A 72,089-nucleotide genomic window follows, 5' to 3' on the forward strand; every position below is an offset into this window, starting at 1 on the left:
AAAACTGAGAAGTAATGGCACATATATAAATAGAAGAAAATCTTTTAAATGATTAAAGCTTCCTTTCTGAGAAAACTGGGTAATGCATTGTTCCAGCCTGTTGACTATTTCTAAAATAACCTTAGCTCAGTTCTTGCTGCATTTAGATATTTTTATTTAAAAAAATAAATCAAATTAAAAAAGCTGGTAATCTGGGTATGCGAGTAGGGCATTTTATTATGAAATGTAAGACATTTTACATGTGGTTTCTTTCTCAGGCCCTGGTTCAGGAAAAAATTCCTATTCAGCTTAGTTGAACACAAAATACAATACAAGTTGATTTTAAGCACATGCTTATATCCCACTGAAGTCAATGGAACTTAAGCACATGCTTTAAATTAAGCTTGTGCTTACATGCTGCCCTGATGGATTTAAGAGCCTGATCAGTGCTTACCTTAATCGGGGCCGGGATCTTACATATATTTACATGTGTACGTCACTGACTGTGAAGTCTTGTTGACTTCAGTATGACCTCTCACTGTGAATTAAGTTAAACATGTAGGTAAAACCTGGGAAGCTTTAATCCACCCTCTTATGACCTCCCCACCCCCCGGAGACTAGTTGGATCTTTGTATAAAACGGGAGAACCAGCTCACCAGATGATTTTGTCGACATGGAAAATTTCCTTTTGGAATTAGTCCTCCCTTTATCTTTTCAGCCTTCAGTACTTAATCATATATGCCTGGCTAGTCCTTGGAAATTAGGATGGAATCATCACTAGCTTGGCTGATACTGAATTGGGGGACTTTCAGGGCTGACAGCATGAGTCTCCACAGCATAAGCTAAAAAAGCAGGTGTCTGTAACAGTATTAAATCCTATATGGTTCAGGCACAGTGGGCACATGTAGCTTACACCTGTGGCCTCCAGTCTGTGGATCCCTGGGCACCTGCAGACTAGAGGGGTCCGTGGAATGTTATTAGTGACCAGTTACAAATAGAGAGATCCTCCCATGTGTTTGTGTGTGTGTGTGTGTGTGTGTGTGTGTGTGTGTGCACGCACACGCACATGCTGGGTGGGGGGAAGAGCTTTAGGATTTTAAACCTAAATCTAAACTCAGTTCATAAGCTACTTCTGAAGCTAGCAACACAGACCAGTGTATTGAGTTTCTAAATCTTTCCTCAGCACGATTAGCATTTTATTTGAGTCAGAGATGTTAATCAATGAAAGCAATACCCTGTAAACAAAGTACAGTGAAAGAGCTATGCTGCATTTTGATAAAATAAATACAACACTATGGAGGTGTGTGTGTAGGGAGGGAATCCATAAGGGCCAAGGCAGATGCTGCAATCTGAGTAACATCCAAAGGCAAAAAAAGCAAAGGCAAAATAAATGTTCCAGACTTACTTCAACTGAAAAACTGAAACTGAAAAAGTGAAGAAAGTATTGCATATTGGCTGATTTGGAAGCTATATCTGAAATATCGTATTTCATTGTGTTTTTAATAATTTTTCCTAGCTATCTATATTAAAGGCCGTGAAGAAAGAAAGAAAAAAATAGACCCATTTGGATTAGGTGGGGTTAAAAAAAACCTTTTAAAATAGTACCATTAAAGCACAGAAAATTGTATGTGTTTTTTACAGTTCCTTGCCATGCCATTTATTCTTTAAAGGACACTTTATCATTGATTGATTACTTTTCAGAGTGCTTTTTAATTCTGTTTTTTATCTCTTTGAGGCACAGTGCCATCCTTGAAGCTCGAAAATAATAATACACAGCTCTTATTCGCTGCTTTTCAGCCACAGATCTCAAAGTGTTTGACAAAGGCACTAAATATCATTTTGCAGATGGGGAAACTGAGGCAAAGAGAGTTGAAGTGATTTTTCCAGGGTGAATCACTCCCAGTTAGGAACAGGATTCTGGCCCAGCCCAGTGCTTTAACCCCTGTGCCCGTACTATGTTAGCACATTTTCAAAATCATATTTATGTCATTGCCAATTTTGTTCTTTCCTTCTTTATGACCATTAATATTTGCCGCTGTGTTTCTAACTGAACTGAAATTAAAAATGAGCCTTTTTGTTTATTTCCTTGTTTGTCTTGCCCCTCTTTTCAGCAGTGTTGTGCAAATGCTGGAAATAGCTTTTATTTATGTACTGATATATTAATTAGCTGATTTTAGAACTATTGTAATTAGCAGAGTTCTTAACATTTATATTGTGCCCAGCCCATCTAAACAGGGATTTGGTATTTGAATTTCTTGCTGTGACAAAGCTGTGGGTTTATATTGGGGCAGGTATCTGGAAATGTTCCTCCTCAGTGAAAACAAAACAAAACACAAGCAAATCCAAGGTGGAAAAGTCACAGTAGAGCTACGTCTACACGTGAAGCCTACATCGAAGTAGCTTATTTCGATGTAGCAACATCGAAATAGGCTATTTCGATGAATAATGTCTACATGTCCTCCAGGGACATGCGCAACACCACATCGAAATAGGCGCTGTGAGGGAACGTCTACACGCCAAAGTAGCACACATTGAAATAGGGGTGCCAGGCACAGCTGCAGACAGGGTCACAGGGCAGACTCAACAGCAAGCCGCTCCCTTAAAGGGCCCCTCCCAGACACAGTTGCACTAAACAACACAAGATCCACAGAGTCCACAACTGGTTGCAGACCCTGTGCATGCAGCATGGATCCCCAGCTGCCGCAGCAGCAGCCAGAAGCCCTGGGCTAAGGGCTGCTGCACACGGTGATCATAGAGCCCTGCAGGGGCTGGAGACGGAGCGTCTCTCAACCCCTCAGCTGATGGCCACCATGGCGGACCCCACTATTTCGATGTTGCGGGACGCGGATCATCTACACGTGCCCTACTTCGACGTTCAACTTCGAAGTAGGGCGCTATTCCCATCCCCTCATGGGGTTAGCGGCTTCGACGTCTTGCCGCCTAACGTCGATGTTAACATCGAAATAGCGCCCAACACGTGTAGCCGTGACAGGCGCTATTTCGAAGTTAGTGCTGCTACTTCGAAGTAGCGTGCACATGTAGACACAGCTTAGAAAACTCAAGGGCTACGGTTACACTAGCAAGTTTTGCTGCCAAAACTCTGGTTTTATTGACAAAACTCATGGAACATGCACACACAGGATACGATTTGTCAACAGTATCTGGATGAAACACAACACTTTTGCCGGCAGCGGTCTTCCTCAAAGCTTTGAGGCCTAATGCTCTGTTGACAAATTCTGTTGACTAAAAAACTGTGCAGATGCTCTGGTCGGGAGGCTTCTCTCAACAGACAAGAGCATCCACAACAACGGGCAGCCCTGTCTGCTCTGCTTCCAGGTGCCTGTTTTGTCAGAGAGCAGCCGGGCAGTCCAGCTGCTCTGTCAACAGAGCGGAGTGCTCCCCTGCTTGGCTGCACTGTGTCGGCAGAAGTTTTGTTGGGAAACGTCTTCAGACAGTGACTTCTGTTGACAGATCGCTGTAGTGTAATTGTAGCCAAGGTGTTTTCCTTTCAGCGGGGAAGGATTCACACAGCCTTGTGTGGAGGAATCCGTGGACCCCACCTACTGATCACTCAGATGCGGAACGGAATCTTGGTGACGTTCAGGGCAACCTTGTGGAGCAGTTGCACCCCTGCTTTGTCTTCTCCCGCAGGTGTGGGGATCATGATATTTTAGGTGCCAAGTCTGCAGCTGCCCTGTCTCCAGAGGAAGGGGAGGGGAGACAGGTTGTGACTGCAAATAAAACGATTAATTTATTTTCAGGGAGGAAACCCATGGGGAAATTCTGTAACACTAATGGAGTGGGCTACACAGAGCCGGTTCCATCCGTGAAAACTCTAGCTGTCTCAAATGCAGATGGGATCTGAGGGCTTTGGGATACACTGACATGCTGTTCTGCTCCCCCAGCTTCTATGCTTTTGATCAATGTAGCATGATTATTTCTATTATGTATTTTAAAAATGTTATAGTTATTATTTGTTAGGGATCACAAAACACAAACCAAACATCATCCCAGAGCTGACAATTCTGCAACTTGATCTGGAGAGAGCAGGATCTACCTGTATGGATCTGGGTGAAGGACAGATAGCACGAATATGTTTGTTCCCCTATATCACTCAGAATAGAGGGGAGCAATTGGCCTTTGAATGCTTCTCATAAAATTCGAACAAGTTAAGATCAGGTAAAATTTTGAAACTTGGCTAATTGAGGGTGTTGACTTTAATCTTTGCAAAACTCTCTAAATCAGGCTATGTTATCTAATGCATAATGCCATTTAAAACCCATGGGAACCATTCCTTTAATAGTTGAACTTCAAATTACAGAACAGCATTTTTAAAATTTCTAAATATACACAAAATACACATTATATATATATATATATATATATATATATATATTTGTTTTTCCCTAACAAGGGAAATATTTTGCAGTACGAAACTAACATTAGTTATGTTGCTCCACAAGGAAACACTGAAAATTGTTTTCTAAAATCTTTTGTGGCATAAATCTCTGCATTTCCTTTTGTGTTTGATCTTATATGTTTCTTAGGGTTTCTACAATGACAAGACGTATAAAAATATTTCTCTAATTGTTACATTTCAAGCACGTTTATCGCTGGCTGCTTAGCTTCATTACGTATCATAGTCTGAATCTACAAATCAAGTATAATTAGACTTAGAGAACTGATTGGATTTCTAATTAAGCTACATTGGAACCAACAATGCATAATCAGTAAATATTCTGACTAGGTACATTTTAAAGAGCAACTCTTGGGCTTTGTGCTGATGACTAGGCACCAGTGTCATTAAATTTGTTGGTGGCAAGCAAATTTTAAAGCTAAAATAGAGGCAATTAGTAAAGATCTTGAAATATTTAATCACTTTTGTCCAATTAGTGTGCAATTAGGCAATGGTGTGGCGTGGGACAAACATTCTGCTTCAGTGTTTGGTAGAGAAGGATCCCTTTGAAATTTTGCTGTTTAGTTTATTGATATATAAAGAGGAAGTTATGGTAGTAATTTCCAATTTAAAAAAATACTGTGCAGATGGTCTGACTGTATATTTAACAATGTTAAGCAAAACTAAACAGGAGAAGCAAGTTACCTGAAATTACACAGCTGTGATCAGTGACTAAGATCCAGATCACATTAGATTACAGCTGTGGTTGTCTTGATCACTGAAAATGCCAGTTAGTTACACTGGAATAAATCAAACCGAGAGAAGCCTGCCTGCCTGCCCCATCTTGGACTGACATGATAACTATTTTCTTGACGATAGGGACCATTGCTGCATGTTCTTTCTAGTTGCTTTGAATTCCTTCTGTGGAGTCTTCTGCTAGGTGCATGGATGTGTTCAGTGTGCAAAAGCAAGTGAAGGCTATACATATACCAGTTAAGAGTTCCTTGGCTTACTTGCAGTGATGCTTGGCTCAACTTTAAACTTTCTCTGCCGGCCTACATACTCTTGTAGCTGGAGTAGCATCTCTTAGATCAACTTTCTTCCCTCACATGACCAAGCCAATAACTTGTGTTGCTCTGATGGGTGTTTTGCACATCTTTGGGTGACATAAGTTAACTCAACATAACCAGTAGTACAGGCCTACCCTCAAATCTTTTTGGATGGCACAAGTCACTGGGGAGTTAGGAAGAAGGTGGATGCTGTCTTTAAAGGCTGGAATTCTGAGAACCTCTAGGTGACATGCAAAGGCTGATTCACTCTAATCCCCTTTAAGCTGAACAACAGAGTGGTGTTTACAAACTTTATCATAAAGTTAACCTGGCAGGATGTGCATTGCTCTAGAATTAGCCATGATTGGTATTAATAACATTTGAAACATTTATTTTTATTATTACAAACTAGGAGGTGCCCATTATTGTAGTATCAGGGTGCAATTTATTTATAGGCTTGGGGCTGGTTTTCAAAGGGTGAGCTGTCTCAACTTCTACTGAAGTCCATGGGAGATGAAATTACTCAGCACCTCTGAAAATCAGGCTGTTAAGCCATACAGGGCTTCACAAAGTAATATAGGCACAGTAGCATGGCACGTTGCCACACCTAACTTTTAGCGGCTTTAAAACTTAGGGGCATTCACAACGCCTGACTTCAGCCTCCAGGCTCCTGATGCAATGAATGGGGAGAGAGAGAGGTGCCTCTGAAGTAAGCCAGCTAAGTGGTTCCCAGCCTAAGACAGTCAAAGGGAGATAGCAAGCCAATCGTTGCATGCTAAGCCTTACTCCTTCTTTGTGGAGATAGGCACCTAAGTCCAGGCTGGAAGGATGTGTGTGTGCCTGTGTTTGGATTTTCAGCTATGAAAGGGGGCGCTGGAACAATTAGTATACTGAGGGTTCTGAGAGCCATTGAACCAAACTATAAATCCGCTGAATGATGGAAACCACTTCAAGCCAGCAGGGGCGGTAGGAGCCACAGCACCTGTAATTCCAGCACCTATGGCTGCAAACTCTCTCTTGGCATTAGATGTGAGGAAATTAAAGCGGGGTGGGGAAGGGGAAGTATGTTTCTTTTGTCTTTTAACCCATTGGCTATGGTTCTCAGTAGGGGGACTGGATCCTGGTCTAACTCCTCCCAGAGGCGTGCTCTAGCCACTGGCAACAGAGTCTTTCTTATGCTTTTTCCTCGGCCCTGTCTCTGGTCTGACGAGTCTTTTGTTATTTATCCACAATACAATATTTTCAACAAGAAAGTGTCAGGGATCCTCCCATCTGAATACTGACTAGCCAGGGGTTAGGTCAGGAGACCGAGAGGTGTCAGCCCTGTGTTTGCATCCCTTCTCATCTTCCAGGAGTGGGCAGCCTTAAACTTAGGGTCTCCCACAACCCAGATAAGCCATCTAAACACTGGTCTAAATGGTACAATGGTGGTTGTCCTCCTCCTTCCCTCCCAGCCATGTGGTGTAAGCTGACCTCTAGGGGCCTGACCTCGTAGGTGAGGTCTGAGTGCACTGATTGTATTGGACCCTACAAGTGAAATAGTATAGGTGGAAGAACACCTCTGTTCCCCTGGGTTGTGCATTGCTCTTGGCCTTAGGCAACTACATATCAGGCCTGATATGACAGTGCACATGCACAGAGGCAGAATCACAAGCATGCAGGGAACTTTAAGAGTCTGCTACGTTCAGGGGCAGCTGAGTGGGGGTTTCATAACTCTGCGTGGGGCCTGATTCTTGGATTTCATTGGCACCTAAGTACTTCTCTGAACATAGCGCCAGGGACGTGTGCTGTGCGCTCCGTGAACTCCTGTGTCCCCAGGTTATTGATCAGGAGAGAGACTGGGAAACTGAGTCAGTGTGCTAGGTGACAGAACATCCCATAGCATGCTGGAGAAAGAGACGTCTAACAGTTAATGTCTTGTAAAAACTACAAAGGCTTGTGGCAGTGCTACCCAGGCATTCATGGAAGCTATTTATAGTGATCTTTAATCACTGGCGAAATATTGACCTTTTGCTAGATGTTACAAAAGGGTGGCAATGAAGGGGAACTATGGCCTTGATTGCCCAAGTTTCTACAGCCTATGTAGAACTCTAAGCATGTGATTTCAATGAGACAACACATGTGCTTTTGAACCTTCCTGAATTGGGGCGAAAATCCTCAGACATCCGACTGTCCCTTGTACCGCTCTTCCCTCCTCAACAGGAGTAACCCCTCTATAAATGGAAATTCTGCTTGGTTGACCATATAAAATGGAGTACACGACCTACCTTGATGCATAATGATCACTTGAATGGGAGCATAAACCTCATATCAAAGCAAGTTTCAGATGCATAGGCATGCCCCCAAAGAACTCTGTAATGGCTGGAATCCTGATTGCCTGTTCTTTTACATGCTGAAAATATAAAAAATAGATTTTAAATATCTCATCTGTGGACACAATGTCAGAGGGACCGAAGTTTCACTGATGGGAGAGAGTGTACATTATTTAAGTGACTCTCTGCAGCAAAAATATAACTGTAAAGGGATATACAAGATAACAATGCTGAGAAATAAAGAGTATTTATTCTGTTAGCTCCCAGATTCTTTTTGTGCTCTGTTAATGATCTGGTTTTCTGATGGAGGCCTGGGCACCTCTCCATTGGCCAGCTGCTCCTGACCGAAGCAAGGCATGTATCCCTGGGAATTTCCACTATCCCAGCAGAGACTCTGAAAAGAGGGTATTGGTCAGGGAAACTGAATGGTTGTAACCTGCTTTTTATTAGAATTCTACTTCTCTCGCCCCTGTTTGTGCTGCAGTGTTTGCCACACACATCTTGGGGCTAGCAGGGTGGGCCACACACATCTGACATCAGGGAGGAGTGGAACAGCTGTGTCTTGAAAGAATGATGCTAATGTAGCTCTGTGATTTGGCCACCAGGCTAATGCGGTGTGATCAGGTCTCTTCCCAGGACACTGAGGGCAATGTCTACAGTGCTGCAGTCTTGGCTGTTACATAGCTCTATAGGAAGAGGGAGGGAAAGATTGAGAAATCAAGCCTCGTCTCTCATAAAGCAATACACAACTGCCTGCCAAACCTCCCAGATGGCTCAAGACCCAGGTACTTTGATGGGATGGTGGGAAAGAAGATTGTTTTTCTACTTTCCTTCCTTATTGTGCTAGACCATGTAAATTGACAGAAAGGGTCTCAGAAATTAGTTATACTGTGAGTGCTTGGTAACCAATGAATTGGTAATTACATTATTAAAACAGAATCAGAGAGCTGACTGATCTAGTAGTTTTTTTAGGAAGAGAATGAAGATAAGGGCTTTATATGCATTACAGGTCTGTTTAACAACCACCCACAAGGAAAATGAAAATATGATCGCATTTTTATTTCTATATCAACTGAAATTGAAACAAGAATGTAATGTTTGTTTTTATTAAATCATGTATTTTTGTGTATGTCAGATTATATACGAAGTATTTACACCTCTGTGTACAGTTAAGGGCAGCTCAGTACATGATCTGTCTATCTTATTCTACGAGGTATTTGGAGGGAAGCTGGTGTTGAGCAGCTTTGCCATTCCAACACCTTGTAAAACAAAACAAATAAATAAATAACTACTTACAAACAAACATCCTCTCCTTCCATATGTGTGTCTCCATGAATACAAAGTAACTAATAAGACTCATACTTCTCATCAGCCTGATCGCTTTGTGTATTCCTTACCTGTACTTCAGCTTTTCAGGTTGCAGGATGGTGAAGCAGGGTCTCTGGGTTTGTACAGGAGCCTGTCAAACGGGGACTCCATCCTGACTGGGTATTCTGCATGGGTCTGTAATACAAACAATAATGAACAAAGGTAACCCTCTGAGGCAGCAGAGTGAGGTCACGACTGGGAAAACACTGATAAGCTGCTTTGCCTTGTGAGACACCTGCCCCAGAGCTGCTCTTCTCCCCCGGCATTCCTCCATGAGGCACAGTCCCTGTCACACTCCTGACACATGGCTCACAGACATTTCCATACCCGAGAGATGCTCCCATATGTTGGCTCTCTTCTTATGCATGCCACCACTCTGAATGCTAGCCTTCTGTGTACCTCCTACTATGTCCTCCCCATGACACATGAAGTGCGGGCCATTTTCACTCACTGACTCCAGCAGAGAGATTGCTGCGTGCCTCTGAAAGTCCATTCTTCTAACGTGAAGTAGCACATGCTGTTGGGTGTACAGCTATGTGATTTCCCTAACACTGTTATGGAAGAAAAGAAGTGTGCTGAGGAAATCTCCAGTGGAAAGTCCCCTCCAACTCTCCTTATACTCTTTCATTGAAGCAAGGTGGAAAAGTATATGCTGAATCCTACCCTGAAAAGTAGAAACAGCAGGGAGGAACTTTCCACCCAGAACAGCTAAAGGAAGAGCTGTGGTTTCATTTAAGTTTGTAGAGCACATACCATAATGGACCCCCATTATGGGGTTCTCTGGGAATCACTATAATACAAAATGCAGAATAAGGACCATAATTCTTTTCCTGACAGAGAACAGACTCTGGATAGGACCCGCCTCAGCCTGATCTTCATCCTTCCACTGAATGGATCCAGCAGGGAAATTTTATCAGACAAAAATCATTGCTAATGATAATTATTCTTTCACCAGAGAAGGGTGAGCATCAGTTTGAACTGAATTCAAATAGCCTGAAAAACTATTGCAATATGAATAAAGAGAAAAAAATGAACCCAATTCTCTGCGATGTTGAAGCATCAGAGACGACACATTGGTATAAAAATGGTGTTACAGAATGGAGGAATAGGTCCATTTTTTAAATTAAACTATTGAACAATATTTTGGAGGATTTAATATCTCTGTAACAACTGTGATAGTTCTTGGTAGCTATACAAAGCAATACTTTTGCCTTTTGCTGTCACTATCAAATCCGAAAAAAGACTCTAAATCTCTCTGGAGTCAACTGCTTCGGCTAAGTCTCCCATGTATGAGTGCAGTGCATCCCTAAATTCAAAAGAGGGCAGCATTTTACTTATGCTGTTTGAAGTAAAGACCAATCCAAGTGTGTGGGAGGTCATAAATGAAAAGTCTCCACTATTGAGTATTGTGAAAAAATAAATGTAACATAGAAAAAAGTGTTCCTAGAACTGTAGATTTACTTACAAATGCTATTAATCGATCATTGATATTAACAAATATAATACTTCATTTTCAAAGGAATGTTTGTATAATTTCCCCTTGTTGCACAACTATAACTCTCGTTAAACTGCACATATATTACACTGACTACATATCCAAGTTGTTTTAGAACAGCCAAATGAGGAAGAGACTGGGGTACTAAAAGTTGATACGATATTTGAAAGAAATGTTAAACAGGTTTAAAGAAAAATGATCAAATCAAGGCTTCAGTTTAACAAGGTTTTCCAATATGTACCTAAATAAAATATACAGTTAGTCCCATTGACTTAGTGTCAGAGGCCAAAGAGTTTATTTTTGATGTTGATTTCATTTTTCCTTCTCTCTTTTCATTCTTACCCCTGCCCTGTGCTCCTACCAAGTATACCAATTTCAATGTGAATACATCAGATGTGCCAAAAGGGAACAAATACAAATACTAATTTAAAATAAAAACCTTGGAATGTTTTGAAGCAACACAACTTCTCTGTGATCAGCCATCACTTGCCTTCTGTTTGTTCAGGGTTTGGATGAATATTTACTGTGCCTTTAAAAATTGCACAGTGTTTACAAAGTAGTAAATTAGGTATGTTTAAAGCATGCACTGGATCATAGAAAAATTAGGATTTACACAAGGCAGATGCATTTCACCTAGTTGCCCCCTGTTTAATTTTTAACAAAATGTTGTCACCGGGAAAAAATATTTTGTTAAGCGCTGTATTTGCTTCATGCAACCAGACAGCTTGCTTGAAACATTAAAGAACCTAGGACAATGCAAACACCCATTTTGCTGCTCTGTTTACATCTAGCAAATGCCAGATGTTGCTCTACTAAAGATGCACAGCTGATGTATCTGAGAAAGGATTTCTAAAATATACACCCTAAACAGTACACCCAGTAACAGCTTTAACACTAAACCAGTACACCCAGTAACAGCTTTAACACTAAACAATTACTATGGAATAGAATCAAATCAATGCATGGGGGACCCAAATTTTCTGGCTATGTCTAGACTAGAGGGTTTTATTTATTCCCAAGGGTGTTTTGTCAACAGTAAGTCGACAAAACAAAGCAGTTTTGTCGACAGCTGTACCCTGCTTGTCACGTGGAAGAATGCCTCTGTTGACAGAGATCTGGCAACAAAAAGCCAGTCTGGATGTACTGGGGGGGGCCTTCTACTGACAGAAAGAGCTTCTGGGACACTGGGCAGCCCTGTCTGCCGTGTTTCTGGTTCGCTGTTTGCTGACTCTGCCTGCTGTGCTCGGCGGTCCGGCTGCGATCTGTTAACAGAAGTTTTGCCAGAAGATATCTTCTGACAGAAACTTCGGTCAACAAGTTGTTATCATCTAGACAGAACCTCTGACAGATCTATTCATGAGTATAACAGTTAGGGATATGAACAATGGTTCTGGAAATCAGGTGGGAGTAGGATCCTTGCGTCACCTCCAATGTGATTTCACATTTGTCAAAGGACAGAACCTGGACAGATGGATTTGTAGCCTAAAGAAGCAAAACTTTGTAATCTTGAGTAAATAGGTGCTAGAGAATCTCTGAAGAAAGCCTTGCAAACACAAGGATTTGCTGCTGCTTGAATCCCACTGATAGATAGTTCTGCTCTTCCTTTGGGTGAAATCCTCCACAGTGCAGCTGCCTCTGTGACTCTAGGGAGGTGCAATTGGAATTCAGGGAATGAATCTAGCATAGCATCTGCAGGCAAACCTGCAGGGATCTGGGGTCAGTCCCTACAAATAAATCTCACCTGATCTGCTTTGAGTACCCCACACAATGGAAGCCTGGAAGATTAATTCATTCCTAATTATAATAAAACTAGTGTTTGCAAAGGCCAATAGGTCTGCAATGCTTTTTATGAAAATCCTCAGGATACTCATCGAAGTTAATGAGTATTTTGATCTCAAATTCAGTTGGGAACGGGACGGAGTCCTACCTTTCCTCACTTAGAATTTGCTTCTCTTTCAGCTGCTTTGAAATAAGAACTCAAACATTTTTAGGAATGGGATGAAGAGTTGTTTAATTGTCTGTAAAATCTTCAAGTAATTTATATCCTCTGCTTTTGTAAGCTCTTCTAGGTGTTCTCGTCAGTGAATTATAACAGATATCCCTACTGCAAAAACCTGCTAGAGAAATATTTTCCCTTTGTCTCCTGTGATGGAGGCACACGTATATTTCATGAAAGAATGTGTCATACTAATCGTTGCTAAAATGGTACCAGTTGGTTCTTAAAAAGTGACCTCCAAAAGATTGTCTACTTCTTCCATTCCCTGAGGTGGCATGTAGTTTTCTTGCTAAACGGATATATTCCGTTAGAGAATTTTTTAAACATCATAGATGCTTAATTTAAACATTACAAGATGCTACATACTGGGAATGAATTCCAGTGAACAATACTAATATTGACTCTTTCTGTGGACAACAAAGAGGTGTTTACAAGTTATACTATATCTTGCTGCCAAATATAACATATGTAATATTAATTTATATGCATATTGCATAAACAATAATACAATGACAACAAGTACAGCAGGAAAGCACCTGGGGATTACAGTGGATGAGAGGCTGGATAAGAGTCACCAGTGTGCCCTTGTAGTCAAGAAGGCTAATGGCATATTGGGGTGCATTAGGAGAAGTATTTCCAGCAGATCTACAGAAGTCATCATTCCCTTCTATTCAGCTCTGGTGAGGCCTCATCTAGAGCATTATGTCCAGTTCTGTGTCCCCTCTCCCCCCTGAGTATACAAAAAATGTGGATGCATTGGAGTGTGTCCAGCAGCGGGCAACAAAAATGATTAGAGGGCTGGAGCATGTGACCTATGAGGAGAGGCTGAGGGATTTGGGCTTATTTAGTTTGCAGAAGAGAAGAGTCAGGGGCGCTTTGACAGCAGCCTTCAACTTCCTGAAGGGGGGCTCTAAAGAGGATGGAGAGAAGCTGTTCTCAGTAGCAATAGATGGCAGAACAAGGAGCAATGGTCTCAAGTTGCAGTGGGAGAAGTCTGGTTGGATATTAGGAAAAACTATTTCACCAGGAGGGTGGAGAAGCACTGGAATGCATTACTTAGAGTGGTGGTGGAATCTCATCCCTAGAGGTTTTTAAGTCCCAGCTTGACACAGTCACAGCTGGGATGATTTAGTTAGGGTTGATCCTGCTTTAGGCAGGGGGCTGGACTCGATGACCTCCTGAGGTCCCTAACAGCCCTAGGATTTTATGATTCTATGATTCTAACAATGATAAAAAATCTGCAGTCCTTACTCAGGCAAAACTCAAGTGTACACCAATGGGAGCTTGCAAAGAGCAAAGACTTCAGCGTTTGATCTTGTAAATGTAGACTGGTCCTCAGATGAGACAGACGTAGTGAGTTACGGAAAGCACCACCAAAATATCTCTGGAGGGCTACGTCTACACTAGCCCCAAACTTCGAAATGGCCACGCAAATGGCCATTTCGAAGTTTACTAATGAAGCACTGAAATGCATATTCAGCGCTTCATTAGCATGTGGGCGGCTGCAGCACTTCGAAATTGATGCGGTTCGTCCCAACAGGGCTCCTTTTTGAAAGGACCCCACCTACTTCGAAGTCCCCTTATTCCCATGAGCTGAAATATGCATTTCAGCACTTCATTAGTAAACTTCGAAATGGCCATTTGCGTGGCCATTTCGAAGTTTGGAGCGAGTGTAGACACGGCCAAGAAGTACAAGCTTTAACACAGGCTATCATCACTAGTGACAACGAAGAATAAAGATACTGATGTACATGTTTCTCCCATTATTTCAGACACAGAGATAATGCACAAAATTATGTACAAAATTGTGTTTGCCCTATTAGCACCTTGATTTTAATATCAAAATGTTTGTCGGATTCTGTCAGCTTAGGTACAAAGGCCATCCTGGGAACTGAGCACATATGACTGGAAGGCACTAGAAATCACCAGGTTCAGGCCCCACCTATCAGAGGGCACCTTTATTTGCTCTGTCTAAACAGATGTAAAGGAGTGACTTCAAAGAAGTCCATGGAGAGATATTGGGGTAAGTTGAAGGTAAATTGTGCCCAGATTGCTTAGTTTCTTGTAACTACTCATTTTCGTTCCGTGGGTTTGCTTAGGTCATTTTTAACGTACACATTTTCTTGGATTTTTTCTGTATGAGGTCTAGAGGGAGAGCACGAAAACAACAAAACTGGTTTAACACATTTGCTAAGTGTGACCCGTTTATTCTCATACCTTTAGTTGTCTATGACTGTGGCAATAATAAATATTGTTGAGCTCTGGTTATTACGTGAACAGCTCTGTACTAGCTGCTCTCAGCCACTTCCCCATTCTCTCTATAGCAACTCCCTAAACACCTGTTCAAATAATATCACCATTGCCTTGTGTTGACACCAAGTCCACCCTTTCCTTTCATAGAATAGGAGCTCCTTGTGAACTGTAAATTGTCTCCAGTTTGTTGCCACAGATACTTCTAGCAAGAGTTGAAAAAGAGCAGTTTGACATCCCTGTTAAGCCGGATTTGTCCCCTCCACCCCACCCACAAAAGTTACCCAGTTCCTCAACTTTGAGTTCTGCAGGTGTTCCATCACACCTGTCTGAAAGAAAACAAAATACAGTTTGTTTCAATATGGCTATTGTAGACACAAGCATTTGTTGTAATATTTCAGTGAATCCAAGCAGAGGATGATACCGCTGTTCATATTTAGCATTCAAGCTTAACGTAGTAAAAAAAATTCCAAACAATCTAATTTAGCAAGCATCTGATACTACTACCACTGAATTAGTGGCCAAACTCGTATTGATTTTTAAAGAGCAGAATCAAGCCCAAAATGGCTCTTCTGAAGGAAAGCAGAATATTACAGATGTTTAAAAATGTTTGTTCTCTGTGTTAGGGGGCAATTTCCAAATTGACACCACTGGAATGCACACACCTTTTCCACATATCTAAATTAGGCACACAAACAGCAAGTAAAAACACTCCAGTTGAGGTTTGCAGGTGTAACAGCATGCACACATAACTCCTACTTTACCCATGTAAACACAAGTAAATGTTGGTGTGTAGTTGTGAATACCTATTTGAAAAGTAAGACTTTTTTAGAGACTCTAATCCAAATTCCCATTGATGTCATGGGCAGCCTAACTTTACAGAAAAGTAGCTAATAGGCCTCCACTCGTATCATTCTATGTGTTTTACACTTCTTGCTATCAGAGAAGTCCCCACAACTTCATGTAAAATCTGAACCAGAATGAACTATTGTAATTTTAGGTACAAATAAATCGAAGTCCAAATCCTGACATCCTTACGTGAACAAAAGTTTGTGACTCAACTCGGAGTTATGCCTGCGGCAGGAACGGGGCTCAGGATCTGAGCTCCATTTATCAGGGTAAATCCAAAATATCTTCAATGGAGTGACACTGTTTTAAATGGTGAGAAAGAGATCAAAATCTGGGCCTGAGCAAGGAAGGAAGGGTTTTGTCCATACCTTTAGAACCCATCATCTAATCACTCCATGTTTGGACTTCTCATTCAATGGCTGGATTCAAATCCCTTTGAAATCAATGGCAAGACTCCTACCAGAGCTGTCACATCCATTGGATGGTTCAGGACAACAGCCCTGGGCCCCATTTTTTGGGAGCCCCCGCAGGGTTCAGGATAGCCTAAGGGATTACTGGGTGAGGTGCGGGTGGGAGGGCTGGAAATGGCAGCAGTGATCGGGCCTGCTCCAACACTCAGCAGTGGCAGCAGGACCTGTGGGAAGCAGAGTGGCTCAGCCCCAGCCTGCTCTACTCTCTCAAATGACATGGCTGGGACCTGGACTTGGAGTTGGGTGGAATGGAGCGGGCTGAAGCTAGCTCACTCTGCTTCCTGCTGCCACAGTTGGTGCCAGGCACGCCCCCACCTCCACTATTCTCCCAGGTAGCATTAGTCAGGGGAAGGGCTTGGAGGGAGAGGTTCAATGGGGTGAGAAGATGTGGGGAGGCTTGGGGGAAGGGATAGAGGAGGCAAGGGACAGGGGCAAAGCAGGGGTGAAAAAAGGTGGGGCTGGGCAGGCCCTGGGGCCCCTCACCCTCCTAGGCCCTGACTCCTATTGAGCTCAATGGGCTTTGAAATAACTCTAGGTTCAGATACTGTAAGGTATTTAGGTACTTAAGTGTCACTGATTTGATGGGAATTAGACCCTCAAAACCTTCAAGGATTTGGGCCTAAGTCTGTAGGGGTGTCAAAGTATGAAAGAACTACAGAATCAGGGATATTGGAAATCAATACTTTCCCATCAAACATTGTAAGTAGTTTGTCCATTTCAATAATTACAGCTATGCAGGACGTAACCATTCTATTTCACTCTAAAAAGAGGCTTACTACCCTAGAGTTCATTATAACCAGTGCCAACTGTAATTAGAATTATTTTCTTGATATTTGTTTGTGAAAAGATGTTCCTGCATTTGTGGGAAAGTATGTACTGTACTGGTGCTTGCCAATTTGGCAGCGGTTTCCATGGCTAGAAAAATTTCCTCTTTGCCTGCAACTTATACAAAACTGTTAACCAGGCAGGACGTATACGTTATTAATTTTTTTATTTTTGTGTACGTTCAATAAATGTCATACTAAATTGTGAAAGTGCAAAACAAAATCTAGGCATTTATTAAGATCAGATTATTTTTGTAGTCAAAAACAGCTCTGGCTGTTAAAATTCAATGCTAGCAGCTTATTGATGGAGAGGATCTAGGACCTCCTGAAATGTCTACCTGAATTGTTCTGTCCCTATCACAAACTGAGGTAAAGTAGCATATTGATACTGATACTATCATCATTAACTTGTCTACTAAAGTTACTCAGGGCTGGCAAGCATGATGCTGCCCTCATGGCAGCAAACGTTCTACATGTGAAGCCCAGTCTCCAGTTAGGCCCTGTATAGCAAACTCACAGGGCACTCTGCCATTCTGCTCCCTCAAAGCTAGGGTCTGCTATCCCCTCTGCTTGTGAAAGCATAGGTTTTGATTCAACATGTAATCCTGCATGTTTGACATCAGTATGTTTGCACATGATGTCACAATACTGTTCAACGACTCTACTGTCAGTACACGACAAACTGTCAAGGGGGAAAAAAATAGAAGAAAAGGACATGGTAAATTAAATAGATTTATGTTAGTCTGATGCATTTGAAAGTTTTCTCCTTTTAAATGTTTGCAGAGGAGCTCTTCCAATCCTGTCAACTACATAGTGATATTTTTTTTTAAATGGTGCAAATACATATTTAGATGATGTACTGTAGACTCTCTGAATGAAGCGGTACCCTGTTGAATAAATACTACACTTTTAAAAAGTCTAAATATGCATTTACAAGATGAAGTGTAATGGCTTCAAAGGTGCCATTGATCTATGAAATACATAATATGCATGTCAGAAGTCATTGAAATACTTGTGTACATGACACACTGCTCACATGGAAGCATTACAGGCCTTTAAATAAATGCTATGCATTGTAAAAATTGTCTTCGCATTTCTTTTATCAGACACTACTCTCATGTCAGCTGATAAACACATTCTTTTTTTGAAAAAAAAACCAAACAAACCTAAAAGGTGGTTAAATGAGAAAAACATGGCAAAGGGTGTTTCCAACCCAGCAAAGCAGGGAAATTCAGGATATGTCTACAGTGAATTCAATGCTCTCTCCCTCCCCCGATCCACACCCCGGATGCCCCCAGCTGTCCCATGCCAGTTGAGTGGGGCTCATGGGGTCTCAGACTCAGGGTCTGTTTAACTGTGGTGGGGATGCTTGGGTTTGGGTTGGAGCCTGGGCTTTCAGACCCTGAGAGGTGGAGGGGTCCAGAGAGTGGATTGCTGTCCAAGCCCAAGCAGCGACACTACAATTAAACAGCCCTGTCAGCCATCACGGGCAAGCCATGGTTTTTAAATGGAGTGTAGCCATAGCCACAGAGGCGAAAGACAGGGTTGTGCTCCTGGCCTTCCCTCGTTCTGCCACTTTGGTTAGGACTGAGCCTAAACCACCATGGCAAAACTGCTAGTATGTATCTGGGCTCATGAGCTTTATGGGCCATATCCTCACCTTTCAAGCCAAAAAGTACAGATGGAAGCACCCTCGTACCAGCCACTTCCTGGCTTTGTAAAAAGTTACCATAGAGATGTTTTTCCTTCCACTGATGCATTTACCTCCTCTTTGTGTATAAGCAGACACAAGGGCTACAGGACTCACTGAGGGTGAAGGATCCATGCAATAATACCCTGACTCTGCCAATTGTAGCCAGCTATAAAGAGATTCCCACCCCCTTTGCCTTGGCTGGGTGCAATCCTTCTAACTAGAGCAACAGAGCTGGTATGCTAATTGTTGCAGTGTGTGACGCCTCTAATGGGGAAAGTATTAACTTGCAACGCATGGGACTGTATTCAGATCTCACTAAGTTAAATAGGATTTCTAATTCTGACTTCCCATCAGGTGTGAAATTTTTTGTTTATGGTAACATCACTTATTGGAGTTCATTACCTTTTCTGTGTGAAGCTCTAACAGGTAAGGGATACTGCTGGTTTTTCAAAATCTACTTGCTTCAGACCCCTAACTGACCCTCTCAAGGACTGAACCCTGGGTTTAGGGAGTCAATGCTCCAACCGCTGAGCTATCCCTCTTCCGTTACACAGGGGTAGCATCCTACAATCTACAGCTACACCCTCCAATGCATCCTTTTCCCCTCAAATAGCTTTTTCTCGTTTGTTCTACTCTGCATTACATATTGGATGAGTGATGCTGGTTGGCATTTTTGTCATTAAATCACCATTTTGTGCCCAGGAACTGCAGAACCAAAGAACAGTACCATAGATTACAAACTGTACGTAACTCCTATCTGCGTGGTTGGAAGAACAGACTTCTGTAGGTACTGCATGACAAAAGGGTAACAGTAAGTAAGAATGCAGTTATCTACTACAAGTTGAATAGTAACAGAAAGGTAGCTGTGTTAGTCTGTACTCCAACAAAACAAAACAGCAGAAATGTAGCAATTTAAACACCAATAAAATGAACGACTGATCTGATGAAGTGGGTTTGTCCCACAAAAACTCATCACCGAATAAATCATTTTGTTAGTCTTTGAAGTGCTACATTTGTTTTGTTTTGCTGATCAAGTGACAGTCTAAACTCTTCTTGCCTTTTGTGCATTTAGGAGAGATCTATCACATTAATACAGTAAAAGCCAGGTTATCTGGAATTCAGATAACTGTCATCTTCAATTAATCGGCATCTGCTTTGCCGGTGGCCACCAGGCTGGGGCCATCGGAGCAGGGCTGGTGGCTGTGTGGCCGTGGCAACTGGCTATCCAGCTGTGGCTGGTGGCTGCAGGGCAACTGCCCAGCCGGCAGAGTTCGGGCCAGCTGCCATGCAGGGGGCCAGCTGCCAACGGTCCCGTTCCAATATCCAGCACATTTGATTATCTGGCACCCCCCGTTTTCCAGAAGTGCAAGATAAAGCTTCTACTATTATGGTTCTATTACAATGTGGATATATGCTCAGTCTAAGACAAAAGCTTAAATTGGAAAGGCATTTTATATAGACTAACATATTTGTGAATCTTTTTCAATTAAATGGCTCAAACAATTTTGGTTCATTGGTTTAAATGTAAACTATCTCCATTAATATATATGTATTTACGCATAAATTTAGCTCAATGTGTTTTTGAACAATACTGTATAATAGGATGTTTAATATTTCTTTGGAAATAATGTAGGTAAAGGTGTTTACATTCCTATAGAGCAAACAATGAGATGGTAACTAAAAATCACTGATTTTATACCACTATTTATTTTTGGATACCATAAATATTTAGGTAAAATAGTAAAATTTAAACATACCCTGCTATTCATTGATTCATTCAAAAAATAGTTAACTAATCTTATCTTTAGAATCATAGAACCATAGAACACTAGGACCAGAAGGGGCCTCGAGAGGCCATCGAGTCCAGTCCCCTACCCCGACGCCAGGACCGACCACTATCTACACCATCCCTTTACATAATGATTTTCATTTTATGACCTCAAAGTACTCTTCAAATGTTAATCTAGCATTAGAACATAACTGGAAGGTAATTATGGCATATATCGAAACTACTTATCCTATGACTGAATAGGAAAATATATGACAACCCCTTCTCCTATGACTGAAATGCCTTGACTGCTTAACCGCAACACCACACAACAATTTAGAAAGTGAAAACAAATTAAATGGCAAAGAATAATTAGTAAACAGAATTAATTTGGCTAGAACGTTTCAGTAAACACCTCCATGTTTATGAAAGTGAAAAGGGATTCTTAGCTGCAAGAGATCAGAGCTGTTATGTTGCACATAATCTAGAACATACATAGTTCAATGTCTGATTTAGTTTTAAACGATCTCAAGCAATGAAAAAGCCATGTCTTGTGACTTCCCTTAAGAATCCATTCTGGAATTAACTGAACCTGATAATTGGTCCAAATTTTCCTAAGGTTAATTTCCTCCCATATCTGAAACTTATGTCTCACAGCAATATGGACAAAATAATATATAAGAGCTTTTGCCCATTCGTCCGAATATGCTTTACAAAGATAAGTACACACCATTAAAGACATATTAAAAGTCAAAAACTGAAACACAGAGAGGCTCGCAAGCTACTTGCTCCAAAGTAGGGAACAAACCACAGTTCTCCCAGTTTCTAAACTGATAGCCACTTTACTGGTCAGCCATAAAATTGTCAAGGAATTGGCTCCCTTTAAGAAATAATTTTGGTACTAACAATAAATCGACGACTTTTGGGAAAACATTTAATTCCATGAATATTCATTGTCATGCGGAACAAGTGCAACAATTTATAGTTTGTATAACAGCCATTTTCTAAGAGACTAAAAATGGTGACAAACTTTATAAGGAAAAATGACAGTAGTTAGGTGTGTACTGATGTTCCTAATCCATAAACAACCTGTTGTTTTCCCTGTTTACAGTGTCATACATAGCATAACAAACAAGCCAACAGCATCTGCTAATTTTCCTTTAATTTGGCATTGAAATCTTTAAATCTATAAGAATATTTATATACCAACACAAGATTTCTCATGGCATATTAAAAGAAGTTAATTTTCATAATTATCTACATTGTTGCATAGCAACATTTTAAATAAGCTATGGCTAAAGCCGTGCCCTATTGAAAACTATGGGAATATGCCTTAATCAGCAGCACCAGAATTTGATACCTAGAGTGCATTCTAGCTTGTTAAATAGATGCAGAAGTACGGATGTCAGCAAGAAGTCTCCCAATAAACTCTTTATTTGTACAAACATTACAAAGTTGTTTCACATTTTAAGGTAGTTTGATTTGATTTTTCCTTCCCTACTGCCCTGATGTATCAGAAAAACATAAACCCAACAACATCAGGCACAAACGGAAACTATTATTGGAAATTGTTGATTCCCAGTGACAAAACAAACAAACAAACAAACCCCATGTATATGTCCATCTTTGTAAGATAAAAGCGGTGGACATTACAAATGTCAAACTTTAATAACACCAAAAAAAAAAAATCCAACAAAACAGCCCCATCCACCAAGAAGAATGGATTAAACAACTTCTTGTGGAAGGGAAAGTTGTTTTTTTTTCTTGTTTTTTACTTTTTGTGTCACACAAGAAAAAAAGACTGAAGTACAAAACTCTAGTAGTTGTGGTTTTATTACTTATTGTCATTGCATTATTTGAAGAAAACAGCAAGAAGGGGTTTTACTTCAGAGAAGCATTACTTGATATTACAAAAACATATATTTAGTTTGTTAAATTAGCACTATTACATCCTCAAAGCTGGCGTTATAGGTTTCAGAATGTGTTTCTTGTCTCATTAAACCAGTTTTACACACATGAAACTCCATTCATTTTAATAGGTTTGTAGTGGCATATTTGCAGAAAAGCATTTGCTGGTTTTTGGGCTTATTTGATCTTAATGCAATTATTTTAAGAAAATAGGCATCCTGTTAACATTTTACCAGTTTAGCTGTTAGCTAATCAGCACAACAGTTCATTTCTTTATAAATATTTAACATAATAAAAAGTCCCTGGGGCACTAACACTTTTGACACCTGTATAATCTAAAACACATCCTCCCACTTTTAAAATCAAACAGACCATGGTACACACACAGTTGGCTAACTATTTACAAAGCACCCAATTAAATCCTACTTAATTCTCCTACTCTCTGAAAATCCCACCTCACTGGTGCAGGAACTACTGATCACAAAAAAAATGTGTACCTTTCTCATAGCTTGGACATTACTTTACCGACTGTAAAACTTCATTGTACAGAAGAGTGCTATAAAATGAACTCATCCATTAAGCAACACATATGTAAAAGTGGAGCAACTGTATAAATTTAGAGGACTGAAGAAATAAGCAGAAGAATCACAGTACAAAGACACGTAAATCTAGTTTAATGTTCACATGTAGAATTTACACATCACAGATATTAAACAGGATTTTTACTGTAACATACTTGCATTGAAATGAAAGTTATTATGTATTAGAAAAATAATCTTGATGGAGTTCTCCAATTTTTGGTTTACTTCAGTTCATTTTAAGATGAATTTACATCAGTGATCACGATTTTGCTTGTGTGCTTTTCATAATCCCATATCAATATTCTTTGGATGAAACAGTAACTGTTTGTTTGTTAATGGTTTGCCCTTTGGTTGCAAGCAGAGAACTATTTTCGCATTTTACTCTAACATCCTATAAGAATGAAAGCTTGTAGCCATAAACCTTTTGGAGTTAAATGAAATTCCACAGTTAGTTTCTTGATTTTGATGCAACAGCAAAGTTTATAAAGACCTAAAACATTGCCTTCCATATGAAAAAGTAGATAGAATTTGTTTTTCTAATCTCAGTAAAAAACAGTCTTAACAGTACATGTATATAATGCACTAAAAACCCTTGTGCCTAACTGACAAAAGTGTAGTTTCAAAATGTATAATACAATTACTAACAGTTTAATCTAGATTGAAAAAAACACGTTTGTATGGATTTAGAACAAGTTTATTTGCAATAAGACATCTCATGCAATCATGCAGGACCACTAGCTATAGCTGTGACTTCCCAGTCTAAAAAGACTGGGCAAAAACCTTAAATGTCAAGATATTTTCATTTTAGCAGCTCTGTACCTGAGCTGTAAGTAATCTTCTAAAGAAGTATTCCCACAGATTAAAAAAAAAAACATACACACCTTTATAATATTTACAAAAAATATTTAATTAAAAATATTTTATAATTACAGTAGTCTATTAAAGCATATACTTTTCTCACTTACACTTATAGAACATCTCTATATATACACAGTATGAAATGTCACTCATTTATCTATACAATATGTAACATTCCTGCAGGGAGAAGAAAGTTCCCTGGGCCCCAATAAAATCATCTATTTTAAACAATAGATGTCAAAATATATCTACAATGCTCTGGTAGATTAGTAAAGCTTCAAAATTCAGCTGCTCAGTCCCTTACAGTTACACTTCTAAAGTTTGATTTACACTCCATCTTCTATCCAACGGAAGAGACACACTTTCTGCTTAAGCTTTAAGTCTTCTCCCACCAAAATAAACACACAATTCACATCTGATATAAAATGCACAGAAAAAAAAGACGTGTTTCAAATGCTATGAACGTGCAAAACGGTGAAAGGTTCTCTTTCAGAAGGAAGCATGGAAACGACTCTGGGGTTGAATTATTTTTTCCTCTCATCTGATGGCTGATATTTCTTTTCCCCCTCCCTCTCTAATGTGTCTTTTCTCTGCTCCTCTGGCTCTGGATCTGCCTGCTGCACACCTGTGGAAGAGGAATGAATAGAGGGGGTGTGTGAACCGTTTTTGCTCCAGACTGAGTGGCGCCACCAACAAAACACAAGACATGCTTGATCAACAACCCAAAACAAACCAGGTCAAACAACAACCAGAGCTCCCATGCTAGGCCAAACAGAGGAATACACAGCTGCAGGCCCCACTTACAAGAGCTTGTCACAGGGGGCTCAAATAATAGTAAAATAGGTTCCCTGCAACCTTGTTCGCTCAGTCCAGACCTCATTTCTCTACTCCAAATGAGCCAGAAAGAGGGCCACTCTCACGGCTAGGAAAAGAGACTTCCTTTGGCAAAGAATGTAGGTGCAGGCAGGTCAGAGAGGCACTGGTGCTTCTAGAATAATACATTATTCGTGCATTTAATGGAGAAGAAATTAACTCCTAAAGAACGTGCAGGACTCCGGCCACCTGAGACACTGACAGCGCAGGGCTACTACAGGTGGCAGAGAAGCAGCCTTTTCTCTCCCCTCCGAGGCCCACTAGTTAACCGACACTCACCTTGACCGTGCAGTTCAGCGGCACAGAATACTGTCCCCTTGCTTGTTCACAGCGCCGGCCTGCACAAGGAAACACCGGTTTGAGAAGGGGCTGCCCCTAACGAGCTCGGCCACGACCACCGGGCTTGGCTCCGGCTCACAAGCACGGGCGGAGCCCAGCCTAAGTGACAAGCGCCCGCCACGAGCCCCGCCAGCAAAGCCCTGCCGCACGCGGGGCAGGGCAGGGCAGCCGCCAGCTGGCCGCTAGATTCTCAGCGTGGGCTCGGCACAGCCCGACCGCCGGCCGGGCGAGTCACAGACTTGCCTCCCCTGCCGCGGAAGCAAACACTGGCCGCTAAGTGTGCAGCCCGGTGAGCCGGCTCCTTCCTGCTCCCCCACGCCGCTGGGAGGTGCACCGCCCCGGCCCGGTTAAATGTGCACGCTCCCCGGGCCCAGCCAGCCCCCCCACGCGTGCCCGCGAGCGGCGCACGGAGCCCCGCGTGGACGCTCACAGACCCAAGGAGCGGCTCTCCCTGGAGCGGCTGTGTGCGCGCGCGTCCAGCGGGAGAGAGCCAGGCCCGCGCGGGCTGGATCGGGCCCCAGGGGTACGCGCCGCGGCGGCTCTCGGTGCGCTGGGACCGGACCGGCTGGCGCTACAGCCGAAGGCAGGACTTCCGCGGGGCGCGATCGGTCCTAGCCGGGGGCCAATACTACCCGAGCTCTGTCCTGGCCGGCGTGGGCCCGCGGGGCTCTTACCGGGTCGGTGTTGAGGGCTGTAAGCGGGGTCCGGGGGGCGGCTGCGGGACAGCTCCCTGGGTGCAGCGGCGGTGGCTGCGGCGGCTGCTGCCTGAGCAGAGCCGGGTGCGTCTCCAGAGCCAGCTGCAGGTCGAGGATGTAGTCGATGACGTGCTGCAGGATCTCCACTTTGCTGACCCGCTTGTTGGGCGGGATGGTGGGCACCAGCCTCCGGAGCCGGCTGTAGCAGTCATTCATATCGCACTGCAGGCACAGCGCTGCCGGCTCCTCGCCCGACGGGGCCCCCTTGCAGCCGTGCTCGGCCAGGCAGCTCAGAGCCACCTGCCCGCCTCCGCCGCCGCCGCCGCCGCCGCAGCAGCCCGCCTGTGCCTTCCTGCTGGGGTGGCGGACTGGGCTGACCGCTTTCATGGTGCACACGGCGAGAGATCCCCTCGGGCGGCACCGATGCACGCCGCGGAGCGCCCGCAAGGCAACCAGCGGCGCTCAGCCAAAGCAGCGGTCCCTCCCTAGCGCCACCAGCCCGGCTCCGGCTCCAGCTCCGCGCTGTGCCAGAGAGGATGCCGGCCCGTGCAAAGAAAATCCCACCTCCCCGGCTGGTCCTTTCCCGCCCTGCCCCTCCGCTCCCACGACAGCCCCAGCCGCCTCTGCTCGGCGCGGCTGGCAGCGCCGCCCTATATATAGAGGTAGCACGGGGTGCAGACGGGCGGGGCTCGCGCGGCTGGGGCCGGGGGAAAGGAGGTGGCAAGAGGCGCGCGGGGGAGGGGAAATGTGTGCAAAGGCGAGGCGGGAGGGGAGCGAGGGGGGGGGCGCAGAGCGCCGCGCCTTGGCCAATCACCGCCGCCTCCTCCCTCCATGGAACGCCGCTCTGGCCAATGGCGAGGACGCTCCATTCCGTCAAGGCTGTGGGGGTCTAGGGCTGGGGGAGCCTGGTGCTGCACCCGAGGGAAAGGAGGGAGGCGGAAAGAGAAGTTCCCGGCGAGGCAGAACTGCGGGAATGCGAGTGGAATTCACTCTCCTGCTGCAGGAGGCTGCTGAGTCCTGCCGTTCCGCTCGGCACCCGGAGCCCTCCCGCCTGCTGTGCAGCAGGCACTAGGCAAGCCCTCCTCAGAGCCGTCCCTGCAGCTTGCAAGCAGCAACTGGAGATTGTTCATGTCATTTTGCCGTGCACACTTTATTTCTTTATTTGCTGTCCATTTATTCCATCAGCAGCAAATATTTCTACCAGTGGCAGGTCTGCAATGTCTAGCCTCATTCACTGTATCTTCTTTTAACCTTTGCCTGGTTTCTCTCCTCTGATGGAATCTGAAGAAGTGGTCTTACCCAGGAAAGCTCATTACCTAGAAAAATAAAATTGTTCCTCTTTAAGGTGCTGGAGGACTGCTTGTTTTTCTCTCACACCATAATCTTTTGAGGGTGGCTGATTTAAAGAAAAAAAAACCCCAAACTTGAGTACAAGAGGGCGGGGGAAGGCTAGGAGATCAAGAAAAGCAATTGCTGTGAAACATCAAATTAGAGCACATAACTATTAAAAATTCATGGTGATGGAATATTTAAAATTCCTCTATGACATATAATATTAATTCATTTTATGTAAAATTCATACCTGTAATTTAATTTGGTCCATTAATGCATCAGATCACGTATTAGTAAGTGTATCATGTTTTAAATATGATACTAGAAATGTCCAGAGTTCTGTACTTTGAGACAGCACATTAAAATTAACAGGCACATACTCCAGAGTCCGGCTTAGGTGGTTGAGTTGTGGATTGCAGCCTTTTAACTTAATAATGTTTTGCTTAAACTTTCTGTTAACTCCTCCTGAGGATTCAGAGTAGATGCAGGTGAACTGAGCATTAGTGATTTCAGTAGAACTATTTACTTGAGTACGTTGGTGCTTAAAAGGGATGCAGGACTAGGCTGTAAGATTTTAAACAAAGTCTATTAGAAGGAAGAAATTCATAATTGGTGGTGATGGATGACTGCATGTCTCCACAACACCTAGGCATGGAGGGATGAACAAAGAATACCGAGGGAAACAGCGAAGCTGAGAACTTTGAATGAGAGTAGGGGGTTGATCATCTTTTTAAAATAGTATAAAACGTGCACATTTAACTCTTTTCCATTCCCTAAAAGGTACAGTAGAAGTCCCCATTCCTGCAAAGACTCAGGCACGTTCTTAATTTTACACACCTGTCTGCAAGGGGCTCCGTACAGTGCATAAAAACTAAGCACCTGCATCTTTGTATGACTGTCATGACAGACACACTGACATCAGCTCTATACTCCAAGGGCTTTATTCTTCTATACCTCCCACTAGTTTTACACCATGAAACTCCATGAATTTAAGTTGTTACTCCTGATTTTCATAGGTGTGGTAGATGCACCAAGCCCTAAATTATAGCTATGCTTTGTCTGTTCCCATCTCTTGATGAGAAGGATAGACTTAAGATTGCATTCCTTTCATTTAAGAATAAACTGTAGTTTTAAACATATGGACTAAAATCTTGCTGACTGGGTCTTGGTTAAAATTTCTGTGAAGTAAGACACTTTATAATTTAATTGCTCTAAGGAATGAGAGCTTATGTGACCTAATGGGTAATTTATATGTACTTGTGGAGCTCATCTGATGTGAATAGATGCATATATAAATAAACCCTAGTGGCCTTGTGGAAATTCAATACAGACTGACATGGGTATTAAAGATTAGTCAATCATTTTGGAAATCTGTGATATCTTGATAGGTATTTCTTCATCAACCTACTTACATAACCCAGGAGCCAAATGGTAATCTATGGATTTTTGTGCTTTGTCACAGTCTCATCTAAAATTCATAGGAAAATGTTACACAGTTCTCATTGCTGAACTATCAACATAAGTCTGTGGTGGTAGTGGGGGGAACCCATCCTATAAATATTCACAGACTTCCTCCGGTAACTCCCTTTAACACTAATGATACATGTGAATCTGCCATGCGTTGATGAGCAAGCAGGCATCAGTTCCCTGCTAACAATGGGTCTGCTTCTGCTCTCTTTGAAATCATTGGCAGTTGTGCCATTGACTTCAATGGGAACAGGGGTGGGTCCAATGTGGGTTTTTTTCTGCTTAGACTGGATGTGCCCCAGAAGTTAATTAAATTGCTTTGGCTGTGTATTGGGAACCTCAATCTGTTAGGAATCATGCACTGAGTTGAATATAGTGAAACTCTTCATCCATTACACACAAGAAAAGAGCAGGCATTAGCTACTTTTCATTCCTTAGTCCTATTAAAAGCAATATTTTCCAACCTATGAATACATAGGCATTAACTGCTCCTCTTTTGAACCATACCAGTTATGGATATATTTCTCTGAGAATCTTAAAATGTGTGGTCCCTCCCAGGTTGGCTGGAGGAGTTCATCTCTGTTAGCTGAGTTACTCTGGCTACGTCTACACGTGCACGCTACATCAAAATAGCTTATTTTGATGTAGCGACATCAAAATAGTCTATTTCGATGAGTAAGGTCTACACGTCCTCCAGGGCTGGTAATGTCGATGTTCAACTTCGACATTGGACAGTACCACATCGAAATAGGCGCTGCGAGGGAACGTCTACACGCCAAAGTAGCACACATCGAAATAAGGGTGCCAGGAACAGCTGCAGACAGGGTCACAGGGCGGACTCAACAGCAAGCTGCTCCCTTAAAGGGCCCCTCCCAGACACAGTTGCACTAAACAATACAAGATACACAGAGCCGACAACTGGTTGCAGACCCTGTGCATGCAGCATGGATCCCCAGCTGCTACAGCAGCAGCCAGAAGCCCTGGGCTAAGGGCTGCTGCACACGGTGACCATAGAGCCCCGCAGGAGCTGGAGAGAGAGCGTCTCTCAACCCCTCAGCTGATGGCCACTATGGTGGACCCTGCTATTTCGATGTTGCGGGACGCGGATCGTCTACACGTGCCCTACTTTGACGTTCAACTTCGAAGTAGGGCGCTATTCCCATCCCCTCATGGGGTTAGCGACTTCGACGTCTCGCCGCCTAACATCGATTTCAACTTCGAAATAGCGCCCAACACGTGTAGCCGTGACGGGCACTATTTCGAAGTTGGCGCCGCTACTTCGAAGTAGCGTGCACGTGTAGACGCGGCCTCTGTGGATTAGCATACCAATTCCCAGTGTTACCAACCCTTGCCATATGAGTCTTACAATGCTTTGTGCTTGAAGGTATCACCTTATCTGAAAATGTCTAGTTCAAGTCAGATCAGTTTCTTTTGCTTTTAATCAAAAACAAAGCAATGAAAAATGAAAACGTTACTGGCTAACCTTCCGTGTGTGAATGGAGCCATTTAAATCAGCGAGACTCTCGTGAGCAAAGCAAACAGAATCTGGCTGCATATTTCTGAATGTGGATATATGATTCACTCCAACAGAAAAATAAACTCTTCCACTGACAGTGAATCTGGGTCATGGCTCTTTAGGACCTATTACAGTATCAAGGAACAGTTACAATTCTTCCAAGAGCAGAAAGAATGAGACATTTCCACTGAGATCATAAGGAACTCACAAACCTGTTCTACACAATACTATGCTACTGAAACAACTGCTGGATTGGATTGTAACATATTATTTAAAATATTTGCGCATACATTCATTAAAAATCTACATTTTGCATGTATTGTACAATAGCAGCTCAATAATGTAAGCCATTTACTTTTTTTTTTTTTAAAAGAAAAAGGTACTGTATAGACACACTGAGTGCTACTGACACACAAGAGCTACGTCTACACTGGGACGCTATGTCCAAATAGCTTATTTTGATGTAGCAAAATTGAAATAAGCTATTTTGACATGTAGCATCCACACATCCTCCAGGGCTGATGCCGTCGACGTTCAATGTCGACGTAGGAAAGTGCTATATCGAAATGGGCCCCGCAGGGGAGCGTCTACACACAAAAGCAGCCCGAATCAGAAAAAGGGGGCTAGGAAAGCCTGGGGATGGGGTCACAGGGCAGACTAGCCCTTCTGGGGCAACAGCAAGCCGCTCCCTTAAAGGGCCCCTCCCAGACACACTCAGCCTGCACAGCACGAGGTCTGCAGAGCTGAGAACAGGTTGCAGACCCCGGGCACAAAGCATGGACCCACCCCTGCAGCAGCAGCAGAAGCAGCAGCAGCCAGAAGCCCTCAGGGCCATATCCGAGGCAGGGGCTGCCCTGCTTGGCGCTGCGGAGCAGGTCGCCCAGCACCTCCTGGAAGATGAGCTGTGCTCGGGGGATGAAGGAGCTGCCCCAGACCATCATGGGGCCCTCCCGGGTGCACCGCTGGCTATGGAGGTACACCGCCAGCACAGTGTGATGGGAGCGGCTGGTCCTCAAGGAGTGGGATGACAACCACTGGCTCTGGAATTTCCAGATGAGCCGGTAGACATTCCTCGAGCTCTGCCAGTGGCTCACCCCTGCCTTGCAGCACCAGGACACCCCTATGTGGCATGCCCTCATCGTCGAGAAATGGATCGGCATCACTGTCTGGAAGCTGGCCACTCCAGACAGCTACCAATCCATAGGACAGCAGGTTGGTGTGGGCAAGGCCACCATCGGGGCTGTTGTCATGGTGGTAAGGAGGCCCAGGAGGGGACCCTAGGAGGTGGGGGGGACTGGGGGAGGGGACAGCCCAGAGGGCAGGGGGGACCCTGGGGAGGGGAGAGCCCATAGGGGGGACCATGGGGAGGGGAGAGTCCAGAAGGGTGAGGGGGGAGCCCAGGGACAGCTCAGCAGGGGCCAGGCACACCCTGAACACCCCTCATGGGTGCTCATGTCCTCCCCCTGCAGGTGATCTGCGCGTTGAACGCTCTGCAGCTCCACAGGCTCATGCAGCTTGGGGACCTGGATGTGGCCATCGCAGGGTTTGCCAGCATGGGGTTTCCCAACTGCTTCAGGGCACTGGACAGGACCCACATCCCCATCTATGCCCCGGAGCACAGTGGAGGACACTTCGTGAACTTGTAGGGCTACCACTTGGTGGTCCTCCAGGCCATGGTGGACAGCCAGGGCCTCTTCCAGGCCATATATGTTGGCTGGCCTGGCAGCACCCACAACACCCACATTTTTAGGAACTCAGGCCTGTGTGACCGGCTGGAGGCGGGGACCTACATCCCCCAGAGGGATCTCCCTCTGGGGAACTCCACCATGCCCCTCTGCCTTGTAGCAGATGTGGCCTACCCCCTCCAGCCCTGGCTCATGCACCCCTACCTGGGCCACCTCAGCACCAGCCAGGAGGGGTTCAACACCCGCCTGCGCCATGTGAACCAGGTGGTTGAGCGGATTTTCAGATGCCTCAAAAGCCGCTGGAGGTGCCTCCTCACCAGTCTGGACATGGGGCTTCCCAACATCCCCCAGGTTGTGGGACGTGCTGCACACTCCACAGCCTGGTGGAGAGCAAGGGGGAGGTCTTCATGCAGGGCTGGGCTGTGGAGGTTGGCATGGCCTACCCCCAGCCAGCCCCTGCCTCGAACTGCCAAGCCAACCACGAGGGGATCTGGGTCCGGGAGGTCCTGTGGGCCCATTTCGACCAGGCTGTGGGGTGAGTGCCAGTGGGGCCAGCCTGGCGGGTGCCCCACTGCCCCACCACCACCCACAACACACTACACTGCCCCCATGCCCACACTACCATGCCCTGAGAGCACACGACACACTTCTTTTTGTTTTAAGTAAACCAAACATTATTGAAACCCAACCAAACGATGAATATTTTCAAACAGGAATGGGGAGCTATGTACATTGGGGGTGCTGCTACTAAAGAGGGTTGGGATGACAACCATTTATGGGGGGACTATGTACAAAGGGGGGGCCTGGGGGGCCCAGTCCTTGGCCCCCTTCCCTCTACTGTCCGCAACCAGTGGGGGAGGTGCAACCCACACCTGGGCTGGAGGCCCCGTTGAGGCTGGATGGGGCCTAGGAGGACTGGCAAGTATGGCTGGGCTGGCTCCTGAGCCCCACGGTCCTCCTCCTTGGTGGGCTCCAGGGCAGGTGGAGGTGGAGTTGGAGGTGGCTGGGAGGGACAGCAGCCAGAGCAGCAGGGGTTGGCATCTGATCGGTGACCCGCTTGAGGGTCCTCACGAAGGACTCCCAGGCCTCCTGGCACCAGGTCAGTGCTCACTCCTGCAAATGGAGCTGGTGCTTCTCCACTTGCAGGTGGCACTCTGACACCTCCACCTGGCGCTGGAGGATGGTAAGGAGCTGGGGGTCAGCGGCCACCTGCGGCTGGCTCCGGCAGCGGCCAGCTCATCCCGGGGCTGGTTCCAGGGCTGCCTGGCACGACGGACATGGCAGCTGTGCTGTTGTGGCCCTCAGATGGTGTGGCTGTGGAAAAGAGCGGGGAACAGTGAAGACAACCATTAGTCTGGGCCCTGACATGTGGGCCACGCCCCCCACCACTGCTGGCTCCCCATCCCCTGTCCCCCAGGATGATGATGGGTGTAGTGTCCCCCCCATTGGGTGACCCCCCTTTGGGGGTTCTGCTCCCCCCTACCCCCAGGGATGGAGCATGGTGCTGTCCTGGGGGGCAGGTGCTGATGGGCTCTGGGGGGGCCATGCTGCTGCTGTCCCGGGGCCATGGTCTAGCTGGACCGTGGTGGGCCAGGGTCAGATGGGTGTGGGGGAGCGGGGGGTCTGGTCATGTTCCTTGTCCCTGCCCCTTAACCTGGGGGCGTGCGCCTGGGGTACATACCTGATGGTCTGCTCACACGGTTGGGGGACATCCGTTGGGTAGACACCCTGCTGGAGCTGTGGGATGGGAGGTTGATGCGGAGCCCCCCATTGCAGAAGCCCTCCTCCTCCTCCTACATTGTCCCAGGGGTGGGCTCCTCTGGGGGGCCACTGGGGTGCAGGGCTGGTCTCCAGGCCGGACTCCGTCTCTGGGGCCTGCTGGGGCTCGTCGGCTGAGGTGTCAAGGGTGGCTGGGGAGGAGGTGTACCCAGGGCTCAGGATCTCCCTGAGCTCCCTGTAAAAGGAGCAAGTGGCAGGGGCATCCACAGGCTGGCTGGCCGTGTCCCGGGCTCGGGTGTAACCCTGCCGCAGCTCCTTGACTTTACTCCTGACATGGTCACGAGTGTGGACAGGTTGACCCTGGGCAGCCAGGCCCTTGGCCAGCTGGGCGAACGCGTCTGTGTTCCGCTGCTTCCTCCCCATTACCTGGAGCACCTCTTCCTCACTCCAAAGCCCCAGCAAGTCCTGGATCTCGGCGTCCAACCTGGAGGGGCCCCACCGCCTCTTCCTCCCTGGCTAGATGGCTGGGAGTCCTGGGTTTCCCTGGGGGGTGTGCCCTGGGGATGTTCAGGGGGCTGGCTGGCTGCCATGGGTGCTGGGTGGGGATTCGGGGTGTCTGGAGTGTGTGCAGGCTATGCATGTGTCTGTGCTGCTGCCTGCATGCTCTCAGCTTCCTGCCACAGGAAAATCTGGGGGCGTGGAGCTTTAAGGGCTGCTGCATGCGGCAACCATAGAGCCCTGCAGGGGCTGGACAGAGCATCTCTCAACCCCTCAACTGATGGCCGCCATGGAGGACCCCGCTATTTTGACATAGCGGGATGCAGATCATCTACACATGCCCTACATCGACATTGGACGTCGAAGTAGGGCACTATTCCCATCATCTGATAGGGATAGTGATTTCATCATCTTGCTGCCTTACGTTGATTTCAACTTCGAAATAGCACATGGTAGCTGCGTCTACACGTGCACGCTACTTCGAAGTAGCGGCACCAACTTCGAAATAGCGCCCGTCGTGTCTACACGCGTCGGGCGCTATTTCGAAGTTAACTTCGACGTTAGGCGGCGAGACGTCGAAGTTGCTAACCTCATGAGGAGATAGGAATAGCGTTCAACGTTGAAGTAGGGACCGTGTAGACAATCCGCGTCCCTCAACGTCGAAATTGCTGGGTCCTCCATGGCGGCCATCAGCTGGGGGGTTGAGAGATGCTCTCTCTCCAGCCCCTGCGGGGCTCTATGGTCACCGTGGGCAGCAGCCCTTAGCCCAGGGCTTCTGGCTGCTTCTGCGGCAGCTGGGGATCTATGCTGCAGGCACAGGGTCTGCAACCAGTTGTCAGCTCTGTGGATCTTGTGTTGTTTAGTGCAACTGTGTCTGGGAGGGGCCCTTTAAGGGAGCGGCTTGCTGTTGAGTCCGCCCTGTGACCCTGTCTGCAGCTGTGCCTGGCATCCCTATTTCGATGTGTGCTACTTTGACGTGTAGACGTTCCCTCGCTGCGCCTATTTCGATGTTGGGCTGAGCAACGTCGAAGTTGAACATCGACGTTGCTGGCCCTGGAGGACGTGTAGACGTTATTCATCGAAATAGACTATTTCGATATCGAAAGCTATTTCGATGTTGGCTGCACGTGTAGACGTAGCCGGTGCGTGCAGATGCGCTGCACACTATTTCGAAGTTGGGCCAGCTATTTCAAAATAGCTGGCCAGTTTAGACGTGGCTAAGAAGCTGTAGGAAAGAGCTTTTGAAATTCATGTAATTCTTACTTAATAAGAACATTAAAAACTGGCTTAACTAACTGCTCCATTTTTTAATGGACAAGTACTCTCTAAAAGGTTCGATGAAATCCAAAACAGGATTTGGAATTATTGGTATTGATCATTGGTATGAGGAGTTTTATCCTGGTGCATGCCCAGTACTGCAAGGAGCTGAGCCCCTCCTGCAGAAGGGACTGAGAACCTCCAGTTCCCATTGACTTCAATAGGGGATTAGGATACTCAGCACCCCACAGGATTGAGCATTAAAAAAAGCATTATAAAATCTCTGAATGGTTGATGGTTTATCAGTATAATTGCAATTAATTCCTCAGTGGTGCTATTACTGCATATTAATGCTATCACTTAAATGGCAACAATGGTGGTTATTTAACTTCAGTTAAACTATCTAGCTAGTTGTGATGCCATTTATAATAACATAAGATGCGTATTGTGTTCTCCCACCAAACCCCACAGCTAATCCCTTACTAAGAGCAAAGGTGACTCCTTTGGTACTGAGGTAAAATAAAAAAAAATGGGGAGGAGGTAAAATGGAAAAAAAAAAGAAGCTTACTGGATGATTGTCTACATGTATGTATATACTTGGATCTCCATGTTGTTAGGTAGTCAGAATGACATGCTTTCTCCTGAACACTCAGAGTGGGATCAGAGACGCTCCATAGAATCAGGAGAAAGACAATGTATTGTGCTCGCCACTGTTCATCACTTCTGCAATTTCTAAGAGTCAGACGGAATTCACCCTTTTCTGGATACAGCTCTGCCATCCTTCCTGAAAGATATGGACAAAAGTAAAAAGTCCCAAAACTAAAATTCCTGCGAGCATCATGGAAACTTTTCAAAGATACCATCATAGTGGCCCAATTTACATACCCCACCTTAAAAACCACAATGGCTGTGGCCACACTTGGCCAAAACTTCAAAATGACCATGCTAATGGTCAAATGAAAGAATGCTAATGAGGCGCTAAGAGAGCATTCAAAGATAAGGCTATTGTGGACAAACTAAATGAATTCTTTGCATCAGTCTTCATGGCTGTGGATGTCAGGGAGATTCCCAAACCTGAGCCATTCTTTTTAGGTGACACATCTGAGGAATTGTCCAAGATTGAGGTGAGGTGTCATTAGAGGAGGTTTTGGAACAAATTGATAAACTTAATAGTAACAACTCACCGGGACCAGATGGCATTCACTTAAGAGTTCTGACAGAACTCAATCTGAAATTACAGAACTATTAACCATGGTTTGTAATTTATCCTTTAAATTGGTTTCTGTACCTATTGACTGTAAGAGAGCCAATGTGACTCTAATATTTAAAAGGGCTCCAAATGTGATCCTGGCAAATACAGACCACTAAGTCTAACATAGGTAACAGACAAATTAGTTGAAACTATAGCAAAGAATGAAACTGTCAGACATTTAGATGAACATAACTTGTTGGGGGAAAGTCAACTTGGTTTCTGTAGAGGGAAATCATACCTTACTAATCTACTAGAGTTCTTTGAGATGGCCAATAAGCACATGGACAAGGGGGATCTAGTAGATATAGTGTACTTAGATTTCCAGAAAGCCTTTGATAATGTCCTTCACCAAAGGCTGTTAAGTAAAATAAGTTGTCATGGGATAATAGTGAAGGTCATCTCATGGTCTGAAGACTGGTTAAAAGACAGGAAACAAAGGGTAGGAATAAATGGTACATTTTCAGGAGGAAGAGAGGAACTTGTGGTGTCCCCCAAGGTCTGTACTGGGATCAATCCTATTCAACCTATGTATAAATGATCTGGAAAAGGGGTAAACAGTAAGGTAGCAAAATTTGCTGATTATAATAAAGTGTTCAAAATAGTTAAGAACAAAGTAGACTGAACAGCTTGAAAAAGATCTCACAAAACTAAGTGATTGTGCAACAAAATGGCAAATAAATGTTAATGTTGATCAATGTAAAGTAATGCACATTGGAAAAAGTAATTCCAACTATACATACAAAATGATGGGGACTAATTTAGCTATAACTATTCGAGGGAGTGATCTTGGGGTCACTGGCTATGTCCACACTAGAGGGATCTGTAGGCAGAAGTTTTTGTTGGAAGATATCTTCTGACATAACTTCTGTTGACAGATCACGGCCAAACCATGGGGTGGATGAAACAGGGAGCCACTCTGTCAACAGAGAGCAGCCAGACTGCCTGGCCACTCTACCGGCAAAACAGCCAACTGGAAGCACAACAGACAGGGCTGTTGCGTGTTCCAGAAGCCCATTCTGTTGACAGAAGGGCCCCCAGAATATCTAGGCCAGCTTTTTGTCAAGAGCTTTTTGCCTCTGTTGACAGACGTGTTCTTCCTCGTGGTTAGTGGGATACAGTTGTCAACAAAAGTGCTGAATTCCGTTGACTTACTGTTGACAGAATGCCTTTGGGAATGTAGATGCTCCATGGGTTTTGTGGACAAAACAGATGCTTTTCTGACAAAACCCTCTAAACATAGTTATTATGGATAGTTTTCTGAAAACATCCAGTCAATGTGCTGCAGCAGTCAAAAAGGTAAACAATGTTAGGAATCATTAAAAAAAGGATAGGGAATAAGACAGAGAATATTTTATTGCCTTTATATAAATCCGTAGCATGCCCACATCTTGAATATTGCATACAAATGTGATTGCCTTATCATCAAAAAGATATACAGGCATTGGAAAAAGTTCAGAGAAGGGAAACAAAAATGATTAGGGATCTGGAATGGGTGCCACATGAAGAAAGACTAGGACTTTTCAGCCTAGGAAAAAAGGAGACTAAGGGGGGGATATTATAGAGGTCTATAAAATCATGACTGGTGCGGAAAAAGTGAATAAGGAAAAGTTATTTACTTGTTCTCTTAACAAAAGAACTAGGGGTCATCAAAGGAAATCAATGGGTAGCAGGTTTAAAACCAATAAAAGGAAGGTTTTCTTCACACAGCGCATAGTAGGCCTGTGGAACTCCTTGCCAGAGGAGGTTGTGGAGACCAAGACTTTAACAGTGTTCAAAAAAGAACTAGATAAACTCATGCAGGTTAGGTCCATCAATGGATATTAGCCAGGATAGGTAGGAATGGTGTCCCTAGCCTCTGTTTGTCAGCAGTTGGAAATGGATGTCAGGAGAGGGAGTGCTTTCCCTCTGCAGCATCAGGCATTGGCCTGTCAGAGGACAGGATACTGGGGTAGATGGACCTTTGGTCTGACCCAGTATAGCTGTTCTTATGAGTCATCCTGATGTCTCAGCACTCTGTTTCTTATGAGCAAGACTTTTATCTCTGGAAAGGGCCATTTGATGCATCAAATTGAAGGTTGTTTTTTTTTTAATGTCATAGGAGAAGAAAACTCTGGAAAACCATCTCCAGAAGGTTTCTGACCTCCAGATGTCTCTGTAAATTACATAAATTAAAGTCAACGGATGTTTTGATATTGAGGTATTTGTTCAGTTTAAAGCATCCTTCCTCATCACAGGTGTCACTATACTGCTATAGACTATATGCCTTGTCACGTGTTCTTCCTTCAGTTTCTGTCCTCCGCAAGTAGGTATAGAATATGTACAATATGAGTGACCAATCAACAGTTCAATAAGCAGAAAAAGTAGGAAAGTTTCCTCCACAGAATGATATTTGGACAGTCGCTTGTTTTTTAAATAAGTGAGGCTGGCAGTCCCACCTATTGCTAAGGGTTACCTGATACTTCCCATTATAAGATGCTGTTTTCAGTTGCTTATAACTTTGCCAAACTTCATCTTATTTGGGCTGAAATTTACAATGCTGTCTTTCTGCTTTCAGCTGAATTTTTGAGAATATTTTTGGATATGTGTTAAAATGACTAACAAAGTTGATTCCTTATGAGTTGATGAGATGGAGAGGAGGAAAAAGAACTGCAGGAGGAGTAGTGTATTTTCTTCCTCCTTCTAGTTTCTTGTTTCCTTTCCTTTTCTTCTCCCATCCTTTTTATGTTCAATAGGCCAATAATTAGGACAATAATTGCATAGAGGTTAGTTTGGAATGTCCATGATTTCTTCAAACAATACTCTTTTGTACATATTGCCTTAAAATAATTTAGAACATAAGGCATCAATATACTTTTTTGAGAAGAGGTACAAAAAATAAACCCTTCTAAATGTCAGATATACAATTTCCAGGTGAATATTTTGGGGCTTCAGTTTTATTTGCAGGGGAGAGAAAAGGGTTTTAAGATAACAGTTGCATATTCCTAGCAACTTCTGCAAAAACAATATGCCCAGTTCCAGGGCTTTTTTTCTGGTGAAATGCTCTGGAACGCAGTTCCAGCACCTTTTTCCTCCTGCTGCCATTTTGGAAGCCAGCTGGGTGGCTCTGAGCTGCATAAGGCTCTTTAAGGAGCCACTAGTGGCTCCTGTTGGTGCTGCTGCTCACTCCTGTGGCTTGCTGCCTGCTGCGCTGAAAGAGTAGGACTCAGTTGAATTGGTTTAATGGCTGTCAGGGGGATCCATCTGTTAAGCCAATTAAATTGAGTTCCATTCTTTCAGCATGGCAGGGCACTGGGAGCTGCTCCTGCCGTGCTGTAAATGGGGGGAGGTGAAGGACTGTGGGGATCCATGTAGCCAAGGTGAGGAGGAGAAGGCTGCTGGCTAAAGAGCAGTAGGGGGTGGCAGCATATGGAGCTCCTGGATAAGGTAAGTGAATCCTGGGTTAGGCGGGGCAGTTTGGGGCTGTGAGTGGGTGAAGCCTGAGGGCGGTTTGGGGCTGCGAGAGTTAAGCTGGTGTGGGGGAAGGATTGGAGCTGCAAGGGGGTTGAGCTGGGGGGCCTAGTTTGGGGCTGTGAGGTGGTTAAGCCTGAGGGCGGGGGAGCGGTTTGGGGCTGCAGGGGTGGGGAGTTAAGCCTGGGTATGGTTTGGGGCTGCAGGAGATTAAGCCTGGGAGTTGCGGGGGTGGTTTGGGCCTGTGGTGGGTTAAGCTTGGGGATGGTTTGGGGCTGCGAGGGGGTTAAGTCTGGGGGTGGGGGAGTGGCTTGGGACTGCAGGGGCTGGTGGTTTAAGCCTGGGGATGCTTTGGAGCTGCAGGGGGTTAAGCCTGTGGGGTGGGGGAGTCAGTTTGGGGCTGAGGGGGTGTTAAGCCTGAGGGGGAGTTTGGATCTGTGGGCAGTTCCAGCATCTTTTTTACTAGAAAACAAAGCACAGGCAGTTCTAATACATAGTAGCAGATTTACATTAAAGATCCAAAGTTAACTTTGATTTTAATTCTTGCAGATTTACACCAGTCCAATGTGCTTTTGTACTACTGATTTTAGAACAGAATTTCTCAACAAACCTACAAGAAAATCTGCTTGTAAATGGATAACTTGGTATGGGTTCATATTAATTTCATGTGTGTTATAGGTTTTCATTAAGATTTGGTTTATTACACATTTAATTCAACCTCTAGGGAGAATCAGCAAATAACCCTAAATTATGTAAGCACCTGGATGGTGCACCTCAATCAGAATCTACTTGCATGGGACAGGTACAGCTTCATCAGTATAGGTAACCAAGTTCAAGCTGCAAAAAATCTTCAGAAATGAAAATACTAGTTAGCACTTATATAGCATTTTACTTTTTGAAGTACTCTGCTAGCATTACTATTTTAATTAATCTGTTCTTCTTCAATATGAGACTGTTTTCTCAAGAATTTCAACTTTGTTTCCCTGAAGTTTCTACCTTTACTTGACCATGAAGATAGGGTACTCAAGGTAGACAGGTTGTATATTACATACTTTCACACATTGCCAGCTAAAACAGCTGTTCTGTTTCTCATGCAACAGTTGGTGACAAGATAATTATAGTAAACCTAAAACAAAATATATTAGTAGATTTAAAAAAAACCCACAAAAAGTAAAACATAATAATATAAAATTAATTCTGAATTTATTATTCTGTTTCCCCTTGAACAAGTGACAACCTAGCTAATACTTAATGCTGTGTAGAGGATGCAGCTTATTATTCTAAACTGCACTAATGTCATCATCTGAAACAGAAGGAGTGAAGAATTAGGAAGTCAGATCTTGGAAAATAAAACCTCATGCAAGGTATCTTCAAATCTGCTTATCATTCCTGTTTATGGGTCATATTGTGTAGTTCCAACAGATGCACAGATTAATCTAACAACGTATTTACTTCATCATACAGCATATGTAGATCTCCCAAGTGATTACAAATAGAAGTAACCATCTCATCCGCTCTCTTACTTCCTTCCAATCTTGTAGAAGAGACAGCTTGTGAAGCCATTACTAAATCAAAGCTAAAGTAAAGAAATGAGTTTTGCATTTAGTTGTAGAAATGGTTAGTCTTGTGGTCATTCTGCCTACTCTAGATTAAGTTTGCATGAAAGTTTTGACTCCTGAGACAGTGTGGTTGTGGAGTGAGAGTGAGAGAAGTCTTTCATGTAGGTCGAGTCAAACCTCATTGGTTTCAATGTCTGCCAGTACTGTTTCATTCAAATGGTTTCCTTTTTTAAGCAGTGACAACAGGGCTGTCAAATGAGTATCTCTGCAGTGCAGCAGAGGTAGAAAAGTGATGGATTAAAATCAAGTGATGCATTACAAATTAAGAGTGTTAGAATGGGAATAATAAGGAAAGGAGGATGTGGGGAGAACAGAGGATGATAATAAGGACCAGTTGAACTGAGATTCTTCACAATTAGAGATTTACCACATTTCACTTATTTGAAGGAACATTCAAAAGTTTTAATTTAAGAGTGAGAGAGTTCTTAGTGTTTTTCCTTTTGTAATGAAGGACTTTGCAATGTGTTTCAAGGACATATTTGAAATTTCCTTGTCACTTAATCCCCCCATCCTGCCGTATGCAAACTGTCTCCATTTGACAACTCTAACTTTATTTTCTTATAGTTAAATGATGTGTATGCACTGCAGTTGGAAGATTTCAGTAATCACACTGCCTGTGTTAGATATCTGAATATTTAAAGTTATATTCGATACCAGTGAATATTTCCACTTTGTAAGTATTTTTTTAAAAACCATCCTAAAGCATTAAATAGTATGTTGTTTCAGCAATACCTATGCACCACTAACTTGATACTAACTCTGATAATTTTCAATGGAGAGTTTGGCTTCTGTGGAGAGGTTATCTTGAGGAAGCAGCACAAATGATTAGTTGGGTAGTAACAGAGAGATAGCTGTGCTAGTCAATATATTATCAAAACAAACAAGCAGTCCATTAGCATTTTGTTAGTCTTTAGTCTTTAAAGTGCTACTGCACTGCTTTTTTGTTTTGATAGTACATTAGTTGGGTAGTTGTTCCTTAAATTAATAGGACTGCTTACCTGAATATGGTTATATGGGTAAGGACTGCTCATGTGAATAATGGTTTGCAGAAAGGTGTACTAAATAATTAGCCTATTTCAAACTAATCATTTAAAATAGTTGTATTTATCTGAAGTGCACTTGGGAAAGTTTTTCTTATATACTGACCAAAAACAAAACAAAAATTAATTGCAAAGGGATTAGGTTTGGTTAAGTGTGATAGCTCTCTAAACCAAACTGTAGAGAGCACCATAGAAAGCAAGGAAATACCAGCTTATAGGTCAGCAGTGTCCAATGGGTTCGTTACTCACCATGGCTATGTCTACACGTGCACACTACATCGAAATAGTCTATTTCGATGAATAACGTCTACACGTCCTCCAGGGCTGGCAACGTCGACGTTCAACTTCGACGTTGGGCAGCACCACATCAAAATAGGCGCTGTGAGGGAACGTCTACACGCCAAAGTAGCACACATCGAAATAAGGGTGCCAGGAACAGCTGGAGACAGGGTCACAGGGCGGACTCAACAGCAAGCCGCTCCCTTAAAGGGCCCCTCCCAGACACAGTTGCACTAAACAACACAAGATACACAGAGCCGACAACTAGTTGCAGACCCTGTGCATGCAGCATGGATCTCCAGCTGCCGCAGCAGCAGCCAGAAGCCCTGGGCTAAGGGCTGCTGCACACAGTGACCATAGAGCCCCGCAGGGGCTGTAGAGAGAGCGTCTCTCAACCCCTCAGCTGATGGTTGCCATGGCGGACCCCGCTATTTTGATGTTGCGGGATGCGGATTGTCTACACGTGCCCTACTTCGACGTTCAACTTCAAAGTAGTGCGCTATTCCCATCCCCTCATGGGGTTAGCGACTTCGATGTCTTGCTGCCTAATGTCGATTTCAACTTCGAAATAGCGCCCAACATGTGTAGCCGTGATGGGCGCTATTTCGAAGTTGGCGCCGCTACTTCGAAGTAGCGTGCACGTGTAGACGCGGCCCATATGTGGCAAATAGGACACTGCATGGTGGTGAATGCATGAATACCTAACTCATAAGATGGTGTGGCCAACCTGCAGCTCTTGGAGCCTTTAAATGCAGTCTCCTGAGAGCCACGTGCGGGGAGTGCTATCCACCTGCTCTTCGTATGTGCCCCACCGCTTGGTGGGAGAAGCACAGGGCAGCCATGGGAGCGGCTCCAGAGGCAGCCCAGGCAGTTCTGATGAGTTGCTGGCATTGAATTCGAATGGGGGGTGAGGCTGGGGGTGCCTGGCTCTTGGGGAGGGCATTAAGTTAGGGCTGGGTGTGGGTGTGTGCCTGACTCTGGGGAAGAGGGAGGGCATTTATTTAGCTACCAATATTCTTATATTATTTATTAAAGTTTTGTATAATATAACATGATGAGTATGGAAAGATGATAAACACAAGTTTGGCCAGCTTTGAATTCCTATTGGACACCATTGTTATAAGGTCCTCTCTTTACTGTAGCTCACTGTCTATATAGCATGTTTCCATTAACAGTAACAGCGTCTGCATTGTTGCAGCAACGAAGGGTGCTGTGGCACCTTATAGACTAACATACAAGTTTTGAGCATGAGCTTTCGTGAGCACAGAGTCACTTCATCAAATGTTGGTCTCTTCTGCCTCCAATTGATAAGAAAACATTTTATACATTAAGCTCCCTGACAGTATAATGCAAATTATTAGTTCATTAACAGAGTGCAGTAGGTTTTATTTTAACCTTGTACATCACCTCCTGTTTCCTCCTGTCCACTAGTGTCTTCTTTTTCGTGAATGGTTTTGTACGTATGATTTTAGGGCTCCTGTGGCATTAAATGTTTTAGTAAGGTTCATTGTCTCTCCTTTCACTCTTTTACTGTACAGTTTTATTTTGATACGGAGAGAGATGCAGGCTTATCTCCCTGCATTATGATGAAAAGATACCCCATAAACTGAGTGTCTGTTTCTTACTACTGCTCATGCTAAAACGGCTGATTGCTTCTGCTACAGACCCATGTCACTACAGCACATTTTGAAAAAAGGCCTCTTAGGAATGTTGAAACTTAAACTGGAGTTGCATAAACAGAACACACAATGGTGTAGACTCTGGTTACATCATTTATTTCCAATTATTATTGATGGCCTTTCATAACTTGCTCATGGGTCTACTTTGCTCTGTCACTTGTGAGCTATGAGGTCATCAATAACTCATGAAAATGAATGTTTTATTGATAGTTGACCCAGCGCATTTTCACTATTTTGTTACACGTACACTGCAAACCAGAGGGAAAAGATGTGTGCTGTTATTTCTCTTCTCTTTTAGAACCGGTGATTTGTAAGTAGCAAAGTGGTGATCGTTGTTTTCCCCCCTCCAATGGCATTTCACAAAGATATCGCCCTAATTTATTTATAAGGGTAAGTGTTCAGAGTAAGGTTGTATTACTATGCGGGCCTAGTAGTGCTCCTATACATGAGTCCATTTATAATTGATGAAATGGTCTATAGTGTTGTGGCTAGAATAAACTTAAGGTCAAATCTCTGGGAGAACAAATCTTGCCATTATTCTTGATGAGAAATAAATACGTGCAGGAATTAAAAAGTGCTGAGCTGAAAGGGAATAAAATCCAGTGTATAAGGGCATTTTGAACAATTCATTCCTAAGTGAAAGTGCTTTTTCTTAGTTTTTCTTCGTTGCCTTGATCTTCCTAAAACTGTTGCTGGGGCAGGTTAATGATTGACCTTTGAGGGAACCACATACCACTCTTTGTTCCCTAGCAGTCAGGATCTTGCAGAGACTAGAAACCTTTGAGGGAGAGAATAGGATTAAACTGCTGTATGAAGTCCGGTGCAGGTGATGGTCAATGGGAACTGAGAAATGAGTTTCTCAGGACATTTCCACCCTTCTTCGCCAGCAATTATTTTGTTTATTGTGGCTACCTGGTGGAGAAAGCTGACTGTCAATGATTGTGCTTTAATTTTACTTAAGCAGAGTCATTACAAATGCATTGTTGAAATATCAAAACAATTTTAAACCTTAGAAATTGAATGAACAAATAATTTAGATTTACGTTTCAAATTGATCACTAATGAAAAAGCTCCTTCTGGTGTATTCTAAGTTAGTTTTCACATTAAAGAAATCATATTTGCATAATTGTTTACTTGCTATTCTCAAATTCTAAATATGTGCAGCTAATTGGAAAGATGTAAAGATTCAGTCCTGCAAAACCTTGCTCACATGAATGGTCTCAGATAAGCCAGGTTTTGAAGGATTAGTTCCTAAGGCCCTGATCCTGCATGCTTAGCTTTGCGGATGTGAGCAGGACTATTAATACAACTTCTAAGGCTTGTCTACACTACCACCCTCCTTCGAAGGAAGGATGGTAATTAGGGTGTTGGGAGTTTACTAATGAAGTGCTGCACTGCATACGCAGCACATCATTAAGCAAATCCCCGCCCCACAGCAACTTCAAAGTTTTAAACGTTGAAGTACTGGCTTGCGTCTAGTCGCAGTTCTAAAACTTTGAAGTTGCCGCCTGGAGGGGGCGGGGTTGCTTAACGAAGTGCTGCATATGCAGCACAGCACTTCATTAGTAAACTCCCAACACCCTAATTACCATCCTTCCTTCGAAGGAGGGTGGGAGTGTAGACACAGCCCAAGTTAAGTACATGCATACATGTTTGCAGGATTTGCAACTTTTAGACTTCAGACTCTTCAAGGCTATAACTTTGGCCTTGCACACAAACAGAAGATGCACTAGTTTACTTTCAATTAGTTTAAGAACAAAGTTAGTTAAATCAGGGTAGGTGTCAGGGTGGTTTAAAACTGGCTTATGCTTTAACTCGTGTAAACTACATTTAAATTGATTTAAGAGTGTCCACACAAGATGTACTAGTTTAACCAAGCCAGTTCATAATCCCCCTTAGGCCTGGTTCACACAACGATGGGCCATTGATCTAAGTTACGCAACTTTAGCTGCGTGAATAGTGTAGCTGAAGTTGACATACTTAGATCTATATACTGCCGTGTCTTCCCTGCAGAGACTCTCCTGTCATCTCTGCCTACACTTTCTGTTTAAGTGGAGTATCCAAGTGGATGGAAGAGTGTTTGGTGGAGACATGATAAACTGCCTCCCTGCTGGATTGATTGTTGCCTGTGATTCTGACAGGCAGCGTAGACATGCACTTAGGCTGCATCTACACTCTGCACCTTACAATGGTGTAGCTGTGCCACTGCAGTTGTGTTATTGTAAAATGCATAGTGGAGATAGGCTTTATTGCCAGGAGAGAGCTCATGACAAAATAAACCCACCTCCAACTACCGATGGTATCTTTGGTGCTAGAAGTGTGGCTTCTACTGCTGAAGCACAGTCCACACCAGGGTGCTCTGTAAACTGAGTGCTTGGGCAAGTGCCCATGGCTACGCCTACACGTGCATGCTACATCGAAATAGGCTATTTCGATGAATAACGTCTACACGTCCTCCAGGGCTGGTGCCGTCAATGTTGAACGTCGATGTTGGGCAGCACCACATCGAAACAGGCGCTGCGAGGGAACGTCTACATGCCAAAGTAGCACACATCAAAATAAAGGTGCCAGGAACAGCTGCAGACAGGGTCACAGGGCGGACTAGCGCTTCCGGGGCACCAGCTAGTCACTCCCTTAAAGGGCCCCTCCCAGACACACGCAGCCTGCACAGCACGCGGTCTGCAGAGCCATAGGCATGCACACCTCAAGCGACGCAGTCATGGATCCCCAGCAGCAGCAGCAGCAGCAGCAGCCAGAGGTCCACCCAGCCACCCCTGTAGGAGTAGTGCTCGCCCTGCTCCATGCCATGCAGGAGGCAGCTGAGCACATCCTTGCCACAGAGGAGGAGCTGCCTGCAGGGGAGGAGGACGCAACCCCCAACTCTGCAGCACCCCGCCCCCACCCCGCCTCATACGCCGCCGGCTGTGGAGCTACCCCACCAGCACCGACTGGTGGGAGCGGCTGGTGCTTGGAGAGTGGGACGACGACCGCTGGCTCCAGAACTTTCGCATGAGCTGGCAGACATTTCTGGAGCTCTGCCAGTGGCTCACCCCAGCACTGAGGCACCAGGACACCTTCATGCGGCGTGCCCTTAGTGTGGAGAAACGAGTCGGCATCGCTGTCTGGAAGCTGGCCACTCCAGACAGCTACCGATCCGTGGGGCAGCAGTTTGGTGTCGGCAAGGCCACCGTCGGGGCTGTCCACAGGGGGAGGGGGAGGCAGCCCTGGCAGGGCAGGGGGGCCCTGGCAGGGGAGGGGAGGGGAGGGGAGGGGAGCCCTGGCAGGGGAGGGCCAGACACACCCTGCACACCCCTCATTGGTGCTCTCCCATGTGCTTCCCCTGCAGGTCGTCCGCGCCATCAACGCCCTGCTCCTCCACAGGCTCGTGAGGCTGGGGGACCTGGATGCCGCCATCGCGGGCTTTGCCACCCTGGGCTTCCCCAATTGCTTTGGGGCTCTGGATAGGACCCACATGCCCATCCGCGCCCTGGAGCACAGTGGAGGACGCTACTTAAACAGGAAGGGCTACCATTCTGTGGTCCTCCAGGCCTTGGTGGACAGCCGGGGCCGTTTCTTGGACATTTATGTGGGCTGGCCTGGCAGCACCCACGACGCCTGGGTATTCTGGAACTCGGGCCTGTGCCGCTGGCTGGAGGCGGGGACCTACATCCCCCAGCGGGAGATCCCTGTGGGGGACACCACCGTGCCCCTCTGCGTCATCGCAGATGCGGCATACCCCCTCCGGCCCTGGCTCATGCACCCGTACATGGGCCACCTGTCAGCCAGCCAGGAGCGCTTCAACATGCGCCTGAACCACACGCGCCAGGTGGTGGAGCGCATATTTGGGTGCCTCAAAGGGCGCTGGAGGTGTCTCCTCACCCGCCTTGATGCGGGCCCCACCAACATCCCCCAGATTGTGGGCGCTTGCAGCGCCCTCCACAACCTGGTGGAGAGCAAGGGGGAGGCCTTCTTTCAGGGCTGGGCTGTGGAGGCCGGCAGGGCCGATGTGCAGCCACCCACTGCCCCCAGTCGCCAGGTGGACCCCGAAGGGACCCGGGTCCGGGAGGCCCTGCGGGCCCAGTTCGACGAGGCCACGGGGTGAATGCTGACAGACCCCCCCACAGCACCCCCCCATCTTCCACAACACTCCCTGCCCCTACGCCCACACCATAGAGCACCCAAGAGCACCCCCCCCCACTTTTCTTGTAAATAAAAGCAGACATTTGTTTGTCAAATCAAATATCTGTAGAACTCTTATTATTATTATCATGACTAACTATTTACAGGCAAAATCAAAATTATATATATGTATTATAAATAAGATAAGATGAAAGGGGAAGACAAGGAAGGGGAGAACTATGTACATGGGGGGGCAGGGATCAGCATAACAACAGGGGTCTAATATAGAAACTATTTACAAAAGAACATTAAACTGAGGGGAATATATACAAAGGGGGAGGGGGGACCACGTCCTGGGCCCCACACCCCCTAATGTCCAGCGCTGGGGGTGGGTGGCCGCTACCCACGCCTCGGCCTCAGCCCTGGCTGGGGCTGGCTGGGGGCCGGGCGGACTAGTAGATATGGCCGGCGGGTGTCAGCTGGCCCCAGGTCCCCCTCGGTGGAAGGGCCCTCGGTGGCAGGTGGCAGTGCGACGGCGGATGGCGCAGCGGGTAGAGCAGCGGGTGGAGCAGGCAGGGTGGGCACAGCGGCGGCCGGTGCAGCATGCGGGGCCAGGTAGTCCGCAATACAGTCGAATGTCCGCATAAAGGCCCCCCATGCCTCCTGGCGCCAGGCCAGCACCCGCTCCTGGAGTTGGAGGTGCCACTCCTCCACCCACAGCCGCTGCTCGGTGACCTCCAGCTGCCGACAGTGGATGGCCAGCAGCTGGGGGTCCGTCGCCGTTGGGTGGTGGTGCTGGGTCCGCCGTCATCCCCGCCATGGGGCTGGTTAGTCCTCCGCCGAGGGGCTGGCCTGGAGTGATGGCCCCAGTGGGCTGTTTGGGACCACTGACACCTCGCCGGCGCTCTCCGGTCCTTCCGATGGTGCAGCTGCGGAACACAGGAGGCGGGGAAGAAGAGTGGAGACAGCCGTTGGTGTGGGCCCCAAGCCGCTGCCCTTGTCCCCCCACCCCTCTGCTGCTGGTTCCCCATCCCCGTCCCCGGGAGATGCTGCTGCTCCTGCTGCTGCTGATGGGTGTCCCACCCCCTCCCCCCAGGGGACCCTAGAGGTTCCGCTCCCCCCAGCCCCGGGGATGGGGCATGGCACTGTCGTGCTGGGGGGCAGGGGCTGATGCACTCTTCTGAGGGACATGCCACTGCTGTCCTTGGGGCCATGGTCATCTGGGCATGTGGAGGGCCCTGGTCATATCTATTACCCCCGCCCCTTAACCCCGGGGGCGTGCGCTGGGGGAGTACATACCTGATGGCCCACTCCCACGGTTGGGGGACACCCGGTGGGCGGATGCCCTGCTGGAGCTCCGGGACAAGATGTGGATCTGGAGCCCGGAGTCGCTGGAGGAATACTCCCCGCCCCCCTCCCCTCCTCCGGTGCCCCGGGGGTGGGCTCCGCCTCCGGGGCTTGCTGCAGCTCGTCGGCCAAGGTATCAAGAGTGGCCGGAGGGGAGGAGGTGTGCCGGGGACCCAGGATGGCCCTGAGCTCCCTGTAAAAGGGGCAAGTGACGGGGGCGGCTCCAGATCGGCCGGCCGCATCCCAGGCCCGGGCGTAACCCTGCCACAGCTCCTTCACTTTACTGGGTACATGATCCAGAGTGCGGGCAGGGTGACCCCGGGCAGCCAGGCCCTCGGCCAGCCGAGCGAATGCATCCGCTTTCCACCTCTTGCTCTGCATTTCCTGGAGCACCTCCTCCTCGCTCCAGAGCCCCAGCAGGTCCTGAAGCTCGGCCTCCGTCCAGGAGGGGCCCCGCTGCCACTTCCCAGCCTGGCTGCCAGCCTGTGAGCCCTGGCTTCCCTTGGGGGGGGTGCCCTGGGGGCACTTAGGGGGCTGGGGGGCGGCCATCGCAGCGCTGGGGGGTTTGTCTGGCTGCAGAAGAGCGTGCAGGCTGGCTGTCTGGCTGTGCTGCTGCCTGCACGCTCTCTCAGCTTCCTGCACAGGAAGGCAGGGGGCGGGGAGCTTTAAGGGGCTGCTGCACGTGGCGACCATTGAGCTCAAGGGCTGGGCAGAGCGTCTCTCAACCCCTCAGCTGATGGCCGCCATGGCGGACCCCGCTATTTCGATGTTGTGGGACGCGCAATGACTACACGTTCCCTACTTCGATGTTCAACGTCGAAGTAGGGCGCTATTCCCATCTCCTGATAGGGGTAGCGACTTCGACGTCTCGCTGCCTTATGTTGATGTTAACTTCAAAATAGCGCCCAACACGTGTAGCCGTGACGGGCGCTATTTTGAAGTTGGCGCCGCTACTTCGAAGTAGCCGGCACGTCTAGATGCGGCCCATGAGAGATTCTTGTGCTGCCCAGCTGATTGGCAGAGCGCCCAAAGATGTATGGGGCTGGCAGCTTGTATTTCTATTAGTGGTGCATATCTGCACTTGAATTGATACACATAACAAAATTTATTCTGCCCATGGACAGGAAAATATAGAGGGAACACTAGTCCATACTGGGACTTTTAATTGTTAAAACTTCTGTTGTTCAGGCCAGGGGCTGTTTTTTCATATTTTTGAGCCACCAAGGTTGTCACAGTGACAGTGCTCATGTAGACAAAGCCTAAAACTAATGTAGCTTTGTGTATAGACCAGGCCCTTGTCTCTTATTAATGCAGCACAAATTTTGCCTTAGGCTCCTCATCCTATGCCACCTGAGATTAATGAGGCACCCAGATAGAAATTGCCCCTTTAGGAATTTATCCCATTATAAGGAATATGAATTGCAATAAGAATTAATGATGAAAATTATACTAAAACAAAATAAACAGTATGTTGCAGGTTCTTGTGCTTCTTTGCAGAATCAGCCTAAATAAATACAACTAGCATATCATCTTGAAAGTCAGGTGTATCATTTCCGTATCAGCTTTTCTTTGAGTTTCTCCGACTTTTGCAGTGATGAGTATACCTTGTCACTAACAGGGCTCTGAGACTGTGTCAATCTAAAGGAGTAAAGTTTAAAAATATTAAATGAGATTTTAAGTCTTATTGAAACAGTGAAAAGAATCCTTCATCCCATGAGAGAAATACTTTGAAAATTATTTTTAAATTAATAAAATGAAGATGTTTGCATTCAAATGATGGATTGTTGGTATGTTTGGCATAAAACATCCCACTACTCAGCACTTCAGGAACAGACAGATTTAAAGGTCAATGAATAATAGTGATCGCTTTAAAGCATATCATAAGTCACAAGGGAAAAAATCCACCTTCTACCACCATATGCAAAATAAAACCTATGATGGGGAAAAAATAACACGGGGTAACTATTCAGTGGGATGCTCTTCCACTTCTGTTTCAGGAAGAACGCCTTCTTTTGAAAACATCTTTCGAAAGCAAATGTGTTTTGATGCTCCTTTGGGCCTTTCTTTCAAACGACCAGTACTCATGGCACCTGATTTTTGATCCCTGGCCCGTTTTCAAAAGAGGGTAGGGTGGATGCTCCCTTTTGAAAGAGCAGCTCACTCTTTTGATCTGCTTGTTTGTGTGTGGACACACTTTTTTGAAAGAAGCTCTTTCAGAAGAGATTTTCTGGAAGAGATTCTTTCGAAAGATTGCTGTAGTGTATACGTAGACAGAATGAAGCTCAGACAAGAAAGCTAGACAAATTTTACTATTGGATGGAGAGGGATTTCTTCCTTCACCCCTAAACAGAGGTCAAGAGGAGCAAAAGGACATATTATTATTTATTATTGTGTATTGTTTAAAATGGAGCAGGTGATGTACAATTACATTAAGACTGACTGTGCACATGAGTATCCACATAAGCTTCCAGATGTAACTGGGTACATTGGCATTCTACACCAGTGTGAGCTGAGGAACTGGAAGGAGTCCAAATTTTGCTCACTTGTGGCTGTGCAATTCTGACCTGCGTTTGGTTGGCTGTAACTATGTAACTGTTACTGGTTGGCTGCATGCATCTGATGAAGTGGGTCTTTTGCCCACAAAAGCTTATGCTCCAAAATATCTGTTAGTCTATAAGGTACCACAGGACTTTTTGTTGTTCTCGAAGATACAGACTAACACGGCTACCTCTCTAATACTCTATAATTTGTGTTTCCCCCCTCTCGGAGAACTTTTTTTCTAAACTGGGCCGGGGGGCGGAGGAGTGGAGTGTGCATACTGCCTGTTAGGACAAGTGGAGGTAACAGGGCTTTTCCCTCAAAATAACTCTAGCTCCATGAATGACTTTGTCAACCCTGCTCCCCCCTTTAAAATAGAAAACGAATGCGTATGAAAAAAGTACAGCTATTATCAGCTTATGTGAATGCTCTTTTTGCAACACTGTGGCTGTGAATGTGCACACTGCGTTTTGCAGTAGTGTGGCTGTGTGAATGCAATTTGCCCCGAAACACTGACTTCCAGAGGAATTCATCTGAAAGGGGCTATGGGGGTAAACAGAAGTTTGCAACATCAGGCCCTGAGCGGGCAAGTCCCGGATGCTGTGCTAGCCGCAGAGCACAACAAAATAACAGAACAGGCCTTTGAAACACTCCACAGTATGAGGTCCACCTCCCCGAGCCTGCAACTTGCAAGTACCTAGCGGCTCCGCCGCGGGGCTCAGGACCGGGCCCCACCGCGCGCCGCGCTGGCCCCAAGGGGGGGTTGCTACAGCCGGAGGACCCGGCAGCACAGCGCGTGCCACTTCCCCTCGCCAACGCGCGCCGCCCACCGTGCGCGCGACTCTTTCCTTCTCCCTTCTCCAGCTCCCCAGCTGATTCATTGGCTGTGACGGCCCAGACTGGCCGGCGCCGGGCGCGTGACATCATCCATTCACACAACAGCCCGGCGGGCGCCGCTGGGGCGGTCGCCGTGGCAACGCGGACGCCAATCTGAGCCCAATGACTTCCAGCTGCACACGTCGAGCGGCGTGGGGCTCACGGCGCAAGCGCTGACAGGGGTCTTCCGCGGCCGCCGGTAGCGCGCGCCGGGGCGCGCTGCCCGAGGGGAAGGTTGTGGCTCGGCGCGTGCTTTGTGCACTTTGAGGTGCCTACGCTGCTCCTGCTGGTGGCGGGGGGAGCAATGGTGGTTGCTTGGTTATCTTTGCAAAGGGAAGTTTGTGTCAGTTTCTTCCGCTCGCTGTCGGTGTCAGGCCTGACTCACTGCAGCCTATGGAGGAGAGATGTCTGTTTATTTCACAGGAGTAATTTCTAGTGTCAGCCAGATACATAAATGAATTGCAGTGCTTCACCAATGTGGATGGAAGGAAATATGCAACAATGACGTTACCTGATCTCAGGTCACCCAGTGGTCTCAGATTTCGTGGCCCTAGTCAGGCTAAGCAGAGTGCATCGGGGCAAAGGCTTCTACAACAGTAATAGTCATCACTCAAATGAAGGCCTCTTGGCAAAGCACCTTGGAAATGCAGAGTGCGGTGTGCCTGCAGTAGATGTGCTGTGATGGAAAAGGCAAAAGCTTGAATATCCTTGGAGCCCGAGGGTTCACGCCAGCTTTTCACTCCCAAACCCCCAACCTAGCAAGAAAATAGAGACAGATTCTTGCTGCTCTTGTATATGGAGCACAATACATACAATCCAAACTCCTGGGATAGGCACACTGCAAAACAACAAACCAAATAACAACATGCCACCTGTGCCGCTTAGAGCCTGTTAGATCCAACCCATTGTTGGCCCTTCCTCAAACATGCATGGCATGAGTAGACAATACTTATACGTGTTCCTCTTACACCAAACATTTTGGAACCTGTTTCACCCAGGTGATTGAGAACCACCCAAATCCTGGGGCTGGCATCAGGCACCTGCTGCTGGCACTTTACAACCTATGGACCCCAAATGTAAAATTTAAATAGAAACATGTGTAGCTGCTTTTGCCTTACTGGAAAAATCTCTTTCAGAAGATGTCAGTGTTTCCAACTTCCACAATTTTATTGAGTCTTTGGTAATATTTTGCATTTCTGTCAAAGCCCCAGCTTGTGGAAGTTAAGTGATTACATGAGAACCACAGCTTTCATTGACAAATAGATTTCTAACTGTGGTGATTATGGAGAAATGCTTGTGAACCTGATGTGACTGTAACCTAAAATCTAAAAATCAAGGGCCTAAATTAAATGACTTTCTAGTTAATTACTGCTAAAAATCTCATGATTTTTAAGCCTCTCTCTTGATTTTTTGGTGGTTGACACTGCATTTTTAAAGTTTAAAGTTTGCCATACTGTCAATTCCCAAAGTACGAGGAGCCTGTGTCAGATCAGGAGCTGGAGCAAATCAGGAGGTTTCCATGCTCCCAGTATTAGCTATCTCAAGCCACTCTCTTCATTTGATGAATAGTTACTACTAGTTGCCTTAGAATTTATTGATTCACACTTTTTTGGCTATGTCTACACTAGCCCCAAACTTCGAAATGGCCATGTAAATGACCATTTTGAAGTTTACTAATGAAGCACTGAAATACATATTCAGCGCTTCATTAGCATGCGGGCGGACACGGCACTTCGAACTTGACGCAGCTTGCCACCGCGCGGCTCGTTCACACGGGGCTCCTTTTCGAAAGGACCCCGCCTCCTTCAAAGTCCCCTTATTCCCATCTGCTCATAGGAATAAGGGGACTTTGAAGTAGGCGGGGTCCTTTCGAAAAGGAGCCCCGTCGGGACGAGCTGCGCTGTGGCAAGCTGCGTCAATTTTGAAGTGCCGCGGCCGCCCGCATGCTAATGAGGCACTGAATATGTATTTCAGCACTTCATTAGTAAACTTCGAAATGGTCATTTGTATGGCCATTTCGAAGTTTGGGGCTAGTGTAGACATGGCCTTTATGACTAAAAACACTACAAGTAGTAGTGTTGGTAGTGGGCAATGCTAAACAAAGGTATGAGAACCCCATTTAAGAAAAAAATAATTGTTTTTCATTTGACTCTAAAATAATAGTATTTTGTACAATTTACGAACACTACTGTTCTGTTTTAATGCAAATGGGGACACAGGAAAATGTTACTTTTAAAAATTTTATGGCCTATTCGTTTGATTACAATTTCTCTTTCATGTCTTTATAACATTGAAATCAGAAAGAGCCAGTTTGTCATAGTTGGCATTTAATATGAATGGTCCGTGTATAATGATCACTGATTATTTTCTCCACACGATTTTATGTTTGTTAAGCACAAGGATTCAAAAGTAAACTTGTTGTCTATGGTTACACTGCAGCAATTTGTCGACAGAAGTCACTGTTGGAAGAGATTTGCTGACAAAACTCCTGCTGACAGAATGTGGCCACACACAAAAGCCAATCGGGAGAGTGCTCCACTCTATTGACAGAGCTGCTGGTCTGCTTGGCTGCACTCTTGACAGAAAGGCCAACCAGAAGCATGGCAGACAGGACTGCTCGTTGACTTGGAGAGGGTCCCCCCAGAGCATCCAAACAGCTTTTTTGTTGACAAAACCTATTGACAAAAGGCACTCTTCCTCACCTGGGTGAGGCAGAAGTGCCAATTTTTGCCGACAGATGGCAAAACGCATTTTGTGTTTGGATGTTCCACTAGTTTTGCTGACAAAACCAGGTTTTGTTGGCAAACTTCATCATTGTAGCCGTAGCCTGTGTGTTTACCTGTTTCAGGGTAAGGTCCCCCTACAGCCACTGATGTTTATTTTTCCCTTTTCTTCTCAACAACTTACTTTTCATTTAGCAGATTTCCATATGGAAAGCTCTTGGTCCCTTTATCATTAATCACTTTTTAGTTTGTGTTTTTTTGTTTTCTTTTCTTTTTTTTTTTTAATGTGCAGCACTTGATACCTGCGCTGTGCCTGATCAAGCCTTTACTGTTGCCTTTGCTTCAGGGAAGAGCTTCATATGGAAATTTGCTAAATGCCTAAGTGCTGTGCTGGATCAGTGCCTATGTCAGTACAGTACTGTCAAGATTAAGGTCTTTTGCAGCCTCTGGTGATGTATAGCTGGGCAGCAGCACCTGTGACTTAGTGTAACCTGGACCATTCTCTAGGAACTGAAATATGAATATCACACTGCGTCAGCAGTCAGATTTGAACTCAGCACTCTCACTGGCGGGGTCTGGTGTATAAATATGGTTATTAGGAACATCCAAGGCTTTCTCAGGTTTTCCACTTATGAAACAGCTCACATTTGTTTCAACAGTAAAATTATGGCAACAATAAGAAAAGAAAGTATGGGATGCATAATTTTCAGAGAGCATGTTCTTTAATATTACTTAGTAGATAGGATCTGTTGTGTTCAAAGAGCAAGATATTGTCATTAAAATGTAGCTACATTTAAAAATGCTTAAACTTTAAATGGTTAGTTTACTGATTTGCACTCATTGCAGGCATCAGTCACATCAAACAGCCACTCTGCTACATTAGTGGCAAATACCTGAGCTAGGCTCAAGATTTCCTCTATTTTTGAATTTGTTTGCGTTACTGGGGTTTCACAGCTCATGCTTCTGATAACTAGAATATACTCAGGCATGTTGCCTTATCTTGATATACATTTGTAGTTAATTTTTATTAAGATATAAGAGGTCTTGAGCGCTGGTAAATCAAAATGTAATAATCATTATCATTTATTTTGGACTAGATTGCCACTAGCTCTGCATGCATGAGTAAGGGATATAAGGCACATCATGGGTTGCAGGGAGGTTCTGCAAGCCTTTGAGTCCTCTTTCCTTCATGCAACTGGGTGGGAGGGGCAGAATGAGGTATGGCTTTGGTCTTGTCCCTCAGTGTGCTGGCCAACACAGCTTGTTCTAGCATGCGAAGTAACTCACATGTGCCAGGTAAAGATTTATCACAGTTTATATCCTTTTAGGAGTAATGAGGAGTTGTTCTGAGTCACAGTTTACCTCTAGGGCTGGGAGCCAGGCACTGCCCCGTCATTCAGGACAAAGCATGCAGTGCTACCCATCCCTTTAAAAGCAAGTGCCATCCAAAATGTGAACTCTGTCCTCCAACCTTATGCTACCAGCCCTCCTCGCTATCTTTGAGAGACCAAAGACTTCCTGAGGAAACTACGAGCTATTGGTGATCTTCCAGAAAACACCAGCTTAGCCAATATGGACGTAGAAGCTCTGTACACCAATATTCCACACAAAGATGGACTATAAGCCATCAGCAACAGGATCCCTGATAATGTCACAGCTCACCTGGTGGCTGAGCTTTGTGACTGTGTCCTCACCTACAACCATATCAGATTTGTGAATGATTTATACCAGGTGTCAGCAACCTTTCTGTGGCAGAATGCCAAAATTTGACCTTTCGACCTCAATGTATGACCTGAGTGCCAGTGATACTTTTTAAAGTCACTAAGGCTTTGTCTACACAGCGGGCACTATTTCGGAATATGACAATTTTGAGATAATGGATGCGCTCTTTCGGAATCCCTGTACTACTCTTCAGGAAATAGGGCTTTATTTCAGCAAGTGGCACCGTTTAGACAGCGCCACCTGCCAAAATAGTGAATTTCAAAATCACCTAGAAATAAGCTACACAATTTGTGTAGTGCAAATTGTGTAGCTTATTTCGAGGGTAGGCTGATGTGTAGACACAGCCTAATAATCCTACTTACAACAGCTTCATTGATAAATAAATGAAGAGACAGAGCTTTACCGTTTAGATGGTGATTGGTAGCATAAGCTGGTCTTTTGTTAATGCACATGCAGCATGGCTTTCAGCAACTCCCAGCTGCATGGGGAAGAGGGGAGGGGCTGATCTCCCACCTCACATGTCAGTGAAAATCAGCTCACATGCCATTCTTGGCACCACTGCTGGGAGCTGCTAACCCCTGATTTATACCTTCAGGTCAGCAGCATTGCTGTGGGCACCTGCACGTATCCACGGTATGTCAACATTTTTATGTCTGACTTTGAACTATTTAAGAAGAGGTTAGATGGATGGCTTTCAGTGATGGTCTAGAAAGTGCTTGGTCCTGCCATGAGGGCAGGGGGCTGGACTCAATGGCCTCTCGAGGTCCCTTCCAGTTCTACTCTTCTATGATTCTATGATTCCTCATCTCCAAGTGCCCCTCCTCTACTTATGCTATATTGATGACATCTTCATTATCTGGACACCCAGGAAGGAGGCACTTGAAGTATTCTATCAGAATTATCACCATTTCGACACCACCATTAAACATAGGATTCTAGGGCTGGAAGGGACCCCAGGAGGTCATCTAATCCAGCCCCCTGCCTAAAGCAGGATCAACCCCATCTAAATCATCCCAGCCATGACTATGTCAAGCCGGGACGTGAAAACCTCTAGGGATGGAGATTCCATGACCTCTCTTGGTAATGCATTCCAGCCCTTCACCACCTTCCTAGTGACATAGTTCTTCCTAATATCCAACCTACACCTCCCACTCTGTAGCTTCAGACCATTGCTTCTTGTTCTGTCATCTGTCACCATTGAGAACAGTCTCTCTCCATCCTCTTTAGAGCCCCCTTTCCAAAAGTTGAAGACTGCTATCAACTCGCCCCGACTCTTCTCTTCTGCAAACTAAATAAGCCCAAACCTCTCAGCCTCTCCTCATAGCTCATGTGCTCCAGACCTCTAATCATTTTTATTGCCCTCCACTGAATCCTCTCGAATACGTCCACATCCTTTCTATACCCAGAACTGGACGCAATACTGCAGATGAGGCCTCACAAGAGCTGAGTAGAGGAGAATAACTTCTCTAGAGCTGCTGGAAATGCTTCTCCTAGTGCACCCCAATATGCCATTAGCCTTCTTGGCTACAAGGCACACTGTTGACTCAGATCCAGCCTTTCATTCACTGTAATCCCGAGGTCCTTTTCTGATGCACTACTACTTAGCCAGTTGGTCCCCAGCTTGTAACAGTGCTTGGGACTTTTCCATCCTAAGTGCAGGACTCTGCACTTGTCCTTGTTGAATCTCATCAAATTTCTTTTGGCCCAATCCTCCAATTTGTCTAGGTCACTCTGGATCCTATCCCTATCCTCCGATGTATGTACGTGACCCCTAGCTTAGTGTCATCTGCAAATTTGCTGAGGGTGAAATCCATCCCCTCATCGAGGTCATTAATAAAGATGTTGAACAGTACTGGCCCTTGGGGCACTCCACTTGAAACCGACCGCCAACCAGACACTAAGCCATTGACCACTACCCATTGGGCCCATCTGTCAAGGCAGTTTTCTATCCATCTTACAGTCCATGTGTTCCAATCCACACTTCCTTAATTTATGGGGAAGAATATTGTGTGAGACTGTATCAAAAGCTTTTCTAAAGTCAAGGTATGTCACATCTACTGACTTCCCCCGTCCACAGAGCCAATTAGCTCATCATAGAAGCTAATCAGATTGGGCAGGCATGACTGGCCCTTGGTGAGTTCATATTGACTACTCTTGATCACTTTCCCCTCTTCTAAGTGCTCCAAAATGGATTCTTTGAGGATTCCTTCCATGATTTTTCTGGGGACTGAGGTAAGGCTGACCGGTCTATCATTCCCTGGATTGTCCTTCTTTCCTTTTTTAAAGATGGGCACTACATTTGCCCTTTTTCAAGCATCTGGGACCTTGCCTGATCTCCATGAGTTTTCAAAGATAATAGCCAAAGGCTCTGCAGTGACATCTGCCAATTCCCTCAGTATCTTTGGATGCATTAAATTTGGACCCATGGTTTTGTGTGCATCTAGCTTTTCTAAATCTAGCTTTTCTTTCCTCACGGAGGGCCACTCACCTCCTTCCCATACTGCATTGCCTAGTGCCATAGTGGGGGAGCTGACCTTGTCCATGAAGACTGAAGCAAAAAAATCATTGAGTACTTCAGCCTTTCCCACATCATCTGTCACCAGGTTACCCCCCTCATCCAGTAACGACCCCATACCCTCCCTGATAATCCTGTTATTGTTAACATGCCTGTAGAAGCCTTTCTTATTGCCCTTCACATTGCTTGCTAGCTGCAGTTCCAATTGTGCTTTCGCTTTCCTGATTATCTGCCGGCATTCTACAGCCATATATTTATACTCCTCCTTACTCATCTGTCCAAGTTTCCACTTTTTATATGCATTGTTTTTGAGTTTAAACTCACCAAGGATTCCCCTCATAAACCAAGCTGGTTACCTACCATATTTGCTTTTCTTACTGCACACTGGGATGGTTTGTTCCTGTGCTTTCCATAAGACCTCTTTAAAATCCTACCAGTTCTCATGAATGCCTTTCCCCTTCATATTAGCTTCCCAGGGGATCCTGCCCATCAGTCCTCTCAGGGAGTCGAAGTCTGCTCTTCCGAAATCAAGGGTCTGTGTTTCACTGCTCACCTTTCGTCCTTTTGTCAGAATCCTGATATCTACCATTTCATGACTACTGCAGCCCAGGTTGCCACCCACTTCTATTTCTCTGATTATTTCTTCCCTGTTTGTGAGCACCAGGTCAAGCTGCACGTGGCCCCTGGTCGGTTCCTTTAGCACTTGTACCAGGAAGTTACCCCAACATTCTGCAAAAACTTCCTGGATTGTTTGTGTGCTGCTGTATTGATCTCCCAAAAAATGATTAAAGTCTTCCATGAGAACCAGCACCTGTGACTTGGAAGCTTCTCTTAGTTGTCTGAAGAAATTCTCGTCTACTTCATCTACCTGATCTGGTGGCCTACAGCAGACACCAAAGACTGCATTGCCTCTGTTGCTTCCACTTCTGAGCTTAGCCCAAAGACACTCAATTGCTTCTTCTCCCTCTGTAAACTGGAGCTCTGAACAATCATATTGATCTCTCACATAAATCACAACTCCTCCTCCTTTTCTTTCCTGCCTGTCGTTCCTGAACAGTTTATACTCTTCCATGACAGTGCTCCAGTTATGTGAGTCATACCACCAAGACTCTGTTATTCCAATCATCTCATACTTCTTTGAGTGTTCCAGGGCCTCTAATTCCTCCTGTTTATTTCCCAGGCTTCTTGCCTTCATGTACAAATGCCTTAGATAATAAGCTGATTGGCCTCGTTTCTCCTTTTGAAGGAGTGGTCCTCCTTTGTTGTATCTTCTTCCTTCCCCACTTACCTCAGGGCTTCGGTCACCATCCCCCGATGAACCTAGTGTAAAGCCCTCCTCGCTAGGTTTGCAAGCCTGCCCACAAAGATGCTCTTTCCTCTTTTTGTTAGGTGGATCCTATCACTTTCTAGCAATCCTTGCTCTTGAAACAGAATCCCATGGTCGAAGAAACCAAATCCCTCTCTCTGACACTACCTGTACAACCACACATTTACTTCCATGATTCGACGATCTCTACCTGGACCCCTTCCTTCAACAGGGAGGATGGATGAGAACACCACTTGCACTCCATAGTCTTTGATCTTCCTTCCCAGAGTTACATAATCTGCAGTGATCTGCTCAAGGTCATTCTTTGTTGTGGCATTGGTTCCTACATAGAGAAATAGGAAGGGGTAATAATCTGCAGGTTTAATAAATTCTGAAAGTCTTTCTGTCACATCCTGGATTCTAGCTCCTGGTAAGCAGCAAACTTCCCAAGACTCCACGTCTGGACAGCAGATGGATGACTCTGTCCCTCTTAACAGGGAGTTCCCGACCACCACCACCCATCTTCTTCTCTTGGGGGTGATGGTCATAGAACTGCCATCCCTAGGGCTACTCATCCCATGCCTTCCAGTCAGTGGGGTCTTCTTTTGATCCCTTCTCTGAGATGTCTCTGCCATAGCATTCTCCTCACTATATCACCCGTGCAGAGAGCTTGAGAGCAGTTGCTTACCTCTACAGGAATTGGAGATAACTGAATTGGCTTTTGTTTCCTGGAGGTTACATGCATTTTGAAAGTGCTGGGAGGGAAAGGAAAGAGCAGAGAAGTCCAGGCTCCAGAGCTACAGTGTGTGAGAGGTGCCATGGAGAAGGGAGCAGATGGGGGGTCCATGGCCACAGGTGAAACCTTAGTGGGCCACAAGCTGCTGTGGCCCAATGAGATGTACTGAAAGTGAACTGCACAATGAATATATAACAAAGAGATAGAAAAAAATGAGATGAAAACAGACAAATCAGCTAAATATGGCAGAAGGAGGAGGGGTGAAGGTTGAGGAGGAGGGGGAAGAAAATTACTTACTGCAAGTGTCTATTAAGTTAAGTAACTTGCCTGAGATCACGATGAATATCAAAGATAGGGAAGCTGTCTTTGTAATGTGTAAGGTAATTGCTATCTTTATTAAAATCAAGCTGCAAAGTATCAAATTTGAGAATAAATTCCAGTTCAGATGTCTTCCTTTGTAATCTGGTGTTAAAGTCTCTGTTTTAGGACTCAGATCTTTAATACTATGTCCCACTTCATTGAGATGTTTACTGACAGATTTATGTGTGCTCAGATTCCTAATGTCTCATTTGTGTCCATTCATTCTATGGTGAAGTGATTGTCCAGCCTGTCCAATATATATAGTAGAGACACATTGCTGACACATGATGGCATATATAACATTAATGGAGGTACAGGAATATGACCCCCTGATTATGTAAAAACAACAAGAAATCCTGTGGCACCTTGTAGACTAGCAGATATTTTGGTGCGTAAGCTTTTGTGGGCAAAGACCCACTTCATCTGATGCATGTAGTGGAGATTCCAGGAGGGTCTAATTATACAGGTTTGGCACCATCAAACAAGGATTGAACAGAGACTGGGAGTGGCTGGCCAACTACAAAAGCAGTTTCTCCTTTCTTGGTGTTCACACGTCTACATTAATGCTGGAAGTGGGCCACATCCTCCATGACTGAACTGACCTCATCAACTCTGGCCTTCCTCTTGACTGGGACTCCCTCCTTTTCATGAGCCTGTATAATGAGACCCTCCTGGAATCTCCACCACATGCACCTGACAAAGTGGGTCTTTGCCCACGAAAGCTTATGCTCCAAAATATCTGTTAGTTTATAAGGTGCCACAGGACTTCTTGTTGTTTTTGCAGATACAGACTAACATGGCTACCCCTCTGATACTGATCATGTAGTTGATGTGGTTAGGTCCAGTGATGGTGTCTCCAGAGTAAATATGTGGGTAGAGCTGGCAGCGGGGTTTGTTGAAAGGAAAAGTTCCAGGATTAGTATTACTGTGGTATGGTGTATGGTTGCTAGTGAGAATTTTCCTGAGGTTAGGTAGTTGTCTTTACGACAGCACAGGCCTCTCATCCAGAGTTTCTCGGAGTGTAGCATCATGTTCCTGTATAGATTGTAGATAATGCATTGGAGGGGTTTGAGCTGGGGGCTATAGGTCTGTTACTGGCCTCCTCGGGCCTATCTAGAAATAGCTGATTTCTGGGTATTCATCTGGCCCTGTCAATCTGGTTTTTTACTTCTCCCGGTGGGTAATTAAGTTTTTCAAATGCCTGGTAGAGACCTTGAAGTTTTTGGTCTCTGTCAGTATGGTTGGAGCAGATGTGGTTGTATATAAGAGCCTGACAATAAACGATGGATTGTGTTATGTGTTCCAGGTGGAAGCTGGAGGCATGTAGGTAAGTGTAGTAGTCAGTGGGTTTCTGGTAGAGAGTGCTATTGATATGGCCATCAGTGATTTGTACTGTGGTGACCAGGAAATGGATCTCTCGTGTGGAATGGTCAAGGCTGAGGTTGATGGTGGGGCGCAGGTTGTTAAAATTTCTGTGGATTTCTTCCACAGTATTTTACCATGGTCTAAATGATAAAGATGTCATCAATGTACCGTAAGTAAGGGAGGAGTAATACGGGATGAGAGTTAAGGAAAAGTTGTTCTAAGTCAGCCACAAAAATGCTAGCGTACTGTGGAGCCATGCAGGTGCCCAAAGCAGTGCCACTGATCTGGAGGTATAAATTGTCCCCAGATCGGAAATAGTTGTGGATGAAAGCAAAGTTATGTTGGTCAGCCACCAGTAGTGCCATGATAACATCTGGGATAGTGTTCCTAATCATATGTAGTCCGTCTTCATGTGCAATATTGGTGTAGAGAGTCTCTACATCCATGGTGTCAAGGAAGGTGTTATCAGGAAGGTTTTGGATGTTTTATAATGTCCTCAGGAAGTCAGTGGTATCTTGGAGACAGCTAGGAGTGCTGGTAGCATAGGATTTGAGGAGGGAGTCTCCATAGCTGGATAGTCTGGTAGTAAGGGTGCCAGTACCCAAAATGATAGGGTGTCCAGGGTTTCCAGGTTTATGGATTTTGGGAAGCAAATAGAATAATCCCGGCTGCGGTTCAGAAGGCGTGTCTGTGTGAATTTAGTCCCGTGTAGAGGCAAATAGTTTCTTAAGACGATGGTGTAATTTCTTTTGGTATTCTACAGTGGGACCAGAGGAAAGAGGTCTATAAAATGTGGTGTTGGACAGTTGTCTAGTCACCTCCTGTTCATAGTCGAACTTATTCATGGTGGCTACAGCACCCCCTTTGTCAGCCAGCTTGATTGCAATGTCAGAGTTATTTTTGAGACTCTGGACAGCTTAGCATTCAGCATGGCTGAGATTGTGTGTCCCTTGGTGTTGGCTGCATATAATGTCAGTCTGTGCATGGTTGCAGAAGCACTAAATATAGAAATCTAGACTGTCATTATGACTGTCAGGGGGAGTCCACAAAGTATTCTTCTTCTTTTGGTGTTGGTAGGGGGGATAGAGTGGGTCAGCTTGATGTTCATTGGTGTGTTGGAAGTATTCCCTTGGACAGAGACAGCAAATGAAGACTTCGAGGTCACCACAAAGTCGTATAAATTTCATGGGGGAGGTGAGGGCAGAAAGAAAATCCCCCAGATAAGCCAGACACTTCTGCTGAGCTAAGTTTGTAGCTGGAAAGGGTAACAGTATTATCTGGTGAGTTGAGGTTGTTGCAGTTTTAGTATATTGTGGTATGAAGTAGTTTAGATGGTTTATTGTCTTTTCCTTTCTTTTTTGTATGGAGTGGAATGTTGATGTAGCGTAAGGAAAGGAGGGATAGTAGGGTATGAGAGCTGAGGAAATGTTGTTCTAAGTTAGCCATAACATGTTAGCATACTGTGAGGCTATGTGGGAGCCCATAAATGAAAGGGGTAATTTGGCTTCTAGGCCCATTCAGTCCTTGGCTTCTGCTGAGACTGCCAACAAGGTAGCAATTTGTGGGGCCAGATGACTGTTAAACATAAGCTTCTACAGGATAATGTATTCACTGGTTATTTTCCTTACATTTTTGCCATCCGTCAGATCTGACCCACTCATTCAGGGAAGGAAATGACATTCGTACTGCAATTTAACTGATCAGGGCTAGCTGAGAGCATAACCTCAGCCAAAGATTTTCAACACTTTTCTTCAGCGGAATTCTGTGGGAGAAGCCACTTTGGGCCCAATCTTTTCCAGTACAGGACACGTGATTGCCAAATAAGCACAAGGTAAACAATGATGAACAAAGATTGTGTAACTTAGTACGTAATTTGGTTGATTAACATTATGTTTTAAGTCTTTTCTCTGTGTATCTATCCATTCTCCACTCATGCCCCACTTCTCTTTTACCATGTGAACTGATTCATAAAGGAGCTGGGTGCAGGTGTTTTGAGACTTATAACCACCCAGCAACAAGAACTGCTCTTGGTGGATAATTTTATATTTATCTTAGTAGCATTGGCTCACACCTGTCTTTAAATATAGTCTCATGCCTCTCTCAGAGATTTATGGGATCAAAGCATTTATAGGAAGCTTATTCTTTCAAAACAAGTAGTGTTTCATCTGAATTTTGTGGCCACTCCACTAGAAATAGTGTTGAATACTTTAATATGATTTGATTGGGAGTGGTTTGCCTATGATTTCTGTTTTAAGTCATTTTGATCATTCTTTCAAATTTTAATGGCTCTGGTTGTACATCAACAGATGAAAAGGTATGAAAACCTCGATAACATTTGGGGCTTGTCTTCCTGTACAGTGCTACAGCTGCACTGGTGCAGTGTAGAGCTTTAGTGAAGAAACTCCTGCACCTATGAGAGAGCTTCGCCCATTGGCACAGTTAATCCATTGCCATGAAAGGTGAGATGTCAGTGGAAGCAGCTTTCCTGTCAACACAGAGCTGTGCAAATGGGTGGCAAGGTCAGTATAATTGCATTGGTCAGAAGTGTGAATTTATTACACTCCTGAGTGATGCAATTATCTCTTGTGGAGATCTGGTGTTAGGTTAATCTAATAGCTGTAAATATGCCCATCATTTGCTGAAGATTTTGCACTTGGTTGGAAGTTTGATTAGGTCTTGTATTTTCTCTAGTTGTTTTTTTTAATCTATGTGCCTCTGGGTTTCCCATGTGCCTATCCAGGCTAGCTTATGCATAAAGTTGGACGGAGTGTCACCTTTTGTCACAATTCGTAATTAATTTCTTTCTTCTGAACATTAACCCTCCCCCTCTGATCTATCTGTTCTCCTGAAATTACTTTAACAGATTGAAGGGCTAGACCCCATTCTCTGCAGATGAATCTTTGTATTCACTCATGCTTGATCCAGCACTCAGTGTCTCTGGCAAAACCCCTATTGACCTCAGTGGTGCAAGAACCGGGCATCAAGGCTGTGCTGTTGTGCATGTTTCTTCGAAAAACCCAATTGTCCCTTTAATCAGAGTGTCAGATAACCTACATTTCAGTTTGTTCTTGAAATTGGAAGCTTGGTCTAACTGACAAGTAATGCATGTTTATTTTCTTGGAAGATAGTAGATTAGAATTTTTATGTCTAATTTCCTCCAAAATTTTAAACCTCATCTCATTTTTCTCCTCCATATAACTTGTATCAGCTAACCTTTTCTAAGGAGTTATGATATATTTTGAATACCTGCTCATATTTTCTGATTGATTTATTATCTCTTAATCTGGAGTTGTACTTTTGTCATCTTTAACTACATTTCTCTCCAAAGTTTGTGGAAGAAATAGCTGTAGTTAAGTGCTTGCAAAGAGCCATTCTCAATTCAGACCTACTCACAAGATAGTTACAAATTCAATAAACTTGTTCTTTGCCTGTATCCTCAGCCATGCCACAAGGGACTTGGAGCAGGGGATATACATCTGCTGCTGACTTGATGGCTCCCTTTTTGACCTTCAGAGTCTCAATGTAACACCACAATGCGAAACAGGCTACTAATCAGGGCACTCTTTGTGGATCACTGTACCTTGATGGTTCATAGACAAGCTGACCTTTAGATCATCATTGACAGATTTTTCTGAAGTGGTTCCAGCTCTTTGCCCTCACTACTAGTCTAGGGAAGACAGCGGTCTTCTTCCAATCAGCGCTTCATTCCAATGCCTCAGCATCAATTATCTTCATAAATAGCACACAGTTGAAAATGTGGATCAATTCAAGTATTTGTGGAGTGCCATCTTAAGTGATTGTTCCCTTGCTAAGGAAAATTTCTCCAGAATTAATAAAGCCAGCCAGGGCCCAGGCCGACTCTGAACAGAGGTCCTTAACCAACATAACATCCATCTCTCCACCAAATTGAAATCTACAGTGAAGTGGTTCTAATATCTTTCCTTTATAGGTCTCAGATGTGGACTCTTTATAGCTGTCATATTGAACAGGTTGAGGAATCACACATGCGCTGCCTCTGCTCAGTAATGAGCATTTTCAGCAGGAAAGAGTGACTATTAAGGCCCTTGAAGAAGCAAACACAACTAGGATTGAGAAAATGGTGCTCAGAGAGCACAACTGAGATGAATCAGACATGTCATCTGAATTAAAAGCCATCATTTCCCTAAATGGATCTAGTATGGGGAACTGAGTCAGGGCAAAAGAAAGAAGAGTTGTCCGCATAAGCATTTGAAAAGTAACCTGAAGAACAGTCTTCAATGGGCTGGCATCATTCTTAAAAAACAAAACAAAACAAAAACTCCTCAAGCGAATGAACAGGGATCACTGGTGGTTTCTAACAAGATCAGCATGTAACAGATTTGCATGTGTTCCACACAATCATTTCCAGGCTGCACTTGAAAGGTGCCCTACAGATGCCTCATTAACGTCATAGATACAGACTTCCCATGCCCTCCGGTTGGCTGGCTCTGTGCATCAGGGTTCAGACTTTGGAGTCATATGCATAGTCATAGATGAGAATTGTTACATCATTGTCAGTGATAGATTACAACCAAAGTCTCAGGCTAAGTTTGGAAGCAAACTTTTGAGAATCCACAAGCAGGGAGAGTATTGCAAAAATAGACATTTAGTTGTGGTGGTCAGAGAGGTTTGTTACTCAGAATAGCACCCTCTCCAGTGCTGTAGATGAAGTCTGATCCTGATTGCATTGAAGTTAGTAGCGAAACTTCCATTGACTTCAGTGGGGACAGGATTTGGCCCATTATTTCAAACAAAATATCAGAAATAAAATATCCAATTATTACTAATATTTTCTTCAGCCTATAGTACATAGATACAGCTTAATTTTGTCAACACTATATATATGAAATGTGTTACATTGAACAGGTATATAACAAATTGCATAGCTATGTGATAAATTTATCATGTACGTCATGTACTTTGGTCTTTATTTAGCATCAGCTGTTTTTGTCCACTAGTATGTATTCCTAGAACTCATTCTAACTATTTAAACTTATGAGCAGCTTTATATAAATGTGATTTATAACAAAATAGTATGTCACTGAAATGCTTCCTTTATCTCCCCCATACCTTGTGGAAAGTCTGCCCTCAAAATTACTCTATCTCAAGATCCAAGATAGGAAAGAGTCATTTCTGAGCCAATGACAGCTACCAATACATAGCTAAACATGTCAGAGTTTTAATGGTCATTCTCCTGGAGGTCTGCAGGCCTAGAATGGGAGTTTTATGTATTTTGTAAGTAGGAAAAGGAGATTATCGATGGAACCTCTCATACTTGTTCCTATCTCTGAAGTAGTCTGTTACATTACATTTGCTACTTTGTTATTCTAAGTAGCCTTACTAGATAAAAGTCTGTAGGTTGCGCTGCATGATTTGTTCTCAATTTTATACTTACTGTGAACCCTGCCAAGTTGAATTCATGGTAAACACACCACTTAGCTTTACAGGAGTTGGGATAGGAAACAAACTCTTAATATAATGTTTAAAACCTCTAAAACAATCATAAAACAATTTCCCTGTTGCAATTCAAGCACTTACTGCCATGAAGCCTTCTGCTGGCCATACAGGGGATTAGTTCTGACCCACCATGGGGTATCCTGTTCTGGCCACTGTCTCACCTGTCTTAGCTCCACTTGCTCCACCTGCTGGCTCTGCACCTGCATCACTTTCAGGACCAAGCTGCCTTCTTCAGGACACTGCCCCCCACAGCGCCCACCACTTTGTTTTCTTACCCCATTTCAGGGATATTAGCAGACCTCAGTCTCACACCTGCCGCCATGTGACCAACTTCACCTAGCCCATGTCTACACTGATGTCCTTCTTTGAAGGGGCATGGAAATGACACGGACCAGGGAATAGCAATGAGGCGCTGCCATGCATATGCAGTGCCTCATTAGCATAATAGCAGCCATGTGATTTTCGAAGCTGCTATCTTTGAAGGGCTGACGGGCAGTCTAGACGCGGGCGCTTTAAAATAAGTGCCCAACTTTGAAATTCCCTTACTCCCAATTCATTTTAGGAGTAAGGGAATTTTGAAGTTGGGCACGTATTTCGAAGTGCCTGCGTCTAGACTGCCTGTCAGCCCTTCAAAGATAGCAGCTTCGAAATTTGTATGGCTGTCATTATGCTAATGAGGAGCTTCATATGCATGGCAGTGCCTGATTGATATTCCCTGGTCTGCATCATTTCCATGCCACCTTCGAAACAGGGGGCTAGTGTAGACACGGCCCTAATGTCCAGTCCCTCACCTTCAGGGCTAGCTGCAGTCTGTATAAGCTGCTCTCCAATGATGACTAGGTACGGTACAAAGGGATGGAGGACCCAGGCTCACCCATTACTCTGGGCCCGAATCCAGGGACCCTCAGGCATCAGCCTTGTCCTGACCTCTTTCACTCTCCACTACTGCCTCCCGTTCCCTGGGCCGCTTTCCTGTGACCCCTGGCACCTTCTTGGTCCTCTTGTTAAGACCTACAGCCTGGTAAATGTCAGGCCAGAGTCTCTCTCTCTAGCTCCCCCAAGCCTGCCAAGCCCAACTCCATCCAAGGTGCTTGTCCTGAGGGAAACAGTCCTGCACTGTCCCTGCTTTGGACCCAACAGCCCACTGCTCTGCTGAGCAGCTTCTTATAAATAGGGCTGCCCCAGCAAGCCACCCTCTAGCTGGTTTCTTATGAGTCTTTTCCTGATTGGCCAGGGCTCTGGGCAGGCTCCCTCCAGCCTGTTTTAACCCCTTCGGGCCAGAGTGAGGCAGTCTCTCCACAACAGTGACCTACACAGAGGACACTGTGGTGACATAGTATGACTTCTGTGAACACATGGCTTGGATGAACTGCTTAACTCACTGAGGTTTTTGTTTGTCTCAAATAAATGCATTCATTCCAAATTTATATCGATAAATCTTTGTACCACACTATGCTGTTATGAGTGTATGCACATCCATATACAGACCCAAATGTGTGTGTGAAGGGATATCCGGTGTCAAGAATGCTGGCATTATTTAGGGATATGTGTACAGTCAAAATACATTGACTTTATATCACTTTAAAGACGAACAAAATAATTTATTAGGTGAGCTTTCGTGAGACAGACCCCCTTTTTCAGACCATAGCCAGACCAGAACAGAGTCAATATTCAAGGCTTAGAGAACCAAAAATAGTAATCAAGGTTGACAAATAATTTTTTTTGAGAATCTTTTTTTCTGATTTGTCAAACTTGCTTACTATTTTTGGTTCTCTGTGCCTTAAATATTGAGTCTGTTCTGGGCTGGCTATGGTCTGAAGAAGTGGGTCTGTCCCACGAAAGCTCACCTAATAAACTGTTTTGCTAGTCTTTAAAGGGCTACTTGGCTGCTTTTTTGTTTTGATAGTGTATAGATTACCGCGGCTTCCTCTCTGTTACTAATCTACTCTGAGTTTAGTGCTGACCCAAATAAAATATTGCAAGAATGAGCTTTCACTAAATCCAACTTACATACTTTCCAGAGAAATCAGTCTAGTGTTGCCATTATCTCCAATGTGCACACTCATCCCTCGTTTAACGAGTACTCATTAAAATGAGGGAGACACGTACCTACCAATGTTCACTAGACAAGTGAACTTCTCACGCTCATACGAGCCAGCCACTGGCAGGGGCTGTGAGACCAGCAGCCCCGGATCTGGCTCTGTACCAGCTGCTGGGTTCCCGGGGCAGGGGGTGTGGGGGTGAGAGCAGCAGCCCTGCAGCTGGCTGTGCTCCAGCCTCAGGGTTCCTGGCCGGGGCATGGGAAGACCCGCAGCCCCATGGCTGGAGCCAAGCCAGCTGCGGGGTCCCTGGCAGGGGAGCGGGGAGACCCCCAGCCCCCTGCCCAGTACCAACATTCCCCCAGCCCACTCCCAACACCCACCCCATCCCGTTCCAACCCTCTGCTGCAGCCAGGGGGAACAAGCCACCACCTCCTCCACCTCAGCCACCTACAGGTTTTAACTCCCCCCCCAC

General features: G+C 45.1%; 1 protein-coding gene across 1 annotated transcript; it reads right to left on the reverse strand.

Annotated features, from left to right (window-relative positions):
* Positions 1-23,014: 23,014 nt before the first annotated feature.
* Positions 23,015-26,297, reverse strand: ID4 (inhibitor of DNA binding 4). The gene is made up of 3 exons (XM_074985897.1): positions 25,683-26,297; positions 24,949-25,007; positions 23,015-24,421 (listed from the first exon to the last, which is right to left on the reverse strand). The coding sequence occupies exons 1-2, from the start codon at positions 26,088-26,090 to the stop codon at positions 24,963-24,965; spliced, it is 453 nt and encodes a 150-aa protein (XP_074841998.1). The 5' UTR covers positions 26,091-26,297; the 3' UTR covers positions 23,015-24,421; positions 24,949-24,962.
* Between the last annotated feature and the right edge of the window lie 45,792 nt (positions 26,298-72,089).

This window comes from Carettochelys insculpta, chromosome 2 (assembly GCF_033958435.1).
Source record: "Carettochelys insculpta isolate YL-2023 chromosome 2, ASM3395843v1, whole genome shotgun sequence".
In the NCBI taxonomy this organism is placed as follows: domain Eukaryota; kingdom Metazoa; phylum Chordata; order Testudines; family Carettochelyidae; genus Carettochelys; species Carettochelys insculpta.

Coding starts and splice junctions, on each gene's coding strand:
- ID4 (XM_074985897.1), bottom strand. CDS start 26,090: ATGAAAGCGGTCAGCCCAGTCCGCCACCCCAGCAGGAAGGCACAGGCG. Junction 25,008..25,682: donor CAGCCCTCAACACCGACCCG/GTAAGAGCCCCG, acceptor TTCCTTGTGCAG/GCCGGCGCTGTGAACAAGCA.